This window comes from Tachyglossus aculeatus, chromosome Y4 (assembly GCF_015852505.1).
Source record: "Tachyglossus aculeatus isolate mTacAcu1 chromosome Y4, mTacAcu1.pri, whole genome shotgun sequence".
Classification (NCBI taxonomy): domain Eukaryota; kingdom Metazoa; phylum Chordata; class Mammalia; order Monotremata; family Tachyglossidae; genus Tachyglossus; species Tachyglossus aculeatus.
This window is the reverse complement of record NC_052096.1, coordinates 9,421,915-9,481,107: the sequence shown is the minus strand read 5'-3', so window position 1 is coordinate 9,481,107 and position 59,193 is coordinate 9,421,915. Positions and strand designations below refer to the sequence as shown.

General features: G+C 48.7%; 2 protein-coding genes across 4 annotated transcripts; both read left to right on the top strand.

Annotated features, from left to right (window-relative positions):
• The first annotated feature begins 10,540 nt into the window (after positions 1-10,540).
• Positions 10,541-20,557, top strand: LOC119947348 (butyrophilin subfamily 1 member A1-like). The gene is made up of 7 exons (XM_038768997.1): positions 10,541-10,553; positions 13,368-13,460; positions 13,719-14,066; positions 17,951-18,067; positions 18,949-18,969; positions 19,066-19,092; positions 19,784-20,557. Exons 2-7 carry the CDS (start codon positions 13,370-13,372, stop codon positions 20,464-20,466), a joined length of 1,287 nt encoding a protein of 428 aa, XP_038624925.1. The 5' UTR covers positions 10,541-10,553; positions 13,368-13,369; the 3' UTR covers positions 20,467-20,557.
• Positions 20,558-34,403: 13,846 nt separating this feature from the next.
• On the top strand, positions 34,404-56,694 carry LOC119947347 (butyrophilin subfamily 2 member A2-like). 3 transcript variants are annotated; one of them, XM_038768996.1, is made up of 8 exons: positions 34,404-34,679; positions 38,117-38,327; positions 39,041-39,388; positions 42,413-42,529; positions 43,151-43,171; positions 43,272-43,298; positions 43,993-44,558; positions 56,615-56,694. In XM_038768996.1, exons 2-8 carry the CDS (start codon positions 38,210-38,212, stop codon positions 56,618-56,620), a joined length of 1,203 nt encoding a protein of 400 aa, XP_038624924.1. In that variant the 5' UTR covers positions 34,404-34,679; positions 38,117-38,209; the 3' UTR covers positions 56,621-56,694. The 3 variants fall into 3 exon arrangements, with proteins under 3 accessions (XP_038624924.1, XP_038624921.1, XP_038624923.1); XM_038768993.1 differs by lacking the exon at positions 56,615-56,694 and having other exon boundaries at positions 43,993-44,746; XM_038768995.1 differs by lacking the exons at positions 43,151-43,171; positions 56,615-56,694 and having other exon boundaries at positions 43,993-44,746.
• The last annotated feature ends 2,499 nt before the right edge of the window (positions 56,695-59,193 follow it).

The window sequence follows — 59,193 nt, the reverse complement described above, 5'->3', positions numbered from 1 at the left end:
TGCTGAGAATATACAACAGCAGAGTCTCTGATGAAGGCTGTCACCAGTGCCTCTTCCAAGGTAGCATCTGTCATGGCTAAACCATTCTGGAGCTGCGGGTGGAAGCTGAGTGGCTGATTTTGCCAATTGGGGATGTTTCTCTCCCAGTCTCAAGCACCACTACATTCTCAATCCCTTTCAGCTCCGGGTCACTCCAGGCTGTCCCCTTCCCCTCCACAGGATTGCATCCTGTTGCCAGACATCCTGCTGGCCACAGACAGCACTGCTTAACACAACCCAGAATCCTTTAGGTTGCAGAGTTGATTTCATCCCTGAAAAGATTCCACGGTGGTAGCACTGTCTACAAGGTTATTTAGGTGTGGAAGGAGGCAGACTCAGTCTCAGATTTCTTCTGGTCCATCCTGGTATCCCTGGTGGGGGAAAACCTTGGACATTTGGGCGTGGATTTGAGGATGCTGTAGGGAACACATGACACTACTTTCCTCCCTATCTCACAAGTCTGTAACCTTTGTTTTGTCCTCGACTCACCTTTCCTGACATATTCAGTCTGTCACCAAATACTGTCATTTCTACCTTCAAACATTGCTGAAATCTGCCCTTTCCTCTCCATCCAAACCACTGCCGTGATAATCCAAGCACTTATGTCCTATCCCACCTTAATTACTTTATCAGCCCTCTTGGTGACCTTCCTGCCTCCTGTCTCTTTCCACTTCAGTCCATATTTCAGTCTGCTGCATCAATCATTTTTCACCAAAAACATTCAGTCCATGTCTCCCCACTCCTCAAGAACATCCAATGGCTGCCCATTCACTTTCACATCGAAAGGAAACTCCTTATCGCTGGCTTTAAAGCACTCAATCAGCTCACCCCATCCTACCCTCATTCTGCCCTGATCTCTTCTACCTTGTTACCGATCTCTTTCCCACATCCTCCCCCTGGCCTGGAACTCCCCCCCTCTAAATATGCTATACCACCACTTTCTCCACCTTCAAAGCATTGTTAAGGTCATATGTCTTCCAACAAGCTTTCCAGAATTAAGCCTGCTTTTCCTTGGTTCACTCTCTTCTTTATTGTTTATGCACTTGGATCTGTGACCTTTGACATTTGCTATTCACTCCACTCCCTACCCCAAAGTATTTATGTACATATCTTTAAATTATATATTATAAACTACTTAGTCATATTAATGTCTGTCTCCCCATCAAGACTGTAGGCTCGTTATGGGCAGGGAAAGGGCCTGCTAATTCTGTTGTACTGTGCTCTCCCAAGTGCTTAGTACAGTGCTCTGCAGATAGGAAGCACTCGAAGAATACCATTGTTTGACTGTGGGAGACCCATGAGGGATTTGATTATCTTAATCTACCACAGTGCTTAGTACATAGTATGCACTAAATGTATATTGTTATTATTACTATCCACCTGGAGGGGCATGAGGATGGACGGGTCCTGCTGGAGTGTATGCTGCTGAAAAGTGAACAGTTGAAGATGGAAGTCATGGAGGAAAGGAGAGAGGATATGAGTGTTTTAGAAAGATATGAAAGGATGGGGTCAGAAACACAGGTGGAAGGGGGCCACTAGCTGTCTGTTGTGTAATTTTGAGCATGTCACAACTTCTGTGATCCTCAGTTTCCTCATCTGTTAAATGAGGATTGTCTGTAAAACCTATATAGGACAGGAACTAAGTCCAACCTGATAATCTAGTGACTACCTCAGCACTTACTACAGTGTCTGGTACGTAGTAATTGCTTAATAAATACCATTAAATATGCTAATATGTCAATTAAATGGGTGTTTCTCGTGCTATTTGGCTTGCTGGATTTAGCAATGTTTTTTGGGAATTATTATTTACTAATGAATTATTAATTCTTTACAAATCTTCATCTATTGATCAATACAAATTCAATATATTATTATTCCAACTCAGAATTTCAGATGGAGAAATTCTCGAGAATATATTGTAAATATTTCTAAAGACAAAACCTAAAATTTGGGTATTCATTCATTCAATCATATTTATTGAGCGCTTACTGTGTGCAGAGCACTGTACTAAGTGCTTAGGAGAGTACAATACAACAGAGTTAGTAAACACAAGATCAGCTGGAAGCAGCCTGTGGCCAGGACTGTAGGAGTGTTTGGCACCAAATGTGGATTTCCTTTTTCCAGAGAATAGAGCCCTGGAGCATTTGTGGAGTTCTGCCTGTACTAGATGACAACTCCCTGGAGGTCACAGGGCACCAGGGCAGCCTAACTGACACTCAAACTCAGCTCACAAGTTGCAATTCTTGTTCATCTGTTTCCCTCTCACTCTTCATCAATCGTATTTATTGAGCACTTACTATGTACTCTTCCAACTGCCTCTGATGAGTTCTGCCAGTGACCGATAAGACGTTCAAATGGCACCTTTCTATCGGAGGGTGGTGCCCTTCAGAGTCAAGTGTTGGAACTGATCCAGCAAAAGGGACTTCAGTTCCTGGTGAAGTGAGTCTGGCCACCATCAAATAACGGAAAATCTGCCCTGCTGCTGGGGCTGCCGGCTGTGACGGCTCAGGGAGGAGTCGAGTTGGTGAGTCTGGGGGAACACTGCTCTCGGGGGCTGGATCTGAATTCTAGGGAAATTCTCTTGGAAACTGGAGGGGTGTAAGCACTTGGGAGAGTAAACCCTGTTCTACTTTCACTTCTACAGTGACTTGTGGGGACAGGGTGAAGCCATAGCGCTCTGCTAAGAACTAGTGCCCTGGGGACCACCTGGGGGCTGGGACCCTTTGCAGACCCTGGTCCACAATTCAACCCTACAAGGCTCCCTCATCCATGCCCTGACTCTGAAAATGCCAGATAGAGACAAAGGAAATGTCCCATAGCTCCTGCTGACCCTTTACCTCTGTTCTCAAACCACCAACTCTCAGGTCAATGTCATACAACTTTGGATGTCCAGACGATGATGGCCGAGGGGGGGGCCGAGATCAGGGTCCAACTTCTGAAGATCCCCAGGAGCATCCTGAGCCTACAGCAGACACGCAGTCCCCTCGGCTCATTATTATTCTTATTATCATCACCATTATTATTATCATTATTATGATTGTTAGCTTTCTGAGCAACTGCGGGCCCCTGGTCACTAGCTTTCAGAAGCTTGCAACCTTGGTGTCATCTTGTCAGCTCTCTGTCTTCTCCCTCCCACTTCACATCTGACACTTTTTTTTTAATGGTGTTTGTGAAGTGCCAGCTTGGTATAGTGGATAGAACATGGGCCTGGGAGTCAAAAGGTCATGGGTTCTACCACTTTTCTGCTGTATGACCTTGGGCAAGTCACTTCACTTCTCTGTGGTTCAGCTACTTCATCTGTAAAATGAGGATTGAGACTGTGAGCCTTATGCAGGACAGGGACTGTGTCCAAACGAATTTGTATCCACCTCATCTCTTAGTATAGTACCTAGCACATAGTAAGCACTTAACAAATACCATTATTATCATTATTTACTGTGGTAAGTGCTGGCATCGATAAAAGATAATAAATGATCGGGGTAAATTTGGGATGGAGTGTGTGGGGGGCTTTTCTCCACCTGGGAGTTGAAATACTTATTCTGCTTCATGTACAATTAAACTCTGGACTAATTATGTTGACTAATTATGCCTGTCCCGCCTTTGACCCCCGGCCCTTGTCCTCCCCCTGGCCTGGAATGCCCTCCCTTCACACATCCGTCAAGCTAGCTCTCTTCCTCCCTTCAAAGCCCTTCAAAGGCCTCCTCCAGGAGGCCTTCCCAGACTGAGCCCCCTTTTTCCTCTCCTCCTCCCCATCCCACCTCCTTCCCCTCCCCACAGCACCTGTATCTATATTTTTGTACAGATTTATTATTCTATTTTACTTGTTGATATTTACTATTCTATTTATTTTGTTAATGATGTGCATCTCCTTTACTCTGATTTATTGTGATGACACCTGTCCACTGTTTTGTTTTGTTGTCTGTCTCCCCCTTCTAGACTGTTGAGCCTGTTGTTGGGTAGGGACTGTCTCTATATGTTGCCAACCTGTACTTCCCAAGCGCTTAGTACAGTGCTCTGCATACAGTAAGTGCTCAATAAATATGATTGAATGAATGAATGAATGAATGACCCTTTAGAAATAATTTGGCTCTCCAAAGATAGGTCATTGGCACTTACAGAAAAAAGAAATCTTCCTTTTATGCCTTATGAAATCTAGACTTTTTATTTGTACATGGTAAAGGTAACTTGTCATCCAGGCTGATCTTTCCCTCCCCCAGCCGTGGGCTCTGAACCACACCTAACTGTCTGTTCCTCCATTCCCTTATGTGCAAAATGGAGACTCAGTATTCAAAATGTAGACTCAATATATGAAATAGGGGACGCAATGCTCAGTACATCTGCAAAATGGAGACTCAGTGCTCAATGCCACTCCTCAGTTTCTTTTGCTGGCTCCTCCACTGCCCACCCTTTGACAGTGGGGATCCCTAGATCCCTAGGTCTTCTTCTATTCTCCATCTACACCCAGTCCCTTGGGTGTAGAACTCAGTGACTCCCATGGCTTCAATTACCACCTCTATGCAGATGATTCCCAAATGTACATCTCCAGCCCTGACCTCTCTCCTTTCCCTGAAATCTCCCATTTCCTCTTGCGTTCAAGACATCTCTACCTGGATGTTACCCTGCTGATCAAAGCACTTAGCCTATCCCACCTTGACTACTGCACTGCCTCCTTGCTGACCTTCTGGCCTCCTGTCTCTCCCCAAACTAGTCCATACTTCAGTCTGCTGCCCAAATTATTTTTTTTAAGAAATATTCAGTCCACATCTCCCCACTCCTCAAAAACCTCCAATATCTGCCAATCCACCTCCACATCAAACAGAAATTTCTTACCATTTAGCACTCAATCAGCTCTCCCCAGCTACCTCAACTCACAAATCTACTATAGTCCAGCCCGCACGTTCCGCTCCTCTAGCACTAGCTTACTCCCTCTGCCCTGATCTCATCTATCTTGCTGCCAAGCCCATTTCCCATATTTTCTCCCTGGCCTGAACCTCTCTAGCCCTCCAAATATGCCAGACCACCACTCTCTCCACCTTCAAAGCATTGTTTAGGTCACATCTCTTCCAAGAGGCATTCCATGATTAAGTCCTCTTTTCCCTGGTTTACTCTCTCTTCTGCATTGTCTATGCACTTGGATTTGTGACCTTTGGACATTTGGTATTCACCCTACCCCTACCCCACAGCACTTATAAGCAACTTATTTATTCATATTAATGTCAGCCTCCCCAAGACTGTAAGCTCATTAGGGGCAGGGAATGTGTTTGCTAATTCTATTGTACTGTACTCTCCCAAGCACTTATTACAATGCTCTACACAAAGTAAATGCTCAATAAATACCATCATTTAATTGATTGATCTCCAGCCCCTTAGATTGTGAGCCCCATGTGAGACATGATTACATTGTACCTACTCCAGCATGGTACAATTCTTGTCACTTAGTAAGCCCTTAAATATTACCATTATTACTGTTATTGTTATTATTATTATTATTCTCCACCTGGAGGGGCATGAGTACAGAAGGATCCAGCTGGAATGTATGTCAATTCATTCATTCATTCAATCAATCGTATTTATTGAGAGCTTCCTGTGTGCAGAGCACTGTACTAAGCACTTGGGAAGTGCAAGTCAGCAACATATAGAGACAGTCCCTACCCAACAAGGGGCTCACAATCTAGAAGGGGGAGACAGCCAACAAAACAAAACATGTAGACAGGTGTCAAAATAGTCAGAACAAGTACAATTATAGCTATATACACATCATTAACAAAATAAATAGAATAGTAAATATGCACAAGTAAAATAAATAGAGTAATAAATCTGTATAAATATATACAAGTGCTTTGGGGAGGGGAAGGAGGTAAGGCAGGGGGATGGGGAGGAGGAGAGGAAAAAGGGGGCTCAATCTGGGAAGGCCTCCTGGAGGAGGTGAAATCTCAGTAGGGCTTTAAAGGGAGGAAGAGAGCTAGCTTGGCATATGTACGGAAGGAGGGCATTCCAGGCCAGGGGAAGGACATAGGCTGGGGGTCGACGGCGAGACAGGCGAGAATGAGACACAGTGAGGAGGTCAGCTGCAGAGGAGGGGAGGGTGCAGGCTGGGCTGTAGAAGGAGAGAAGGGAGGTGAGGTAGGAGGGGGCGAGGTGATGGAAAGCCTTGAAGCTGGGAGTGAGAAGTTTTTGCTTGATTCATAAGTTGACAGGCAGCCACTGGAAATTTTTGAGGAGGCGAGTAACATGCCCAGAGTGTTTCTGTACAAAGATAATCTGGGCAGCAGAGTGAAGTATAGACTGAAGTGGGGAGAGACAGGAGGATGGGAGATCAGAGAGGAGGCTGATGCAGTAATCCAGTCGGTATAGGATGTGAGATTGAATCAATCAATCAATCAATTGTATTTATTGAGCACTTACTGTGTGAAGAGCACTGTACTAAGTGCTTGGGAAGTACAAGTTGGCAACATATAGAGATGGTCTCTACCCAACAGTGGGCTCACAGTCTAGAAGGGGGAGACAGAGAACAAAACAAAACATATTAACAAAATAAAATAAATAGAATAGATATGTACAAGTAAAATAAATAGAGTAATGAATACATACAAATACGTACATATATACAGGTGCTGTGGGGAAGGGAAGGAGGTAAGGTAGGGGGGATGGAGAGGGGGAGGAGGGGAAGAGGAAGGAGAGGGCTCAGTCTGGGAAGGCCTCCTGGAGGAGGTGAGCTCTCAGTAGGGCCTTGAAGGGAGGAATAGAGCTAGCTTGGCTAATGATGGGAAGGAGGGCATTCCAGGCCAGGGGGATGACGTGGCCTGGGGGTCGACGGCGGTACAGGCAATAACGAGGCACGGCGAGGAGATGAGTGGCAGAGGAGTGGAGGGTGAGGGCTGGGCTGTAGAAGGAGAGAAGGGAGGTGAGGTAGGAGGGGGCGAGGTGATGGAGAGCCTTGAAGCCAAGGGTGAGGAGTTTCTGCCTGATGCGCAGGTTGATTGGTAGCCACTGGAGATTTTTGAGGAGGGGAGTAACATACCCAGAGCGTTTCTGTACAAAGACAATCCAGGCAGCGGCGTGAAGTATGGATTGAAGTGGGGAGAGACAAGAGGATGGGAGATCGGAGAGGAGGCTGATACAGTAGTCCAGACAGGATAGGATGAGAGCTTGAACAAACAGGGTAGTGGTTTGGATGGTGAGGAAAGGGCGGATCTTGGCAATGTTGTGGAGCACAGACCGGCAGGTTTTGGTGACAGCTTGGATGTGAGGGGTGAATGAGAGCATGGAGTCGAGGATGACACCAAGATTGTAGGCTTGTGAGACGGGAAGGATGGTACTGCCATCTACATTGATGGGAAAGTCAGGGAGAGGGCAGGGTTTGGGAGGGAAGACAAGGAGTTCAGTCTTGGACATGTTGAGTTTTAGGTGGCGGGCAAACATCCAGATGGAGATGTCCTGAAGGCAGGAGGAGATGCGAGCCTGGAGAGGGGGGGAGAGAGCAGGGGCAGAGATGTAGATTTGGGTGTCATCAGCGTAGACATGATAGTTGAAGCCGTGGGAGCGAATGAGTTCACCAAGGGAGTGAGTGTAGATAGAGAACAGAAAGGGACCAACAACTGACCCTTGAGGAACCCCTACAGTAAGGGGATGGGATGGGGAGGAGGAGCCTGCAAAGGATACTGAGAATGAATGGCTGGAGAGATAAGAGGAGAACCAGGAGAGAATGGAGTCTGTGAAGCCAAGGTTGTATAGTGTGTTGAGGAGAAGGGGGTGATTCACAGTGTCGAAGGCAGCTGAGAGGTCGAGGAGGATTAGGATAGAGTAGGATGGAAAGTGATCAGTTGAAGATGACAGTCAAGGAGGGAAGGTGGGAGGGGGTGAGTGTTTTAAAAAGGTATGAAGGGATAGGATCAGAAGAACATGTGGAGGGGGGCTGCCACTTGTCTGCTTTGCAATCTTGGGGAAGCCACTTAACTTCTCTGTGCCTCAGTTTCCTCAACTGTGAAATGGGAATTAGTCTGTGAGCTCTATATGGGATAGGGGCTGTTTCCAACATAGTAACCTTAAAACTCACTTGTGCTGGACAGCAGCGGCATGGGAGTGAGCTGAGGGTGGAGACTCAGGTTTACTGTACGGAAGGAGGCAATGGTAAACTGCTTCTGCATTTATAACAAGAAAACTATGGATACACTAGCAGAGCAATTGCAGATGGAGGTGGGGCATTCTGGGAGAGATATGTACATGGTGTCACTTTGGGTCGGACACGACTCGACAGCATAAGACAACAACAACCATCTAGTAGCTACCATGGCACTTACTATAGTGTCTGGTACATAGTAAGTGCTTAACAAATACTATTAAAAATGCTAGTGTGTCAATTAAATGGTTGTTTCTTGTGCTACTTTTCTTGTTGGGTTTAGCAATGATTACCGGGAATTATTATTTAATGATTAGCTACTAATTGTTTACAAATCTTCATCTATTAGTCATTTATTGCTACATTTTTGGAGAGGTCTCATATTATTTTAAATTATCTCTGGTTTTCCCTGTTTTAGTAAATCCCTGTTCTTCAAGCACCCAAGCTCCAGTAGAGAGCCCACTTGTTAACAGCCTCTTCAGATGCTAGAGCCACACACAACTGGAGGCAGTGTGGTCTAGTCGACAGAGCACGGCCCTGGGATTCAGGCAACCCTAGTTCTAGTCTCAGCTCTGTCACTGGCCCACTGTGTGTCTTCAGATGAGTCATTTTACCACTCTACCTCAGTTTCCTCATCTGCAAAATGGGAATAAATCATCCCTATCTCTCTTTCTACCTCCTAGGGATGTAGTAAGAACAACATGAGAAGCAGTAATAGTAATAATAATAATAATAATGATGGTATTTGTTAAGCACTTGCTAGGTGCAAAGCACTGTTCTAAGCGCTGGGGGATACAAGGGGATGAGGTCACACGTGGGGCTCACAGTCTTAATCCCCATTTTACAGATAAGGTAACTGAGGCACAGAGAAGTTAAGTGGCTTGCCCAAGCACACAGCTGACAAGTGGCAGAGCTGGGATTCAAACCAATGACCTCTGAGTCCCAAGCCCGTGCCCTTTCCACTGAGCCACGCTGCAGTACAGCCTAGGGGAAAGAGCATAGCCCTGGGTGTCGGAGGATTTGGGTTCCAACTCCAGCTTTGCCACTTACCTGCTGTGTGATATTGGGCAAGTCACTTAACTACTCTTGCTTCAGTTTCCTTTTCCGTAAAATGAGGGTGAAGAATCTATTTTCCCCTCCCACCAAGACTGAACTCCATTAGGAGTAAGGACTGTGTCCAGCAGCCTGATTATTCGCTATTTACCCCAGGGCTTAGTACAGTAAGTGACATGTAGTAAGAACATAACAAATTTCACAATTCCTATGATTGAGATTCATGATGTAAAAGTGCTTTAAAAATGGAAATGCAATACAAATTCAATGTATTACTATTATTCCAACCCAGAATCTCAGATGGAGAAATTCATGAGAATGTATTGTAAGGATTCCTAAAGACAGAACCCAAAACTCCCTTATTCTTTTGCCATTGTTGTCGACAAACAGGGTTATCATATGGGTTCGTTTAGTTGATGAAGAGACAAGTGACTCTGAGAGAACGAGTCATAGATCAGAGCAGTAGGAAAGTGGCAAGCAGCCTGTTCACCCCGATGGGGTACGAGTGACTGCAACGCCCCGACCCACTGGTGTAAATTGGCGGCAGGGTTCGAGAACCCAAGGTAGTGACGCAGATAGGAAAAATGACTCGGAGACATGAGTTCAGATAGAGCAGTAAAGGAGGAAAGTAGCTACCTGCCCGTTCACCTCCCTAGAGGTACGAGTGACAAGCAGCCCCGATCCCATTCCCACTGTGTCTTTTATTGAGTTACAGCAAAGCGGGGGCGAGCAATTGGGAATTTCAGGAATCCAATTAGGACCGACAGGATGTTATAAATTCTCATTATTCTCTGTTTTTACTGTCTTGTGTAGGATGTTGTTATCTGCCCTATGACCTTGCACAGATAGGTGTTACTTGTCACTGGCCTTGAAGATATTCTGTTGTTGAACCTTGCATAAAATACAAAAAAGGAGTTCTCTCGGCCTGCACAAAATGGAGGGTTACTGTCAGCATGCACAAAATGGAGTCAGTCACATCAAGTTCGCTAGTGAACGACACCATCTCCTCCTCACCTCCCTTCCTCCAATCAATCAGTCGGTCAATTAAATTTATTGAACACTTACTGTGTGCAGAGCACTGTGCTAAGTGCCTTGGAGAGTACAATATGATAGACACATTCCCAGCTCACAAGGAGTTTATAGTCTAGAAGGGGAGGCAATGCCGGGTACTTTTGAGATGAAAAGAACAGATGGAAACAGTCTCTGGCCAGGATTGTGGTAGTGTTTGGCACCAAATGTGCATTTCCTTTTCTCAGAGAGTTTGTGGAGAGTCCTGAAGAGTTGGTGGAGTTCTGCCTGCACAAAGTGACTCTTCTCTGGAGGTCAAGGGGCACTAGAGCAGGCTGACATCCAAACTCAGCTCACAAACCACAATTCTAGTCATCAGTTTCCCTTTCACTCTTCTAACTTCCTCCTGTGAGTTCTGCCCAGTGACTGATGAGACATACAAATGCTGCCTTTCTATTGGAGGGTGGTGTCCATCAGTGTTAATACCTGGAACTGATTCTGCCAAAGGAGTTTCTGTTCCTGTTCCTGGTAGAGCCTGTGCACTACCAAACAATGGAGAATCTGTCCTGCTGCTGGGGCTGCTGGCTGTGATGGCCCACGGAGGAGTGGGGCTGTTGAGTCTGGGGGGACCCTGTCCTCGGGGCTGTAACTGAATTTTGGGGAAATTTTCTTGGAAACTGGAGGGGGAATAAGGGTATCCACAGGATGTAGAGGGTGATGTCGGGGGACGGGAGATGTCCTGAGGGCAGCCCCTCCCCTAGAACAGCTAGAGGTAGGGTTAGGGTGGGTGGGGGGTGACCAAAGGAAGGGAGCAGAGAGGAAAGCCCAAACACCCCAACTCTCTTAATCAATCAATCAATCTATCAGTCATGTTTATTGAGCAGGTCCCCCTCTTCCCCTCCCCAAGAGAACTCCTCATCCACCCTCATCCTGTGGCTGGAGAACCCGGAGGCAGAGAACCGAGGCTGACCTGCACCCAGCCCTCTCTTCCTCCCCCATCCTGGGGGGCTTTGGGGGTCAGGCAAGTGGCCTGGGGATATAGCGGGACAGCTGGGAAGGGAACAGACAGGAGGAGGGGGCTGTGGAGAGGGGCTAGAGTCCAGCATCCCCCTGCCCCTCTGTACCCACCTGCTGTTCTCAGAGGGGTAGTAGTGGGTTGGGGAAAGTAGAGCAGGGGGGAGCTGAGAGTAAAGAGGGGAGCTGAGAGTAAAGAGGGACTATCCACGGACTGCAGTGCCAACCCCCAGGCCCAAATGGCCTAGGAGCCCTGGAGGGAGCCATGGAGAAGCAGGTTGGGCAGAGTGGCAGAAAGGTCATGGGTGTGAAGTTGTATTGTTACCCACCAGCCTCTGGGGCACAGAGGAAAGGGAGGGGGGATTTGGCTGCCCAGAGGGGACCCATGAATGAGGGATCCTGATGAGATTGTTGCCCACATTGAAAGTCCAGAAAGGCACTGGGCAGAAAGACTCTAGAGCCTAGGGTTTATTGATCCTGACTGACATCATAGCCTCCCTTACCACAGGGGAACCTTCCCTGGGTCTCTATCAGGCATTGGGACAGTGCAGCCTAGTGGGAAGAGCCCTGGTCTGGGAGTCAGGAGACCTGGGGTCTAATCTCTGCTCTAACACTTGCCTGGTATGTTACCTTGGGGAAGTCACTTCTCTTCTCTGGGCCTCATTTTTCTCATTTGTAAAATGGGGATAAGATAGCTTATCTCCTTCCCCATTAGACACCTCACTATTTAGTGCAATGTACATAGTAAGTGCTTAACAAATAACACGGTTATTAATACTATTATTATCATTGTCATTATTATTATTGTTATTATTTTGGGGGCTCTCAGTGACTTTATGCAGGGTCTATGGCAGATAGTAGCATGTTTTTAGGCATGCTGGGCCCTCACCTTTCTTCCCTTTCCCTCCCCTAGCCCTTCCCCCCCGCAACAACCTGCCCCCATCACCTCATCTTTGCACGGCTTTACGGAAGGCAGGGAGGGGCAGGGATTGGAAATTAGATCTGGTTATCCCTTTGGCACCAAGACCATTCCGCCATCATTGCCTCATTCACTGACACCCCTTTGCCTCCAGAGCAGAGAGAAAGAAGCCCTACCCATGCCTGTTCTAGGATCTGGTACATGTTCTCTTGCTCCCTCCCTCCACCCCCCACACCCTGCCTAATACTCCTGGGGAGAAGGGGCAGAGAGGAGGTGGAAGGAGTTGAGAGAGCCAGGCCCCAACTCAAACATTCACGGAATAGGGATGGTGGTTGGTGCCTCTCCCCACTCCACAACCCGGCCTCCATCATCCAGGAAAATCCATGCACCCCTAGGGACTCTGGCTTCTCCCCTACTCCCTGCCCAGCTGGGGTCTGTCCTGGCTGCCAAGAACCCGGGAGGGACATGAGGGTCCTCAAAGTGGGGAACTAGTTCCCATCATGGGGTTCATACAGATCCGGTTGGGTCTGGGAGAGGATCTGGGGACTTGGTAGTCTCCTCCCACAGAAGTTTTTATTCCTCCCAATTACAGGGTGTGGTGGGGAGTCCAGAACAGAGTCCAGTCCGCACCCTATTCTACTTTCACTTCCACAGTGACTTGTCAGAGCACGGTGAAGTTGTAGCATTCTGCTAAGAACCAGTGCCCCGGGGACCACATGGGGCTGGGACCCTCTGCAGACCTTGGTCCACAACTCAACCCTAAGAGGCTCCCTCATCCCTGCCCTGACTCTGAAGATGCCAGATGGAGACAAAGGAAATGTCCCAAAGCTCCTGCTGACCCTTGACCTCCATGCTTAACCACCAACTCTCAGGTCAGCGTCCTGAAATCATGAATGTCCAGAAGATGCCAGCTGAGAGGCTGGAGCCCTGATCCTGAAACATGTATTGGACCAAAGAGTAGATCCATGTTGTCTCCCCGACTCAACTTTAAGGGTGTGGGTGTGGGTGTGTTTTGGGGATTGGCGTCTGAGCACCTGAGGGCAGAAATTTGGTTTAGGACAGTTGGTGGCATATGAGATAGAATGCTGACCCTGTACCGAAGTCAGATACAGGAGTCTTCCACTGCTGTGTGGCCTGTGTTCCTGCCCCTGCCAGGCTCTCTGATGGTGATGAACAGGTATTGACTGAGTCATCATTGTCTCTCTATGATCCCAGTGATGAAGAAGATGGAGGATTTCCCAGAATCCTTCATATCCAGATACCTCGTCCTCCTCGGCCTCTTTCTCCAGTTGCTCACATTGGGCTCAGGTAGGAGTTTCTTCTCCATTTCACTGCTCCTAAAGGGTTGTTTCAGAATAAGAACAAAATCCCTTGTGTGTCCCCAGTCTGAATGTGTCTCATCAGAGATAAGAGCCAAGGGGACTGTGTGTCTGCTGTCAGCTCAGGTTGCCTCAGGGGTCTTCAGAAGGTGAACAAGGGGTGGCTCTGCCCTTCTCCTTTGGGACATTGTTCGCCCCCTCAACTGAGACCCCAGAACCAGCTCCTCTCTGTCTCCCTTTGTTACAGCTCAGTTTTTCACAATTGGACCTGATGAGCCTGTCCTGGCCCTGGAGGGGGAAGTCGCTGAGTTACCCTGTCACCTGGACCCCAAGATGTCCGCTGAGCTCATGGATATAAAGTTGTTCCGATCCCAAGTTTCTAAAGTTGTCCACTTGTATGCCAATGGAGAGGATCAGTTTGGAGATCAGATGGAAGAGTATCGAGGGAGGACTGAGTTGGTGAAAGATGCTGTGGATTATGGGAGTGTGGCTGTGAGACTCCACAATGTCAGAGTCTCTGACGAGGGAAAGTTTTACTGCTCCTTTGAAGATAGCCAAGGGTATGATGAAGCTCAGCTGGAGCTGCAGGTGGTTGGTGAGTGGCTGCTTTTTTGTTGCGACCAATGGGCCATGTTACTCTCCCAGTCTCAGGCAGCCTCACAGACTGTCCTGCCCCTAACCAGAATTTCCTTCGGCTCCAGGAATCTACAGAATCCACTCCTTCTCTACAGAGTCCCATCCTGCTGCCCCCAACCCCCTGCTGGCCCTCAGGCAGTGCTGCCCGGTACAGCAATTCCATGGAACATTTTCCATGGGTTGGTCTCTCGTGGATCTGTTTCTGCACTGGATTCCTCTGATTCCCAGTAGCTTGGGGCTAAGATGGGGCTCAGGGCAGGACACCCCCCTCTCACCAGGTGGCATTTTCCCCAGAGACATTCATGTTTTCTAATGTTGGGCTCTCTCCTGACCCAGAAGCTCTGCAAGTTCAGTGGGGGATTGGCTTCTGGTGGTACCAGCCCAATCTGGTCGGGTTGGGGGCAAAGCCCCATCTGGGTCCAGTTATGCTCCATCACTGTGGGGACCAGACTGGGGTCACGTGGGGTCCGGGAGGGTTGGGTGGAGGTAGAGTGTGATGAGGCCAGGGTGGGTTGGGGCAGGGTCTTGGGGGACAAAAGGAATTATAGTAGAAATATTAATAATAATAATTGTTCTTTTTTGTTATGTGCCTACTAAAGTGCCAAGCACTTTACCAACCCCTGTTATAGACAGAGTATAAGCAGGTCAGAAACAATTCTTGTCCCACGTGGTCTCAGACTCTATGGAGGAGGAGGGGCTTTAAGGCTCTCAATCAGCTTTCCCTTCCCTATCCAGCCTTGCTAATCCCCCTCTACAACCTAACCCAACCACTTCACTTTTCCAGTGCTCACTTACTCACTGTACCTTGATCTTAATTCACTGGCCGCTGCCTCCTTTCTTACTTTCTCCCTCTTGCTTGGAACTCCCTACCCATTCATATTCATTCATTCAATCATATTTATTGAGCGCTTACTGTGTGCAGAGCACTGTACTAAGCACTTATCCCACATATCCCTCATATCCCACAGACCACCACTCTGCCAATCTTCAAAGCCTTACTAAATTTATATCTTCTCCAAGATTTGCCTTTCCTTTGGCATTGCCTATGCACTTGGGTCTGTACTCTTGAAGCACTCTGATACTCACCCCAATCCCCTGCCCATATCGCCTACCAGACTGTGAGCCCACTGTTGGGTAGGGACCGTCTCTATATGTTGCCAACTTGTACTTCCCAAGCGCTTAGTACAGTGCTCTGCACACAGTAAGTGCTCAATAAATACGATTGAATGAATGAATTTATTTGAGTGTCTGCTTCTCCCTCTAGATTGTAAGCTCATTGAGGGCAGGGATCATGCTTACCAACTGCATTGTATCATATTCTCCCAGCCCTTAGTCTGGTCCTTTGTGCATAGTTAGCACTCAATTTATGATCTCCCATCCTCCTGTCCCTCCCCACTTCAGTCTATACTTCACTCTGCTTCCCAGATTATCTTTCTAAAGAAACACTTTGGGCATGTCAACCCTCTCCTCAAAAGTCTCCAGTGGTTGCCTATCAACCTTCGCATGAAGCAAAAACTCCTCACTATGGGATTCAAAGCTCTCCATCACCTTACCCCCTCCTACCTCACCTCCCTTCTGTCCTTCTACAGCCCAGCCCGCAAAATCTGCTCCTCTGTCGCTAACTTCCCCACTGTGCCTCGTTCTCGCCTGTCCTGCTGTCAACCCCTGGCCCATGTCCTACCTCTGCCCTGTAATGCCCTCCCTCCTCACATCCGCCAAACTAGCTCTCTTTCGCCCTTCAAAGCCCTACTGAGAGCTCACCTCCTCCAGGAGGCCTTCCCAGACAGAGTCCCCCCCTTTCCTTTGCTCCTCTTCCCCTCTCCATCACTCCTACTCCCTCCTTCTTCTCTACCCCCTTCCCCGCCCTACAGCACTTGTATAAATTTGTACATATTTATTATTTTATTAATGATGTGTATATATTTATAATTCTATTTATCTATTTTGATGCTATTGATGCTTGTCTACTTGTTTTGTTTTGTTGTCTAACTCCTCCTTCTAGACTATGAGCCCATTGTTGGGCTATTGGCCCATTGATTGTCTCTATCTGTTGCCGAATTGTACTTTCCAAGCGCTTAGTACAGTGCTCTGCACACAGTAAGTGCTCAATAAATATGATTGAATGAATGAATTAAATAATTAATAAAATTGATCAAGTGAGATGAGGTAACTGAGGCACATAGAACTTAAGAGACTTTCCCAAGGTCATGTAACAGGCATGTACTTCCCAAGCGCTTAGTACAGTGCTCTGCACACAGTAAGTGCTCAATAAATACGATTGAATGAATGAATGAATGAATAGGAGGAAGCAGCATGGTTTAGTTGAAAAAGCATGGGCCTAGGAATCAGGAAGACCTAGGTTCTAATCCCGGCTTTGCCACTTGTCTGCTGTGTGACTTTGGGCAAGTCACTTAACTTCTCAGTGCTTGAGTTACCTCATCTGTAAAATGAGGAGTAAGACTGTGAGCCCAATGTGGGACAGGGACTGTGTCCTACTTGATTATCTTGTGCTTATACCACTGCTTAGTACAGTGCCTGGCACATAGTAAGTGCTTCACAAATACTATGAAAAAAGTAAAAGTGACAAAGTTAGAATTTGAACACAGGTCCTCTGACTCCCAAGCCCATGTTCTTTCCACTAGGCCGTGCTTCTTCACTGTGGGTTTTTAGCAAACAGCTGTAGACATCACTCCATTCTGTCATGTATGCACACATACATAACAAGTTGCAGTTGTGAAGGGCACACAGGCATGAATGGGGGCACAGATCAGAGAAGAAGAAAATGGAGGTGTGGAGTGAGTTTGGGAGGGAATTTGGAGTTTAGTTCAAGGTAGAAATGGACTCAGGGCCCTCCTCCCCCTTTGCCCTTCTCACCACAGTGAGGAAACCTGTGTGTTGCACTGCTGCCCCTCCCCTGGCTCCTTCCCAGAGATAACCACTGGCAGGGTGGACACTGGGAGCAGGAGCCCAAGGGGAAGCAGCATTTTCCTGGTTCCAAGGGAATCCTGTGCTGGAGGAAATGGTCAAAGCTTGAGAAAAGGGAGAAGGGGAGTGAGTCCTCACAGTGAGGACTCAGTGTTCTCCCTGGGAAATCATTCATTCATTCACTCAATCAATCATATGGCTCAGTGGAAAGAGCCCGGGCTTTGGAGTCAGAGGTCATGGGTTCAAATCCAGGCTCCGCCGATTGTCAGCTGTGTGACTTTGGGAAAGTCACTTAACTTCTCTGTGCCTCAGTTACCTCATCTGTAAAATGGGGATTAAGACTGTGAGCCCCCCGGGGGCCAACCTGATCACCTTGTAACCTCCCCAGTGCTTACAACAGTGCTTTGCACATAGTAAGTGCTTAATAAATGCCGTTATTATTATTATTATTGAATGTCTACTATGTGCAGAGAACTGCAATAAGCGCTTGGAAAGTACAATTCAGCATAAAGAGAGACAATCCCTGCCCATGATGGGCTTACAATCAAGAGGCTGGGAGACAGACATCAAAACAAGTAAACAGGCATCAAAACAAGTAAATAGGCAGAGGCCCCTTCTCCTCCCAGACCGAACTGTCCCCTCACCCCAGCCCAGCCTGGCCAGTTAAATATTTTGCCCTTTGTCCTTCCCCATGGTGACTCTGTACCCCCAAAACACTGGGCTCCCAGTTCCCCACCCCTCATGCCATGCAGAAAGGAGTCCTGGAGCCCCTGCCCCTGTATTTGGCTCTCAGTGTGGCTTGGAGCAGAGATGCAGCTAGAGTCGTTCTTGTGGAGCTCTCAATACCCCAGAGGAAAGTTAATGGCTGGAATTGTCTCATGTTTCCCTCTGAAGGTATTTTTGTGAATTCTATTTCAGCTCCCCTCTTCCCGACGGCTTTATCCTTGATGGTGGCCCTGGGTGTGACTCTCCCTGTGCTGGGACTGCTCATCGCTGGAGGTCTTTATCTCATCTGGAAACACCCCAAGGACAAAGGTAAAGGAACGAATGTTCTTGTGACACCCGATTACTACAGGGAAAGGCAGGAAGACAGCATGGGATTGGAGGGCAGATAGACAGGTCAGAGTTCTGAGCTCCCAGCTGGCTGGTGGTGGGGAGAGCAGCCCACAGTCCCAACTCCCAACCAAAGACTCCCAACCTGACATCCTGTTTCTCCCAGAGAAGAAACCGACTGACCCTGTGACAGTAACAACTGCCATTGACAGGGGTGGGGAGACAATAAGGAGTAGAGAACCCATCCTCAACTCCCCCATTCAGACTGAAGCCCACCTCTTCCAATCCATTTCCTGCCCCAGCCCCGTTCGGCCGTCCAGATCCCCAGTGCAGCCACAATCCCAGAGAAGTCTTGAGATTTGAGCCCTGGGAGATGCTGACAACAGTGAATGGATGGGGGTGTGTTTGTGTGTGTGCCTGTGTGAGTGTGTATGTCTGTGTGAGTGTGTTTGTGTATCTGTATCCTGAGTGTAGTGCCTGGGCCAGGGAGACAACTTCATTGTAATTTATTTATATTAATGGCTGTCTCCCCTTCTAGGCTGTAAGAGCTCCTCGTGGGCAGGGAACTCTGTTGTATTGTACTCCCTGAATTGCTTAGTACAGTGCTCTGCACACAGAAAGCACTCAGTAAATATCATTAATTGCTTGATTGATTGATGATAACCAACTGGCTCTTCCCGGAGATTTCAGGGACAATGGTCACCATTCCAGATCCATTCCCTTGGCAGTTGGGATTCTGTCCATGGGTTCGTTCCCTCCTTTATGTACCAGAAATAAGACTCCTCTGACCCCATCACATCCCCTCCCAACCCACCCCAGTTCTCCCCTTCTGAAGTGTTCCTGACATTTCTTTTTCTTTTCAGGGAAACTCCAGATTGAGCTCAGTAAGTTCCGTGTTTCATTTCTGTCGGTTTTCCCATGTTGGGGTTTGTATCTGCTCCGCCAGCCCGGTGACGTCTCCCCTCTCTGTTCTCTTGCAGGGTGGAGCAGGAGCCAGTTACACATGGGTAAGTGGCCCTGACATTCTCTGAGGTCTTAGGTCCCTCCCACCCCTGGGGCTCCTGCCCCTTCCCGACTCACTCCATCCCTGAGAGCCAGAACCAGGGCTGTTGCCAGAGCCCTCTGCTTTCTCCTCCTCCTCTTCAGTCAGTCAATGGCAAGTATTGAGGGCTTACTGTGTGCAGAGCACTGTACTAAGCGCTTGGGGGAGAACAACATAACAATAAACAGACACAATCCCTGACCACAACGAGTTTACAGTCTAAGGGGGGAGACAGACATTAATAGAAATAAATAAATTATATATGAATGAAATAAATCCCTCCTTCTCTGCCTCCCGCTCCTCCTCCCTGCTGCTTCCAGGGCACCGGGAGCCTCCTGGAATGTATGGACTAGAGTAGGGGGGACACAAAACGGGAGGTGAAGGCCGAGGCCGGAATGGGGGCTCCCCAAGAGAGCTCGGGGGAGGCCGGGTCCGGAGCCGTGGGGGCGGAGCGCGGCGCGATGCCGTCACCATCCGTGTCCCGTCCGGGGGGAGGGGGGTTGTGTCCGCCTCCGGCCCCCGGGGGGGCTCCTCGGTGCCCGCCGCCGCCTCCGGGCAGCCCTCCCGGTGTCCGCGGCGGGGCCGCTCCCGGGCTCCGCCCCTCCCGCTCCTCTGCCCCGCGGCCCCCAACGCTCACACACACGCTCTGTCCGCAGCCAACGTCACTTTCCATCCAGACACGGCGCATCCCGTACTCGTCCTGTCCGAGGATCGGAAACAGGTGACACGGGGAGGCACGTGGCAGGACCTGCCCGACAACCCGGGCAGATTCAGTTATTGTGGCTGTGTGCTGGGCCGCCAGCGCTTCACTTCCGGGAGACATTGCTGGGAGGTGGAGGTGGGAGATGCGGTTGCCTGGCGACTGGGGGTTTGCAGGGAAAATGTGAGGAGAAAAGGGGCGATCTCCGAGTCACCTGCAGATGGATTCTGGGCTGTGATGAAAGATGAAGATGGATACTGGACGCTCACTTCTCCCCGCACCCGTCTCCGCCTGAGCACAGTGCCCTCCCGGGTGGTGGTCTACCTGGACTACGAGGCTGGAGACATCTCCTTCTACAGTGGCACTGACGGATCCCACATCAACACTTTCCCCCGCGCCGACTTCGCTGGGACCCTCCAACCTTTCTTCCGCGTCTTCCGCTTTGGTGATTCCCTGACCATCTGCCCCGTGCCCGGTGGGGCTGGGGAAAACGCTGTCCCTGCCTCCGCTCAGGAGACTCCGGTGAGCCCCCCAGGAGTGGGACCAGCCTCAGCCACTGGAGATGGGGATCCCCTCCCTGGAGCCGATGCCCCATTGCTCCCCGCCCAGCCCAGCCCCGGGGTCCCTCCTGCCCCTTAGGGAGCCACCCAGCCCCTGCCCTTTTCCCCCCTGCAGCTGTCACCTCCCAGGTTTCAACTGCCTGTGTCCCCCCTCCTCCTCTGCTGCTTCTTCGGGGCAGGCCCAGCCTAGGAGGCGTCTCTGCTACTGCTCCTGGGGGAAGGTCCCCGCTGGGGACAGGGCTGGGGGGCAGCAAAGCAGCTGCTGCAGCTGCTGCAGCTCTGGGCCATCAGTGGGGTTTCACGAGTACCACTGACCCTCCTGCTCCTGACTCCTCCACTGGACCCTGAACTCAGAGGGCAGAGGGGCCACCCGCCTCCACGGCCCAGTTGTCATAGACTCCAGATTCTCCTGGTTTATGGCAATTACTTTTGAACATTTGTCTGGGACTGGGTTCTGTTCCTGGCTAAGGAGCTGGCTAATGTGGTTACATGCCTCACCTTGAATTCACCAGAATAATAACAATTATGGTATTAACCTCTTACTATGTGCTGGGCACTGTACTAAGCCTTGCCATGTATACAAGCAAACTGGGTTGGACACAGTTCCTGTCCCACATGGGACTCACACCCTTGAGAAGCAGCAGAGTGTAGTGAGTACAGCATGGGCCTAAGAGTCAGAAGGTCATGGATTCTCATCCTGGCTCTGCCACTTGTCTGCTGTGTGACCTTGGGCAAGTTGCTTCTCATCTCAGTACCCCAGTTACCTCATATGTAAAATGATGATTAAGACTGTGAGCCCCACATGGGATGGGGACAGTCCAACCTGATTACCTGAAGCAGTGGCTCAATGGAAAGAGCCCGGGCTTTGGAGTCAGAGGTCATGGATTTGTATCCTGGCTCCGCCACACGTCTGCTGTGTGACATTGGGCAAGTCACTTAACATTTCTGAGCCTCAGTAACCCTATCTGTAAAATGGGGATGAAGACTGTGAGCCCCATGTGGGACAACCTGATCACCTTGTATCCCCCCAGTGCTTAGAACAGTGCTTTGCACATAGTAAGCGCTTAACAAATGCCATTATTGTTATTATTGCTCCAGTGCTTAGAACAGTGCTTGACACATAGTATGCACTTAATAAATCCTGTTATGATTATTTTGTCATTATTAATCCCCATTTTACGGAAGACGTAAGTGAGGCACAGAGAAATGAAACGACTTGCCAAAGTTGACAAAGCAGACAAGTGACATAGGCTGCATTAGAACCCAGGGCCTTCTGATGGTCAGGCTAATGGTCCATCCATTAGGCCACACTGCTTCTCAGTGTTATGCCCCATACCCTCTGACTCTCTCGCTGCTCTCAGTGCCCCAGGGGTAATATGATGGGTGGGAAGAGAGAATGTGAATGTTGCCACACAGATCAGCAGAACACCAAACAACTCCTGTGTGTACATACTCACCCCGATTTCTCAGAACTAAGGCTCACCCATTATTTCTGATGGGAGACTCCATCCCTGAACACCTAGTGCATTCAGCACACTCGACTGAGAATAGATTGTGTACGGAGAACTAGAGGAAGTATTTGGGAGCATACAATGAGAGTTACAGTCATAGTGCCTGCCCTCAAGAAATTGGCATTCTCATGGGGGAGAGCGGTAGGCACAGATTGTGTTAACAGGATTAATAGATGAAATGAACGTGCAACATACATTTGCTACTTGTGCTAATCTGTTGGGTTGACATGGTTGGGGAGGTGGGGATTGGTTGGGAATTGTGTTCTGTAGGAGAAGGGTTTTCAAGGGGAGCAGTGAAGGGGGGTGGGGAAGACAGGATCAATGTTTTGGATGTGTCTTGTCAGAGGTGAGAGGAAGGAGTGGTAACAAAGTTGGCTTGTGAGGAGTGAAGAGTGTGAGTGTGAGTGGGTGAGGACACTGGAAAGGTGAGAAGGAAGCAGTGTTGTGTCATGGAAAGAGCCTGGGCCTAGGAATTAGAGAACCTGTGTTCTAATCCCAGCTCTGCCGCTTGTCTGCTGTGTGACCTTGGGCAAGACCCTTAACTTCTCTGTGCCTCAGTTAACTCATTTGTGAAATGGGGGTTAAGACTGTGAAACCCCTATGGGACATGGACTGTGTCCAATCTGGTTAATTTGTATCTACCCCAACACTTTCTGGCACATAGTAAACACCCAACAAATACCATATACTCTAATAAAGGAGAGAGCTGGAAGAGAACCCTAAATCCAATGGGCAGAAAGTTTTGCTTTTCCTGGAGAAATCTGTAACCACAGAAGGTTTTTGAGGATCTGAGTGAAATGCTCTGATTCATAGCCAGTCAATCATTTTAAGAACTCAGTCCCCACAGCGGAATGTAGAAAAGTCTAAATGGGGGAGAGGCTGGGGGCAAGAAAACTAGTGAGTTGCAGCAATGCAACAGAGAGATGACAGGAATAAGACCCAACCTGGTGATTGAATGGGTGGGAGGAAGGAGCGAATTTGGAAAAATTTGAGAGGAAAAACCAGCAGGATTTAGTGGTGGTGTGGCCTAATGAAGCACTGGCCTGAGAGTCAGAGGTTTCTAATCCTGGCTCTGCCACTGTCTATTTTGTGACCTTGGGCAAGTCACTTAGCTTCTCTATGCCTCAGTTACCTCATTTGTAAAACATGGATCAAGACTTGGAGCACCAGTAGGATATAGACTATTTCCAACATGATTACCTTTTATCCACAGTAACACTTAGTACAGTGCCTGACATATAGTAAGCATTTAACAGATACCATTAAAAAAAAGTGTTGGGCCTGATTTGGGAGGAAGAAGACAGAGAGTAGACAAGATGAGACCAAGATTGCTAGCTTCAGGAAGCTAGTGATCAGGGGCTCACAGTTATTCAGCAACCCAGTATAATCATAGTAATGATAATAATAAATGATGATGATCAATCAATCAATCAGTCGTATTTATTGAGCACTTACTGTGTACAGAGCACTGTACTAAGTGCTTGGGAAGTACAAGTTGGCAACATATAGAGACATTCCCTACCCAACAGTGGGCTCACAGTCTAGAAGGGGGAGACGGAGAACAAAACCAAACATATTAACAAAATAAAATAAATAGAATAGATATGTACAAGTAAAATAAATAGAGTAATAAATATATATATATGTACATATATACAGGTGCTGTGGGGAGGGGAAGGAGGTAAGACACGGGGATGGAGAGGGGGACGAGGGGGAGAGGAAGGAGGGGGCTTAGTCTGGGAAGGCCTCCTGGAGGAGGTGAGCTCTCAGTAGGGCCTTGAAGGGAGGAAGAGAGCTAGCTTGGCGGATGTGGGGAGGGAGGGCATTCCAGGCCAGGGGGATGATGTGGGCCGGGGGTCAATGGCGGGACAGGCGAGAACGAGGCACGGTGAGGAGATTAGCGGCAGAGGAGTGGAGGGTGCGGGCTGGGCTATAGAAGGAGAGAAGGGAGGTGAGGTAGGAGGGGACGAGGTGATGGAGAGCCTTGAAGCCGAGGGTGAGGAGTTTCTGCCTGATGTGCAGATTGATTGGTAGCCACTGGAGATTTTTGAGAAGGGGAGTGATATGCCCAGAGCATTTCTGGACAAAGACAATCCAGGCAGCAGCATGAAGTATGGATTGAAGTGGAGAGAGACACGAGGATGGGAGAGCAGAGAGGAGGCTGATGCAGTAGTCCAGACGGGATAGGATGGGAGCTTGAACGAGCAGGGTAGTGGTTTGGATGGAGAGGAAAGGGCGGATCTTGGCAATGTTGTGGAGCACAGACCGGCAGGTTTTGGTGATGGCTTGGATGTGAGGGGTGAATGAGAGAGCGGAGTCGAGGATGACACCAAGGTTGCGGGCTTGTGAGATAGGAAGGATGGTAGTGCCGTCAACAGTGATGGGAAAATCAAGGAGAGGGCAGGGTTTGGGAGGGAAGACAAGGAGTTGAGTCTTGGACATGTTGAGTTTTAGGTGGCGGGCAGATATCCAGATGGAGATGTCCTGAAGGCAGGAGGAGATGCGAGCCTGGAGGGAGGGGGAGAGAGCAGGGGCAGAGATGTAGACTTGGGTGTCATCAGCGTAGAGGTGATAGTTGAAGCCGTGGGAGCGAATGAGGTCACCAAGGGAGTGAGTGTAGATCGAGAACAGAAGGGGACCGAGAACTGAACCTTGGGGAAACCTCACAGTAAGGGGATGGGAGGGGGAGGAGGAGCCTGCAATAGAGACTGAGAATGAAGGACTGGAGAGATAAGAGGAGAACCAGGAGAGGACAGAGTCTTTGAAGCCAAGGTTGGATAGTGTGTTGAGGAGAAGGGCGTGGTCCACAGTGTCAAAGGCAGGTCGAGGAGGATTAGGATAGAGTATGAGCTGTTGGATTTGGCAAGCAGGAGGTCATTGGTGACCTTTGAGAGGGCAGTTTCTGTGGAATGTAGGGGACGGAAGCCAGACTGGAGGGGGTCGAGGAGAGAGTTGGTGTTGAGGAATTCGAGGCAGCGCGTGTAGACAACTCGTTCAAGGAGTTTGGAAAGGAATGGTAGGAGGGATATGGGGCAATAACTAGAAGGTGAGGTGGGGTCAAGAGAGGGTTATTTTAGGATGGGAGAGACGTGGGCATGTTTGAAGGCAGAGGGGAAGGAACCAGTGGAGAGTGAGTGGTTAAAGATGGAGGTTAAGGAGAGGAGAAGGGATGGAGCAAGAGATTTCATGAGATGAGAGGGAATGGGGTCAGAAGCACAGGTGGCCAGAGTAGCACTTGAGAGGAGGGAGGAGAGCTCCTCTGAAGATACCGCTGGGAAGGATGGGAGAGTAGCAGAGAGTGTTGCGAGCCAGAGGGTTGGAGAAGGTGGGGGAGTGACTTTGGGGAGGTCAGACCTGATGGATTTAATTTTGTTAATGAAGTAGGAGGCCAGATCGTTGGGGGTGAGGGAAGGAGGAGGGGGAGGAACCGGGGGCCTGAGAAGGGAGTTGAATGTACGGAAGAGCTGACAGGGATGATGGGCATGGGTGTCAATAAGGGAGGAGAAATAGTTTTGTCTGGCAGAGGAGAGGGCTGAGTTAAGGCAGGAAAGGATGAACTTGAAGTGAACGAGGTTGGCATGGTGTTTAGACTTTTGCCAGCAGCGTTCGGCAGCTCGAGCATAAGAGCGAAGGAGGCGGACAGTGGCAGTGATCCAGGGCTGTGGGTTAGTGGTGCGAGAGTGGCGAAGGGAAAGGGGAGCGAGTGAGTCTAGCTGAGTAGAAAGGGTAGAGTTGAGAGCAGTAATCTGATCATCAAGACTGGGTAGAGAGGAGAGGGCGGCGAGGTGGGGTATGAGGCGTTCCGAAAGATCGGTGGGGTCCAGAGAGCGGAGATCTCTGTGAGGGAGTAATACGGATTTACAGGGGAAAGGAGTGTGAATGAGGAGGCAGGTGAGAAGATTATGATCAGAGAGAGGGATTTCAGAGTTGGTGAGGGTGGACACAGTGCAGTAGTAGGAGATGATGAAGTCGAGGGTATGACCAAGTTGGTGAGTGGGTGAGGTGGGGTGGAGCAAGAGGTTGGCAGCGTCAAGGACAGATAGAAGGCGGGTGGCAGAGGAGTCATCAGGGATATCCATGTGGATGTTGAAGTCTCCGAGGATCAGAGTGGGCATGGAAAAGGAGAAAAGGAAGGTGAGGAAGGGGTCAAAATCGTTAAAGAAGTTGGAGGTGGGGCCAGGGGGGCGGTAGATGACGGCTACAAGAATCTGGAGGGGGTGGTAGAGGCAAATAATGTGGGCTTCAAAGGAAGGGAAGGGAAGGAAAGGGAAGGGGGAGGAGGGATAGCGCGAAAGCGACATTGGGGGGGCGAGAAGGAAACCGACACCTCCTCCTTTTCCGGTGAGTCTGGGGGAGTGGGAGAAGAAGAGGCCTCCACTGGAGAGAGCAGCAGAAGAGACCGTGTCATCTGGAGACGACCATGTTTCAGTTAGGGCGAGTAGGAGTAGAGAGCTGGAAAGGAATAGGTCCAGGATGAAAGGGATCTTACTTAAAACGGAGCGGGGGTTCCAGAGACCACACTTGGCAGTAGCTGTCGAGGGAGGGGAGGGAGGGGGAAGGGTGCAAGGGGTGCGGAGGGCTTGGATTGGGATGAGTTGGCAGGGGCCTGGGCGGGGAGAGTGGGAAGAGGGGTGGCGATGGGAAAGGAGAACTGGGATGGGGTGGGGGCGGGGAGAAGGGGAGGGAGGGGGTTGGGAGGAAGGAGTGGAGGACTGGCGCTGGTACAGAGGGATCCTTGGTAGGGGTTGAGGGGGAGGGAAAAAGCTGGGTGGGAGAGGGGAAGGGGAAGGTGAGGAATGGGAATGGCAGTTGGGAGCAAGGGAATTGAAATGATGATAATACCAATAATAATGGATAATAATAATGGCATTTGTTAAATGCTTTCTATGTGCCAGGCACTGTTCTAAGTGCTGGGGTAGATATGAGATAATCGGGTTCAACATAGTCTTTATCCCACATAGGGCTCACAGTCTTAATCCACATTTTACTGATGAAGGAACTGAGCCACATAGAAGTGAAATGACTTGCGTAAGGTCACATTGCAGACAAGTGGCAGAACTGGGATTAGAACCCATGACCTTCTGATTCCCAAGCCCATATTCTATCCACTAGGCCATGATGCTTCCCATGCAAAGTGTGATATTTGTTAAGTGCTTACTAGGTGTCAAATACTGAGAAGAAGCGTGGTCTGGGAATCCGAAGGACCTGGGTTCTAATCCTAACTCTGCTACTTGTCTGCTGTGTGACCTTGAGCAAACTACTTAACTTCTCTGTACCTCAGTTACCTCATCAGTAAAATGGGGACAAAGACTGTGAACTCCTGTGGGACTTGGACTGTGTCCAACCTGATTAACTGGTATCTACCCCAGAGTTTAGTACAGTGCCTGGCACCTATTAAGCATTTAACATGCCATTAAGAAAAAAAAGCGCTGTTTGAGATTAGATCCTGATGGGGCATGGGAAGGTGAGGGAGCCTTGAAGGGTCTGAACTGTGGGTCTTCAGGTGGTCTCTGACTCCCAAGGGACTCTCCCCAGAGGAACACTGGGGCCCATCTTCCCTACTCCTCCCCAGACAGACTGGGAGTGAAGGCGAAATGGAGGCAGAGAACCAACTCAAGCATGGGATCCTAGCCAAACCTGCTGACCTTGCAGAAACAAGCATGATCTTGAGGTGGAAGAGTAGTGCTTTTTTGCTTGTGTGTTTTTGTTTTTAAATGGTATTTGTTAGGCACTCACTATGTTCCAGGCACTTTACCAATCACTGGGGTGGATACAAGCTAATCATGTTGGACACAATCCCTGTCACACATGGGGCTCATAATCTTAATTCCCATTTTAAAGGTGAGGAATGGAGGCACAGAGAAGTGAAGTGACTTACCCCAGGTCACACAGCAGACAAGTGGCGGGGCCAAGGTTAGAACCCAGGACCTCTGACTTCCAGTCGTGGGCTCTTTCCACTAGTCCACGCTGCCACTCTTTGAAGCCCAGCACACAGAAAAGTTTCCCGGACCTGTGCTGGGGCCCTGGTACCCAAGGACAAAGAAACACAAGGGCCACATCTGTCCCCTGGGGCAGGAGGCAGTGGGTGGAGTCATTCCCGGGAATCAGTCAATTAATCAACAGAATTAATTGAGCACCTTCTCTGTGTAGAGCACTGAATTAAGCATTTGAAAGTGTGCAATAGTGTTAGTAGACATGAGCCCTGCCCTCAGGGAGTGTACAGTGAGAAGCAGCATAGTGTAGTGGACAGAGTACAAGCCTATTCATTCATTCATTCATTCATTCATTCATTCATTCAATCGTATTTATTGAGTGCTTACTGTGTGCAAAGCACTGTACTAAGCGCTTGCGAAGTACAAGTTGGCAACATATAGAGACAGTCCCTACCCAACAGTGGGCTCACAGTCTAGAAGGGGGAGACAGAGAACAAAACAAAACATATTAACAAAATAAAATAAATAGCATCAATATGTACAAATAAAATAGAGTAATAAATACGTACAAACATGTATACATATATACAGGTGCTGTGGGGAGGGGAAGGAGGTAAGGCGGGGGTGATGGGGAGGCCTAGAGTCAGAAGGTCATGGGTTCTAATACTGACTTTTCCATTTGTCTGCTATGTGACCTGGGGCATGGCACTTCACTTCTCTATGCCTCAGTTACCTCATCTGTAAAATGGGAATTGAGACTGTGAGCCCCACATGGGACAGGGACTGTGTCCAGTCCAATTTGCTTGCATCCACTCCAGCATTTAGTACAATGTCTGGCACATAATTAGCACTTAGCAAATACCATAATAATAATAATTATTATTATTATGACAGTCTAGTGGGAGAGTTAGACACAAAATAATCCGTCAGTGAAGTATCTGCTTTGTTTCTCTCCTCTCCCTATGTACTCAGCCCATGTAGCACAGGGATTGTGTCCGGCCTGGTTATCTTGAATCGAGTCCAGCGTTTAGTACAGTGCTTGGCACATAGTAAGAATGTTAACAAATATAATAATGATAATAATGATGGTATTTGTTAAGTGCTTACCATGTGTCAAGCACTGTTCTAAGCGCTGGGATAGATACACGGTAATCAGGTTGTCCCATGTGGGGCTCATAGTCTTAATCCCCATTTTACAGAAGAGGTAACTGAGGCCCAGAGAAGTTAAGTGACTTGCCCAAAGTTACACCGTTGATAAGTGGCGGAGCTGGGATTATAATAATTATTAATGAGATTCTCTGATGTAAAAGCAGCTTGGCCTAGTGGGTAGATTATGGGCCTGGGAGTCAAAGGACCTGTTCTAATCCCAGGTCTGCCACTTGTCTGCTATGTGATCTTGGGTAAACCACTACACTCTTCTGTGCTTCAGTTACCTCACCTGTAAAATGGCGTTTAAGATTGTTAGACCCATTTGGGACATGGACTGTGTCCAACCTTAATAGCTTGTATTCGTCGCAGGGAATACAATTCGTACTGTACAATTCGTACAGTGCCTGGCATTTGAGATCGGCCTCAGATATGTCCACAGTTCTCTGATCAGAGTGAGCCAAACTGACTCCATTTTGGAAAGGCCCACCATCTCCTCTGTTATCCAGGAATTGTTACATGCTTTTATTGTTTAAGTATGGGACAATGTTCTGTGTAATGAAGACCTTGTAGTTCACAAGAAGAAGCCATGGTTTGTAGTTATAGCCCAAGGATTGCATTTAGATAAGAGGGATTAAATATTTTACCCAGTTTCCTGAAACCTTCCCCATCTGCCATTCCCATGAAATATTTATATATAGATTAGGGCTCATGTGGAAGAAGCTCAATGTTATGCACTACAGGCAGATAATCTTTTCCAAAATATGGAATATGGACACCCAGCTTCCACATCCACGCCACCCCCACCACCCCAACCCCCAAAAGTTTTGTGCACCTAGGTAAACTGCTGCTCCTTGTAACCCAGAGGGGAGGCTAGGATAGCCCAGAGTCGCTTGGCTTACACTGGGTCGCCTGGCCTGAGGTTCTGTAAAGGACCCGCCAAGTCCTAGAAAGGAAAAGGGATTTGAGGATCTGTCCACCTGGGGTAGAGTAAGGTACATGAGCGTGAACCACCCTATGTTTGGGTGAGACACTGGGACCTTAGGGGATGCAATAATTTTGTTCGTGGGACACAAAGGGAATGTAATAAATTTGTTTGTGGTTTGTGACTATTTTGTGCATTGAAGCCATTGCTTTCATAGGTTTATGCATTAAAACCATAGCTCTTGTTGTTTTTCACATTACAGTCATAGCATTCACAGCAAGACTCTGTGTATCTATTTGTGTCATTCTTCCGTGCCTGGATCTATGTGCCCATGGGTAAACCACCTCCTTTGGGGTATGTCATAATTTGGTGTCAGAAGTGGGATCCATGGCTGCAGACAAGGAACAAATTGGGGCGATAGGGGAGCAGGGCTGGAGATGTCCTAATTGGTATCAATCCTGGGTCGAAACGTCATGGCAGAGTGAGACCCTGTTATATAATCAGTTTAAAGACTGGCAGACTGCCAGTAAGAATAAGGGGAAGGGTAAAGAGGCATTTATTGGACTCCTACTGGAGACCCTCGGCGCTGCCAGAAAGAGTGCCTGAGACACCGAAGAACAGGTGAATCATGCATTGAGGAGGCTGAATAAGACACAGCCGTGTTGGAGGAGGAACTCTGGGGAGCTTACTGAGTGAATCCGAATACTGGAGGGGAAGTTAGAGCCCATTGCCTCGGAGTAGCTAGAAGAGTGCTGGCACCATACACGTTAGAGTGGCTCTGTATGAAGATGAAATTGAGTGGGATCGTTATGGCCCCTGGGGCCTGCCCCTTGAATCTGATCCCCTTCCGGGGGGTGATGGGGATGACCCCTGCAGAATACAGGAAACACCTGAAAACCCCGACTTTGGTCCACCCCCTCAAGGGCCTGTACATGTTTACCTGGTTATCACAGAGGAGGTCATCCCACCGGATCTGGTTGGACCAGTAGAAGCAGAAGTGGGACCTCCCGGTGGCCAAGGGAGGAGCAGCTGGTGGCTTTGATGGAGTGGCCAGTGGGCCACATCGAATAGTGTGATAATCCATTTTACTGGAGGAGAGTTGACCGGCTTTCAGAAGCGGTTCTGTAAGCTGTCCACTGAAAAATGGTTTGACTGGATCCACTGCCTGTGGGAAGTAGGGGCAACGGTGACCCCATTAGTCCCCGAGGAAGTGCAGGCCTACAGGTCACCCTTGGCCTTCAATTAACAACACCTCCAAACACAGGTCCCATCTTCTCCCTTTGGAAAAGTGCCCTCCATTTAGTCAGGGGTATTCTCTGAGAGGACGCATTGGGCCGGTAGGTAAGTGGGCAATCCTAGATGACCTGGAGGGGATATTGGAAAAATTGGCTACAGAAACTGTCCTAAATGAGAATCAGGAAGATGAGAATGATCCCATGGCCCAAATAATCTCAGATAGTGTTATGCAGAGACTCACCAAGCAGGATGCCTTGGGAGGGCCCCGATTCATAGCGATGGTGCTGTTTGGGGCTAGAGGACTAGATGTGACCCATCATACCTTTGGAGATCTTATCTCTTCAGCTGCCGAGGACTGGGGTGTTCATACTCCTCTGGATGAGAGGCAAGTTCAGGAGTTAGTGTCTGCCCTGGTAACTAGGGCACGGAAACCTGGGAAACTTCCATCCCTAAGGCTAGGGACAAGGGAAGCAAAGAGGGTCGGAAGCCTGGGGTGGCCCGGGGGCTGGAGTTCAGATGATAGATGTGTCCCCTAGAGGTGGCTAACACAGTAGGGAGGCTTTAAAAGGGAACAGCTAGATGGGCTCCCCACAGAGGTCCTCAGTCTGTTATGGGATAGACAGCCCAAAGGGAAAGGAGGAAAGTTTCGGGAGGCAGAAAACTGATAAGGGATCCCAAGTGCCCCTCCCTCCCGGCAGTCTGAATAGTACAGACCGAAGTGATCCCCTCCCCAAGCCCCCATCTGAGAGCCCTGGTCTCAGGAGGGAGGTGGGTCAATTTCCTCATAGACACCAGGGCACAGATCTCTATGATCACAAAAGGGGACATTGTGGACCAGTGCCGGCTGAAGGGAACCATTTCGGTTGGGCAATTAATGGAGGAATGACTAAATAACCCCTGGTGCAGCTGGTGCTTTCCCTCCCAGAAGGTGACTCCCCATGTGTCTTAGCTGAGGACCTCTTAGCCCTCATGGTTAAGGATATTTTGAGCCACACCCACTTAGAGACCTCCATGGGAATGTGGATTCCTGCCTGGGTAGAGGGAGAGAAAGTCGGGAGGTCGGGACTCTTGGCGGGTCTTTTAACACCAGACCGCCCCTGAGCTTCCCCCATCCCAGATCACCACTTAAGACAGTATTAGAATCCCTCTGGCCACTAAGGGGGCAGTCACTGAGCTCCTGCAGGACCTCCAGGCCCAGGGAATTATTTGTGCTGCCCAGTCCCTGTACAACTCTCCTGTGTGGCCCGTACAAAAACCCAGTGGCACCTGGCACCTAACCGGAGACTACCAGTCCCTAAACAACCATACAGGACCCCTTCATGCCACTGTTCAGTTCATGGTAGATACCTGACAGAAATTAGTAGCCTATCCTATGCCATGGATGGCTGCCATCGATGTGAAGGACATGATTTTCATGGTTCCCCTGCAACTGGGTGAACACCCTCTTTTGGGGTACGTTACTGGTATACAGTAAGCACTTCATGCATTCCTTCAATCGTATTTACTGAGTGCTTATTGTGTGCAGAGCACTGCACTAAGTGCTTGGAAAGTGCAATTCAGTAACAGAAACAATCTCTGCCTACAACGAGCTAAATAAAATGTAAAATGTTTTTAAAAATTATTCATTCATTCATTCATTCAATCATATTTATTGAGCGCTTACTGTGTGCCTAGCACTGTACTAAGGAAAGTATTGAGAGAGATAGTACAATATAAGAATAAACAGACATTCCCTGCTCACAACGAGCTTATAGTCTGGTGGGGGAAGACAAACATTAATATAAATAAAGAAGTACAGATGTGTACATAAGTGCTGTGAGGCTAGGAGTAGGGAGGAGAAAAGGGAGCAGGTCTGGGAGATGTAGAAGGGAGGTGGAGAAGAGGAAAGGGGGAGTTAAGGAAGGCCTCTTGGAGAAAAAGTGCTTTCAATAAGGCTTTGAAGAGGGGGAGAGTAATTATCCGTTGGACTTGAGGAAAGAGGGTGTTAAGGCCAGAGGTAGGACTTGGCCGAGGGGTTGGTGGAAGATAGACGAGATTGAGGTACAGGGAGAAGGTTAGTATTAGAGCAGCAAAATATGCAAGGTGAGTTGTAGTAGGAGAGTAGTAAGGTGAGGGCAAGGTGATTGCATGCATTAAAGCTAATGATGAGGAGTTTTTGTTTGATGCGGAAGTGGATGGACAACCACTAGTGTTTCTTGAGGAGTGGGGAAACATGGCCTGAACAGTTTAGTAGAAAAATGTGATGTACGGACTGGAGTGGGGAGAGACAGGAGGTGGGGAGGTAAGTTGGGAGGCTGATGCAGTTAATGAAAGTACAATAAAAATTCAAAATATTATTATCTCTCCAACCCCAAATCTCAGATGAAGAACTGCAGGAGAATGGATTATAACATTCCTAAAAAAAACCCTGAACTTCCCTTATCCCTTTACCCTCTCCTTCTCATTCATTCATTCAATCATATTTATTGAGCACTTACTGGGTGCAGAGCACTGTACTAAGCGCTTGGGAAGTACAAGTTGGCAATATATAGAGACGGTCCCTACCCAACAGCAGGCTCCTCCCCCCTTCTGTCCCTCAGTCAATCACATTTATTTAGTGCTTACTGTGTGCAGGGCACTGTAATAAGCACTTGGGAGAGTACAACACAAAAATATATCAGACACATTCCCTGCCCACAACAAGCTTCCAGTCTAGAGGGGAAGACAGATATTAATATAAATAAACAAATTCTGGATATGTACAGAAGTGCTGTGGAGCTTGGCAGAGGGTAGGTGGCAAATACAGGGAGCAAGTCAGGGCGACACAGAAGCGAGTGGGAAAACAGGAAATGAGGGCTTAGTCAGGGAAGGCCTCTTGGAGGAGATGCGCTTTAATAAGGCTTTGAAGATGGGGAGAGTAATTTGTCAGATATGAAAAGAGAGGGTGTTCCAGGCCAGAGGCAGAATATGGACAAGAGGTTGGTGGTGAGATAGACGAGATCAAGATGCAGTGAGTGGGTTGGCATTAGAGGAACCAAGTGTGCGGGCAAAGTTGTAGTAGGAGAATAGCCGGGTGAAGTAGAAGGGGCAAGGTGATTGAGTGCTGTGTACTTCAGAGAGAAAAAGATCAGCTGGAAGCAGCTTGTTCCCAGGACTGTGGGAATGTTGGCACCAAGTGTGGATTTTCTTTTTCCAGAGAGTAGAGGGCTGGAGAGTTTATGGAGTTCTGCCTGCATAGCAGGTAACTCCTTCCTGGAGGTCACATGGCACCAGGACAGCACTAACTGACATCCAAACTCAGCTCACAAGCCATGTTTCCAGTTTATCAGTTTCCCTTTCACTCTTCCAACTACCTCTGGTGAGTTCTGCCCAGTGACTGATGAGACTTTCAAATGTCGCCTTTCCATTGGAGGGTGGTACCCATGAGACTTAATTCCTGGAACTCATATTGCAAAAGGAACTTCAGTTCCTGGTAAGGTGAGCCTGGCCTCCACCAAATCATGGACAATCTGCCCTGCTGCTGGGGCTGCCGACCTTGACGGCCCAGGGAGGAGTCAGGCTGGTGAGTCTGAGGGGTCCCAGATCTCGGGGGCGGGAGCTGAATTCCGGGGAAATTCTCCTGGAAACAGGAGAGCCTTGGGGGTATCCTCAGGATGGGAGGATGAGGTGGGAGAAATGGGAGATGTCCTGAGGATTGCCCCTCCCCCAGAATAGCTAGTGGAAGCGGTGTTTGGGGTGGGGACTGCTCACAGGAAGGGGACAGAGGGAAAAGACCGGAACACCCCAAATCTCTGGAAAGTCTAGTTCTCTCCTCCCTCCAACCTCCCACATTGACTGCCACCCTTCTATTGTTCCATTAAACCCCGGTCTACGCAGTCCCTAGGGGGTTTGAGCACATAATGGTCGGGGGGTGGGAAGGCTGAAATAACATGGAGGATGGCAGGAAGCAGGGAGATAAAGAGATGAAGGAAAGAGCCTCATTTGGCTCTCTGAACCTGATCCCCTGCACCCCAGATAGGGAGGGTGGGTCCATCGTTTACACCGCAGAAGTGAGAGGAGCATGGCCTAGTGAATAGAGCATGGGCCTGGGAGTCAGAGGACCTGGGTTCTAATACCAGCTCTACCACTTGTCTGCTGTGTGACCTTGGGCAAGTCACTTAACTGGTCTGTAAATCAGTTACCTCATTTGTAAAATGGGAGCCCCATGTGGGATGTGGATTGTGTTCAAACCTGATTACCTTGTATTTACCCCAGCGCTTAGAACAGTACCTGACATGTAGTAAGTACTTAGCAAATACAATATATTCTTTTTTTAAAAAAGTGCTAATACATCCTCAGTCTTGGCCCTGGGAGGTAGAAGGCAGAGAATCCAGCCTGAAGAATCACCCATCTCCAGGTTGCTCCCCTATTCTGGGTGGCTGCAGAAGGTGGGTGTATGGTCTGGGTCAATAGAAGGATGGCTGCCTAGGGAACAGACAGAAGGATGGGGCTGTAGAGAAGGCAGAGAATCCAGCCACCCCTTGCCCCTCCATTCTTGCTTCCACCTCAGAGAGCAGTAATGGATGGGATTTATCTGCCCAGAGGGGACCCAAGGATGTGGGATCCTGATAAACTCGTTGCCCACATTGAAGCCCAGAAAGGTACTGGACAGACAAGACTCCAGAGCCTGGGTTTCAATGATCCTGACTATCCCTGACCACAGCCTCCATGCCCTCAGGGGAACTTTTCCTGGCTCCCTTCTGGGCATGGGAACAGTGTTGCCTAATGGAAAGAGCCCACCTCTAAGACTGAACTTGTCTTCCCTCCCAAACCCTGCCCTCTCCCTGACTTTCCCATCACTGTTGACGGCACTACCATCCTTCCCGTCTCACAAGCCCGCAACCTTGGTGTCATCCTCGACTCCGCTCTCTCATTCACCCCTCACATCCAAGCCGTCACCAAAACCTGCCGGTCTCAGCTCCGCAACATTGCCAAGATCCGCCCTTTCCTCTCCATCCAAACCGCTACCCTGCTCCTTCAAGCTCTCATCCTATCCCATCTGTACTACTGCATCAGCCTCCTCTCTGATCTCCCATCCTCGTGTCTCTCCCCACTTCAGTCCAGACTTCATGCCGCTGCCCGGATTGTCTTTGTCCAGAAACGCTCTGGGCATACTACTTCCCTCCTCAAAAATCTCCAGTGGCTACCAATCAATCTGCGCATCAGGCAGAAACTCCTCACCCTTGGCTTCAAGGCTCTCTATCACCTCGCCCCCTCCTACCTCACCTCCCTTCTCTCCTTCTACAGCCCAGCCCGCACCCTCCACTCCTCTGCCGCTAATCTCCTCACCGTGCTTCATTCTCGCCTGTCCCGCCGTCGACCCCCGGCCCACGTCATCTCCCTGGCCTGGAATGCCCTCCCTCCCCACATCCGCCAAGCTAGCTCTCTTCCTCCCTTCAAGGCCCTACTGAGAGCTCACCTCCTCCAGGAGGCCTTCCCAGACTGAGCCCCCTCCTTCCTCTCCCCCTTGTCCCCCCTCCATCCCCACCGTTTTACCTCCTTCCCTTCCACACAGCACCTGTATATATGCATATATGTTTGTACATATTTATTACTCTATTTATTTATTTTATTTGTACATATCTATTCTATTTATTTTATTTTGTTAATATGTTTGGTTTTGTTCTCTGTCTCCCTCTTGTAGACTGTGAGCCCAATGTTGGGTAGGGACTGTCTCTATATGTTGCCAACTTGTACTTCCCAAGCGCTTAGTACAGTGCTCTGCACACAATAAGCGCTCAATAAACATGATTGATTGATTGATTGATTGAGTCAGGATCTAATCCCGGATCCATCACTTGCCTGCTGTGTTCCCTTGAGCAATTCCCTGGGCCTCAGTTTTCTCATTTGTAAAATCGGGATAAAATAACATTTCTATTAGACTGTGAGCCCTATATAGGAGAGGGACGGTGTCCCATCTGATTATAGGGGGTCTACCCCAGTACTTACTGCAGTGTGTGGTACATAGTAAGCATTTAAGAAATACCACAATTAGTATTATCATTATGGTCTCCCAGTTACTGTGCACAAGAGCTGCTGCAGATTGTCTTATATTCTGGGAGATTTGGGGGCCCTGAGCCTGCCCCTTATTTTCCCTTTCCTACCCCCTCCACTCCCTGTTCCCATCACTTTGGCCTTTCACTGGCCTGGGAAAGGTGGGGATGGGGAGTGGATGGAAGATGGGGCTGGGTCATCTCCTTCCTCTCCCCCAAGTGGGTTAGGGGCACTGATGTGTCGGTGGAGCAGCTGGAAGATCAGCCTTGGCTCCCCACCTCCTCCTCCCTGCACCCCAAACTTTCCCCCATCACTGTCTCACCCACTGATACTCCTGGCCTCTGGGACAGAGAAAGAGAGGACCCCTGTCCATCTTTGTTCCAGGGTGGGAAGGGGTTAAGGGATCTGACTCATGGAAGAGTTGGGTGGATTCTTCTCCCTCCTCCTCCTGCTCTCTTCACCCCCTGCCTAACACTTCTTGGGAGCGGAGGCAGAAGGTAGGTGGAAGGATCCAGTGGGGAGCAATGTCCCAAATGGAACATTCCCAGAACAGGGAGGGTAGTCCCTGCCCCTCCCCCTCCAGACCCCCACCTCCATTGTTCAGGAGAATTCCTGAACCAGTAGGCATCCTGGCTCCTCCCCTACTCCCTGCCCAGTTGGAGTCTGTCATGGATCAAGGACCTGGGAGAGACATGAGAGTCCTCAAAATAGGGAAACTTCCCACCATGGTATTCATGCAGATCCAGTCTGGGAGAGGATCCAAGGAAATTCCTGCTGAGAGGCTAGAACCCTGACCCATGTTGGAGTGAGGAGCAGATCCAGGTTGTCTCCCTTATTCACCCTGAGGGGCAGAGTCTGTGAGTGGTCTTGGGGATTGGTATCCAGGTACCTGGTGGCAGAGATTTAGTTTGGGACAGTGGATGACACATATGACAGGAAGCTGACCTATACCAATGCCCGGTCTAGGAGTCTTGCATTGCTGTGTGCCCCGGGTCCCAGCCCCTGCCTGGCTTCATGATGGTGAGTTACAGGTATTGACTGAGTCACCATCATCTATCTATGGTCCCTGCGAAGAAGAAGATGGCGGGTTTCCCAGAATCCTTCACACCTGGATCCTCCTCCTCCTCCTCACACCTCCTCCTCCTCTTCTTTCTCCAGCTACCCACTCTGGGTTCAGGTAAGAATCTTCATTCTTCTTCACTGCTCTTTGGGGACATCTCAGAGGAAGAACAAACTCCCCTGTAAGTCTCCAGTTTGAATGTATCTCCCAAGAGAGAGCGGAGGTAAGGGGACTCTCAACCCTCTCTCAGCTCAATAGGCCCCTGGGGCCTTCAGAGGGTGGACAACGTCATCCCCCAGGCCTGGAATGCCCTCCCTCTGCCCATCCGCCAAGCTAGCACTCTTCCTCCCTTCAAGGCCCTCCTGAGAACTCACCTCCTCCAGGAGGCCTTCCCAGACTGAGCCCCTTCCTTCCTCTCCCCCTCGTCCCCCTCTCCATCCCCCCATCTTACCTCCTTCCCTTCCCCACAGCACCTGTATATATCTATATGTTTGTACATATTTATTACTCTATTTATTTATTTATTTTACTTGTACATATCTATTCTATTTATTTTATTTTGTTAGTATGTTTGGTTTTGTTTTCTGTCTCCCCCTTTTAGACTGTGAGCCCACTGTTGGGTAGGGACTGTCTCTATAGGTTGCCAACTTGTACTTCCCAAGCGCTTAGTACAGTGCTCTGCACACAGTAAGCGCTCAATAAATACGATTGATTGATTGATTGATCGATTGACAAGAAGTGGCTCTGCCTTTCCCCTTCTGGATGGGGTTCTCCCTTGCCCACTGAATCCCCAGTACCAGCTCCTCTCTGACCATCTCCCTATGTTGCAGCTCAGTTTTCTGTGATTGGGCCTTCTGATCTCGTTCTGGCCTTGGAAGGGGAAGACGTTGAGTTACACTGTCACCTGGATCCCAAGATGAACGCTGAGCCCATGCAGGTGAGGTGGTTCCGATCCGAATTCTCTAACATTGTGCACCTGTACGAGAATGGAGAGGACCAGTTTGGACAGCAGATGGAGGAGTATCGAAGAAGGACGGAGTTGGTGAGAGATGCCATGGATTATGGGAGTGTGGCTCTGAGAATACACAATGTAAGAGTCTCTGATAAGGGAAGGTTTCGCTGCTTTTTCTATAATGGCCTGACGTATGAAGATGCTCATCTGGAGCTGCAGGTGGTTGGTAAGTGACTGATTTTTTGTTGTGACCAATGTTGTAACAATCATTCCAGTCTCAGGCAGCCTTGCAGACTGTCCTATCCCTATCCAGAATCCCCTCCTGCTCCAGCAGTAATGAATGAATAGTGTCCACTCCTCCTGTCCAGGGTCCCTTCCTACTGCCCCCAGTGTCTTGTTGGTCCACAGACAGTGCTACCTTTTGGAGCATTTCCACGGAACATTTTCCATGGGTCAGTCCCTTCCTGGGCCTGTTCCTGGGCTGGATTCCTGGAACATCCAGTAGGTTGGTGCTAATAAAGGGGTCAGGGCAGGACACCCCCTTTGCACCTTCTGAACTGGCTTTTCCTGAGGAGACATATGTGATTTCTAATATTGGGGTTTTTCCTGGCCCGGGGGCTGAACATAATCGGGTCAGGACCTGGTTCTGGTGGTCCGAGCCCCGTCTGGGTCTTGTTATACTCCATCAACGTGGGGACCGGTCAGGGGGATCACTTGAGGTGAGGGAGGGTTGGGTAGGGCTGGGGTGAGATTAGGTCAGTCCTGGTTGGTGCAAGGATGCAATAGGAGTAATAATAATGATAATAATAATAATAATGGTATTTGTTAAATTGCTTACTATGTTCCAAACACTTTACTAAGCCCTGCGGTAGATACAGCTTAGCAGGTAGGACACAGTCCCTGCCCGCATGGTTTCACGGTTTATGGTTGGAGAAGGAGGGGCTTTAAGGCTCTCAATCAGCTCTCCCTTTCCTACCTAGCCTTGCTAATCTCCCACTACAACCCAACCTGCTCACTTTGCTCCTCTATTGCCCACCTACTCCTTAAGCCTCCATTTCATCTCTCTTGCTGTCTAGACTGTGAGCCCACTGTTGGGTAGGGACCATTTCTATATGTTGCCAACTTGTACTTCCCAAGCGCTTAGTACAGTAAGCGCTCAATAAATACGACTGATTGATTGATTGCTGTCTCTCCTTTATCATGTCCTCCCTCCTGCTGGAACTCTGTCCCAGTTTATGTTCGACAGACCACCACTCTCCCCATCTTCAGAGCCTGACAAAATTCACACTTCCTCCAAGATTTGCCCTCCCTTTGGCATTTCCTATGCACTTGGGTTTGTACACTTAGAGCCCTTTAATACCCTACCCTCAGCCCTGCAGCTCTTATGCCTATATCCTAATATTCTGCTGTTCCCCTTCCTGTAATTTATTTTAATGTTTGCCTCCCCTACTAGACTGTAAATAGTGCCAGTAATTACTATTCATTCATTCATTCAATCGTATTTATTGAGCGCTGACTGTGTGCAGAGCACTGTACTAAGCGCTTGAGAAGTACAAGTTGGCAACATATAGAGACGGTCCCTACCCAACAATGGGCTCACAGGCAGTAATGGTGTCTACAAACTGTGTTGTATTGTACTCTTCCAAGCATTTAGTATGGTGCTATGTACACTATAAGCACTCAGTAAAACAAAATTGATAAAATGAGAGTCATATTATCTCTATTACAAATGAGGTAACTGAGTCACAGAGAAATTAAGTGACTTGCCCAAGGTCACTCAGCAGGAAAGTGTCGGAGACAGGATTAGAGCTCTGGTCCTCTGATTCCCAGGCCTGTGGTCTTTCCACTAGGCTAAGTTTCTCTATGGATTTTCAACAGAGAGTTATGAGCATCACACCCTCTATTATGTACACACACACACAACACACACACGTTCAGACTTGAATTGTGAAGGGGGCATAGGTCTGTATAGGGGCACAAGTCAGGGAAGCAGAAAATGGAGGTGTGGAGTGAAGTTGGAGGGAATTTGGAGTCCAGGCCAAGGTAGAAACAGAGTCCAGGGCCCCCTCCCCTTCCCACACATTTCCCCCCTGTAAGACACCCCTGGGTGCTGCACTGCTGCTTTGCTCCCAGCAGCTTCCCGAGGAAGCACTGGCAGGATGGATAGAGCAGGCCGGAGCTTGAGGGGAAGCAGCTTTTTCCTGGTTCCATGGGGATCCTGTGCTGGAGGGAACAGTCGAAGCCTGAGAATAGGGAGAAGGGGAGTGAGACCCTCCAATCGAGGTCATGGCTCTCTCCCCAGGGAATCACAAGCCATTCCTTCTCCTTCATGACTCCACTGGCCCCTCACCCCAGCCCAGCCTGGTCAGGGAAACTGTTGCCCTTTGTTATTCCAAGCAGTGACTCTTAACTCTCTGTGCTCCCCAAACCACTGGGTTCCCAGCCAAGTAGTCACCCCACAACCAATCCTGCAGAAGGGAGGTGAGTTCTGGAGACCCTGCCCCTGCTCTGGACTCTCAACGTGGCTTGGAATAGAGACAGCTTAGAACTTGGGGCTCATGGACTCGCCCCCTCCTTCTAGGCTCGAATTCTCCCTGAAGCCAAGGAAATTTTGTTGTAGTGGACTCTCCTGAGCTTTTCATCATCATCATCATCATCAATCATATTTATTGAGCGCTTACTATGTGCAGAGCTCTGTACTAAGCGCTTGGGAAGTACAAATTGGCAACATATAGAGACAGTCCCTACCCAACAGTGGGCTCACAGTCTAAAAGGGGGAGACAGAGAACAAACCAAACATACTAACAAAATAAAATAAATAGAATAGATATGTACAAATAAAATAAATAGAGTAATAAATATGTACAAAAATATATACATATATACAGGTGCTGTGGGGAAGGGAATGAGGTAAGATGGGGGGATGGAGAGAGGGACGAGGGGGAGAGGAAGGAAGGGGCTCAGTCTGGGAAGGCCTCCTGGAGGAGGTGAGCTCTCAGCAGGGCCTTGAAGGGAGGAAGAGAGCTAGCTTGGCGGATGGGCAGAGGGAGGGCATTCCAGGCCCAGGGGATGACGTGGGCCGGGGGTCAATGGCGGGACAGGCAAGAGCGAGGTACGGTGAGGAGCTTTTAGTACAGTGTTCTGAACACAGTAAGTACTCAATAAATACCATTGATTGATTTTTTTGATTGAAACATCTGGAATTGTCCCATTTTTCCCTCTAAAGGTATTTTTGGGAATTCCATTTCAGCTCCCCTCTTCCCGACAGCTTTGTCCTTGATGGTGGCCCTTAGTGTGACCCTCCCTGTGCTGGGACTGCTCATCGCTGGGGGTCTTTATCTCATCTGGAAACACCCCAGGGAGAAAGGTAAAGGAACGATAGTATTCCCATGACATCCTCATTACTGCAGGGAAAGGCAGGAGGACAGAATAGGGTTGGAGGGCAGATAAACTGCTGCCAGCTGCCTGGGGGGCTACTAGACCACAGTCCCAACCCCAAATGACTCACAACCTGATTTTCTGTTTCCCTCAGAAAAGGGACAGACCGACTTTGTGTCTGTAACAGCTGTCCCCTATGGGAGTGGGGAAACACTGAGGAGTAGAGATCCCAGCCCCTACCCCCTGGGTTCAGACTGAAACCCACCTTTCCCCATCCATTTCCTGCCCCAGCCCTGTCCTGCCATCCAATTCCCCTGTGCAACCACAATCCCAGAGGAGCCTGGAGATCTGAACCCTGGGAGATGCCGACTGATAACAGTGAATGGATGCTTGATTGATTGATGATAACCAACTGGTTCTTCCTGGAGACTTCAGGGACAGTGGTCACCGTTCCAGATCCATTCTCTGGGCAGTTGGGATTCTGTCCACGGGGTTGTTCCCTCCTTTAGGTACCAGAAATAGACTCCTCTGACCCCAACACATCCCCTCCCAGTCCACCCCACGTTCTTCCCTTCTGGAGTGTCCCTAACTTATTTCTTTTTCTTTTCAGGGAAACTCCAGATTGAACTCAGTAAGTTCCGTGTTTTTTTCATTTCTGTCAGTTTTCCCATGTTGGGGTTTGTGTCTGCTCCACCAGCCCGGTGACATCTCCCCTCTCTGTTCTCTTGTAGGGTGGAGCAGGAGCCAGTTACACATGGGTAAGTGCCCCTGATATTCCTTGAGGTTTAGGTCCCTCCGACCCCAGGGGGTCCTGGCCCTTCCTGACTCTATCCCTGAGAGCCAGAACCAGGGCTGTTGCCAGAGCCCTCTGCTTTCTCCTCCTCCTCCTCTTCCTCCTCAGTCAGTCAATGGTATGTATTGAGGGCTCACTGTGTGCAGAGCACTGTACTAAGCGCTTAGGGGAGAACAATATAACAATAAACAGACACAATCCCTGACCACAACGAGCTTACAGTCTAGAGGGGGAGACAGACATTAACAGAAATAAATACATTATATAGGAATGAAATAAATCCTTCCTTCTCTGCCTCCCACTCCTCCTCCCTGCTGCTTCCAGGGCACCGGGAGCCTCCTGGAATGTATGGACTAGAGTAGGGGGGACACAAAACGGGAGGTGGAGGCCGACGCCGGAATGGGGGCTCCCCAGGAGAGTTCGGGGGGATCCGGGTCCGGAGCCGTGGGGGCGGAGCGCGGCGCGATGCCGTCACCATCCGTGTCCCGTCCGGGGGGAGGGGCGTTGTGTCCGCCTCCGCCCCCCGGGGGGGCTCCTCGGTGCCCGCCGCCCCCTCCGGGCAGCCCACCAGGTGTCCGCGGCGGGGCAGCTCCCGGGCTCCGCCCCGCCCGCTCCTCTCCCCGCGGGCCCCAACGCTCACACACACGCTCTGTCCGCAGCCAACGTCACTCTCGACCCAGACACGGCGTATCCCGCACTCGTCCTGTCCGAGGATCGGAAAACGGTGACAGCTGGAGACACGTGGCAGGACCTGCCCGACAACCCGGGCAGATTCACAGGTTCTCCCTGTGTGCTGGGCCGCCAGCGCTTCACTTCCGGGAGACATTGCTGGGAGGTGGAGGTGGAAGAAGCGACTGTCTGGCGTCTGGGGGTTTGTAGGGAAAATGTGGGGAGAAAAAGGGCGATTTCGGAGTCACCTGCAGATGGATTCTGGGCTGTGAAGAAGGATGTAGATGGATACTGGACGCCCACTTCTCCCCCCACCCGTCTCCGCCTGAGCACAGCCCCCTCCCGGGTGGTGGTATACCTGGACTACGAGGCTGGAGACGTCTCCTTCTACAGTGGCACTGACGGATCCCACATCTACACTTTCCCCCGCGCCGCCTTCTCGGGGACCCTCCGACCTTTCTTCCGCCTTTATCGCATCGATGACTCCCTGACCATCTGCCCTGTGCCCGGTGGGGCTGGGGAAAACCCTGTCCCTGCCTCCGCTCAGGAGACTCCGGTGAGCCCCCCAGGAGTGGGACCAGCCTCAGCCACTGGAGATGGGGATCTCCTCCCTGGGGCCGATGCCCCATTGCTCCCCACCCAGCCCAGCCCCGGGGTCCCTCTTGCCCCTTAGGGAGCCACCCAGCCCCTGCCCTCTCCCCCCTGCAGCTCTCCGGTCCCTCCCGGGGCTGCAGCTGCCTGTGTCCCCGCCTCCTCTGCTGCTCCCCTGGGTCAGGCCCAGCCCAGGAGGGGCCTCTTCTACTGCTGCTGCTGGTGAAGTGTCCCTGCTGAGGTCGGGGCTGGGGGCAGTAAAGCAGCGGCTGCGGCTCTGGTCCATCAGTGGGGCTTTGCAAGTGCCACTGACCCTCCTCTCTGCTGACTCCTCCACCAGACCGTGAATTTGGAGGGCAGAAGGGCAGATTGCCTCCACTGCCAGGTTGCCATAGACTCCAGATTTTCTTGGTTTATGGCACCTCCTTCTGAACATTCGTGTGGGACTGGGTTCTATTCCTGACTCGGTGTGAAGTTGGCAAATGTGGATATAGGCCTCACCTTGAATTCACCAGAATAATAATAATTCTGGTGATTGTTAAGCTCTTACTGTGTGCCAGGCACTGCACTAAGTGGTGGAGTGGATACAAGCAAACTGTGTTGGACACAGTTCCTGTCCCACATGGGACTCACACTCTTGAGAAGCAGCATGGTGTAATAGTAATGATGTTATTAATAATAATAATGATGTCATTAATAATAATGATGTTATTATTGTTAAGCAACTACTATGTGCCAAGCACTGTTCTAAGCACTGAGATAGATTCAAGGTTATCAGGTTGTTCCACTTGGGCTCACAGCCTTGATCCCCATTTTACAGATGAGGTAACTGAGGCCCAGATAAGTGAAGTGACTTGCCCAAAGTCACACAGCTGACAAATGGCTGAGGCTGGATTAGAAAGCAGGGCCTTCTGACCCCCAGGTTTATGTTCTAACCATTAGGGCACACTGCTTCTCAGTGTGATGCCCCATACCTGATGACTCTCGCTGCTCTCTGTGCCCCAGCGGGAACATGATGGGTGGGACAAGAGAGTATGAATGGTGCCACGCAGACCAGTACAACCCCAGGCAACTCCTCCATGTACATTCTCACCCTGAATTCTCAGAACTGAGGCTCATCCATTATTTCTGATGGGAAATTCCATCCCTGAGCACCTACTGCATTCAGCACACTCAACTGAGAAAGGATTGTGCACAGGACACTGGAGGAAGTGTTTGGGAGCATACAATGAGAGATAGTCATAGTGTCTGCCCTCAAGAAATTGGCATTCTCATGTGGGAGAGTGGGAAACACAGATTGTATTAACAGAATTAATAGATTAAACAGACTATACACATTTGCTGATTGTGCTAATCTGTTGGGGTGACATGTCTGGGGAGGTGGGGATTGGTTGGAGATTGCTTCCTGTAGCAGAGGGATTTTCATGGGAGCTGTGAAGGAGGTGGGAAAGACAGGCTCAATGTTTTGGATGTGTCAGAGGTGAGAGGAAGGAGTGGTAACAATGTTGGCTTGTGAGGAGTGAAGAGTGTTAGCATGAGTGGTTGAGAATACTACAAAGGCGAGAAGGAAGCAGTGTGGTGTAGTGGAAAGAACCTGGGACCGGGAGTCAGAGGCCCTGGGTTCTTCACTCTGCTGTCTGGATTATCTTTGTACAGAAATGCTCAAGGCATGTCACTCCCCTCCTCAAAAATAAAAAATCTCCAGTGGTTGCCAATCAACCTTTGAATCAAGCAAAAACTCCTCACTCTCGGCTCCAAAGCTCTCCATCACCTCGCCCCTTCCTACCTCCCCTCCCTTCCCTCCTTCTCCAGCCCAGCTGGCACACACTGCTCCTCTGCCACTAACCTCCTCACTGGGCCTCGTTCTCGCATGTTCTGCTGTCGACCCCTGGCCCATGTCCCACTTATGGCCTGGAATGCCCTCCCTCCACACATCTGCCAAACTAGCTCTCTTCCTCCCTTCAAAGCCCTGCTGAGAGCTCACCTCCTCCGGGAGGCCTTCCCAGACTGAGCCCCCTTTTTTCCTCTCCTCCTCCTCCCCTCACCATCACCTGCTCCCTCCCTCTACCCTACCCCCTTTCCCTCCCCACAGCACTTGTGTATATTTGTACATATTTATTACTCTATTTATTTTATCAATGATGTGTATATAGCTATAATTCTATTTATTGTGATGGTATTGACACTTGTCAACTTGTTTTGTTGTCTGTCTCCCCCTTCTAGACTGTGAGCCCATTGTTGGGTAGGGACTGTCTCTCTATGTTGCCTATTTGCACTTCCCAAGCTCTTAATACAGTGTTCTGCACACAGTAAGCGCTCAATAAATATGATTGAATGAATGAATGAATGAATGAATCCCAACTCTGCCATTTGTCTGCTTTGTGACCTTGGATAAGATCCTAAACTTTTCTGTGCCTCAGTTGCCTCACCTGTGAAATGGGGTTTAAGACTGTGAACCCCCTGTGGGACATGTACCGTGTCTAATCTGATTAATTTGTAGCTACCCCAGTGCTTTCTACAGTGCCTGGCACATAGTACGGGCCCAACGAGCACCATAAACTCTAATAAAGGAGAGAGCTGGGGGAGAATCCTAAATCCAGTGGGCAGAAAGCTTTGCTTTTTCTGGAGAAATCTGTAACCACAGGAGGTTTTTGAGAAGCTGAGTCGAGGCTCTGATTTGTAGTCAATTGTTTTAAGAATACAGTCTCCCCAGCGAAATGTAGAAAAGTCTAAATAACAATAATTATGGTATTTGTTAAGCGCTTACCATGTGCCAAGCACTGTTCTAAGTGCTGGGTAGACATGGGGTAATCAGGTTGTCTGATGTAGGGCTCACACTTTGAATCCCCATTTTTCAGATGAGGTAACTGAGGCACAGAGAAGTTAAATGACTTGTCCAAGGTCACACAGCAGACAAGTGGCGGATGGGGGAGAGGCTGGGGGCAAGAAGATTAGTGAGTTGAATCAGTGCAACTGAGAGATGACAGGAACATGACCCAGACCGGTGATTGAATGGGTGGGAGGAAGGAGCGAATCTGGAAAATTTTGAGAGAAAAAAACAGCAGGATTTAGTGGCAGCATGGCCTAAAGAAGCACGGGCCTGAGAGTCAGAGGATTCTAATCCTGGCTCTAACCACTGTCTGTTTTGTGACTTGGGCAAGTCACTTAGCTTCTCTGTGCCTCAGTTACTTCATTTGTAAAACATGGATCAAGACTGAGAGCACCAGTAGGACATGGACTATGTCCAATTCGTTTACCTTTTATCCATGCTAGCACTTAGTACAGTGCCGGGCAAATACCATGCCAGCGCTTAACAAATACCATTAAATAAAAAAGTGTTGGACTTGAAATGGGAGGAAGAAGACAGAGAGCAGACAAGATGACACCAAGGTTGCGAGCTTCTGGAAGCTACTGACCAGGGGCCCACAGTTGCTCGGCAACCCAACATAATCATGAGAATGATGATAATAATGATGATGATAATACCAATAATAATGAATAATAATAATGGCATTTGTTAAGCGCTTACTGTGTGCTAGGCACTGTTCTAAGCACTGGGGTAGATACAAGATAATCGGGTTGGACACAGTCCCTGTCCCACATAGGACTCACACAGTCTTAATAAGCATTTTACAGATGAGGGAACTAAGGCACAGAGAAGTGAAGTGACTTTCGCAAGGTCATACAGCAGACAAGTGGCGGAACTGGGATTACAACCCATGACCTTCTGACTCCCAGGCCCATGCTCTCTCCAGCCACTAAGCCATGATGCTTCCCATGTAAAGTGTGATATTTGTACAGTGCTTACTATGTGCTGAGTACTGAGAAAAAGACTGGCCTGGAAACTGTTGTTGTCTGTCTCCCCCTTCTAGAGTGTGAGCCTGTTGTTGGGTAGGGACCATCTTTATAGGTTTCCAACTTGTACTTCCCAAGCGCTTAGTACAGTGCTCTGCACACAGTAAGCGCTCAGGTTGTGGTTCTCTCTCACTTTTCCCTTTGCCTGCCCCTGCATCTTTCCCCGCTGCTCTCCTGTCCCTGCTTTCCTTCGGTCTCTGATTAGCACAGCCTTGTTCTTCCAGACCTGAAAATGCTTCCTGTTCCCCTTCTCCTCCAACTGCTCCTGAAAACGGCTCCGCAACATTGTGCTTTCAATAAGCTCATTATTGTCTTTGTCTACTCTTTCGGTTTGGTCTTTCTGTATTCATCCTTTCCTTATGTGCCTGTCACTGTTACTGTCCCTTTCCTGTTTTTCCTCAGAGGACAATGATCTCCACAGGGGCCACACACCAATCTCAGGTCACACAAGGTCTATCTTTACTTAATAAAGCACACACATCGCTCTGTCCTCTGGTGGGGTCACTCACACAAACCGTGGGCAATAAGCTTGGGGACCCGAAAGTGAGCAGGCAGCGGATGGACTCAGAATGGTAATTAACTCTTCATTCAAACCCAGGCTCCTTTTTTTTCTGTCAGATAATCAGACGAGAGCCCTAGGGGGACGTGAGGTAATTAGATCTGCTTTTTGCTGGAACAAAACCCCAGCCCTGTTGGCTGCCATGGACCAGGAGAGGGTGGGCTGCTGGAGTTCTTGGCTACACGTGCTAAACCTGTCTGGGTTCGGCTGGGGGAAGAGAGGAGAAAGAGGGTTGTTACTCAGCTCCCTATCCCACCAAGATGCCCCAGCTCCTCTCTGATGATCTCCCTTTGTTATACTTCAGTTTCCTGTAAATGGACCAGTTTCTCCAATAGTGGCTCGGGTGTGGGAAGATGTTCGGTTACTCTGTCACTTGAACCCCAACATGAGTGCTGAGAACATAGAGAAGCAGTATGGCATAGTGGATAGAGCATAGGCTTGGGAGTCAAACAGTCATGGGTTCTAATCCCGGCTTTGCCACTTGTCTGCTGTGTGACTTTGGGCAAGTCACTTTACTTCTCCGGGCCTCAGCTACCTTGTCTGTAAAATAGGATTGAGACTGTGAGCCCCACATGGGACGGGGACTGTGTCCAACCCAATTTGCTTGTATTCAAGCCAGTGCTTAGTACAGAGCCTGTCACATAGCACTTAAAAATACCACAATTATCATCATTATTATTATTATTATAGAGGCTAGGTGGTTCTGATCCCAATTCTCCCTGACCGTGCACAAATATCGGGATGGGCAGAACTTGGGTAGAGAGCCGATGGAGGAATATCAAGGGAAAATGGAGTTTGAGAGAGCTTCCATTATGGATGGGAATGTGATACTGAAAATACGCAATGTCGGAGTCTCTGATGAAGGCTGTCACCAGTGCTTCTTCCAAGGTAGCATCTGTCAAGGCTAAGCCATTCTGGAGCTGTGGGTGGAAGCTGAGTGGCTGATTTTGCCAAATGGGGATGTTTCTCTCCCAGTCTCAAGCCCCACTACATCCTCAATCCCTTTCAGCTCCGGGACACTCCAGACTGTCCCCTCCACCTCCACAGGATTGTATTCTGTTGCCAGATACCCTGCTTGCCATAGGCAACACTGCTTAACACAACCCAGAATCCTTTAGGTTACTGAGTTGATTTCATCCCTGAAAACATTCCATGGTAGTAGCACTATCTACAAGGTAGCCAGGGGTATTTAGGTGTGGAAGGAGGTAGACTCAGTCTCAGCTTTCTTCTTGTCCATCCTGGTATCCCTAGTGGGGGAAAAACCTTGGATATTTGGGGGTGGATTTGAGGATGCTGTAGGGAACACACAACACTACTTTCCTCCCTATTGCACAAGTCTGTAACCTTTGTTTTGTCCTCGACTCATCTTTCCTGACATATTCAGTCTGTCACCATATACTGTCGCTTCTACCTTCAAACATTGCTGAAATCTGCCCTTTCCTCTCCATCCAGACCACTGCTATGATATTCCAAACACTTATCCTATCCTGTCTTGGTTAATGCATCAGCCACCTTGGCGACCTCCCTGCCTCCTGTCTCTCCCCACTTCAGTCCATACTTCACTCTGCTGCATGAATCATTTTTCATCAAAAACATTCATTCATTCATTCATTCAATCGTATTTATTGAGCGCTTACTGTGTGTAGAGCACGGTACTAAGCGCTTGGGAAGTACAAGCCGGCAGCATATAGAGACGGTCCCTACCCAACAGCGGGCTCACAGTCTAGAAGGGGGAGACAGACAACAAAACAAAACATATTAACAAAATAAAATAGAATAAATATGTACAAGTAAAATAAATAGAGTAATAAATATGTACATATATATATATATATATATATATATATATATATATCCAGGTGCTGTGAGAAGGGGAAGGAGGTAAGGCAGGGGGAATGAGGAGAGGGAGGAGGGGAAGAAGAAGGAGGGGGCTCAGGCTGGGAAGGCCTCCTGGAGGAGGTGAGCTCTCTGTAGGGCTTTGCCTTCCTGATCATTATGCTTTGTGGAGGTTAGGCAGAACTGGTTTTCTAGCTGTTGTCTCTGTCCTTCGAAATTCTTGCTTTTGCCTTAGTCCAGCACCATCGTAATGAGAGTTCCAAAAGTCCCCAAGGTAAAATCTTCCTGGTCCTGAGAGTCCTTCATTTTTGGCCTGTACAGTGAGGACCCTTTTTTTAATAGTATTTTTTTTATGGTAAGCACTGAGGTAGATACAAGTTAATCTGGTTGGACACAGTCCATGTGCCATGTGGAGCTCACAGTCTTAATCCCCATTTTACAGTTGAGGTAACTGAGGCACAGAGAAGTTGTCAATCATTTGTATTTCTTGAGTGCTTCTTATGTGTAGAGCACAGTATTAAGCACTTGGGAGAGTACAATATAACAGAATTAGCAGACATGTTCCCTGCCCATAACAAACTTATAGTCTAGAGGGAACTCAGCAGTCAAGTGGTGGAGCTGGAATTAGAACCCAGGCCCTTCTGGCTTCCAGACTCCTGCTCTATCCATTAGGCCACACTGCTTCTCTACCAGTAAGTGTCTTCTATCTCTCAGTAGCTGCTTTTCTTCTTTCTGCTCCTCAGCTCAGCTCTGCTTCATTCAGCTGTGTTCTTAGACCGTGTTGGTTTCTTATTTCAGTTCCTACCTCATAGGTTTCCCTGCACAAACTCCCTCCCAATCATGGGCAGCAGTTATGAGTATTCCTCAGTAACTGTTCATCACATCAAGTGCTTTGTGCTGTACACAGCACCAGCTCCTCCCCCAGTTGTCATTCCCATGATGTACTGGTTTGTGAATCCACCCCACTCCTTTGGGAGAACTAAGCATCTGCCTTATCACATTTCCTCAGACTTCATTCTCTTCCTGGTGGCATTAGCCGCCATTTCACCACAGCCTCTTTCCTGCCCCAATGCCTCAAAATTCCAAAGCAAATGATCAAATCTTTCATCATCAGTGGTATTTATTGAGCACTTACAGAGCACTATACTACACCTTTGGGAGAGTACAATACAGCAGAGTTGGTAGACACGTTCCTTGAGTACACAAATTTACCTTTTGACGGATTCTCTTGCTTATTTCTGCTATTGTATGGTAGCCCTAAAGGCCTCCAAAGTTTATTCCTGAGGTTGTTCATTCAGTCCATGTCTGCCCAATCCTCAAGAACCTCCAATGACTGTCCATCCACTTTCCCATCAAAAGGAAACTCCTTATCACTGGCTTTAAAGCACTCAATCAGCTCAACCCATCCTACCTCACCTCACTAATCTCCTACTACAACCCAGCCTACACACTCCTTGAGCACGAGTTTACTCACTCTGTCCTAATCTCTTCTATCTTGCTACCAATCCCTTTCCCATATCCTCCCTCTGGCCTGGAACTCCCTCCCCTTCCAAATATGCTAGACCACCACTTTCTCCACCTTCAAAGCATTGTTAAGGTCACATATCTTCCAAAAAGCTTTCTGCAATTAAGCCCACTTTCTCCTGGATCACTCTCTCTTCTGTATCATCTATGCACTTGGATCTGTGGCCTTTGGACATTTGATATTCACCCCACCCCCTGCCCCATAGAATTTATGTACATACCTTTAAATTATATATTATAAAGTACTTATTCATATTAATTTCTGTCTCCCCCTCAAGACTGTAAGATCATTATGGGCAGGGAATGTGCCGGCTAGTTCTGTTATACTGTGCTCTCCCAAGTGCTTAGTACACTGCTCTGCACATAGGAAGCACTCAATGAATACCATTATTTGATTGATTGATTTTTCCCTGGCTTCTTTAGATTGTGAGAGCCCCTTGTGGGACCTGATTATCTTACTCTACCACAGTGCTTGGTACATAGTAAGCACTTAAAGTTTATTGCTACGATTATTATTATCCACCTGGAGGGGTATGAAGATGGAAGGGTCCTGCTGGAGTGTATGTCACCGAAAAGTGAAGAGTTGAAGTTGGCAGTCATGGAGGAAAGGAGAGAGGGTGTGAGTGTTTTAGAATGATATGAAAGGATGGGGTCAGAAGCACAGGTGGAGAGGGGCAGCTACTTGTCTGTTGTGTAATCTTGGGCAAGTCACTTAACTTCTATGATCCTCAATTTCCTCTTCTGTTAAATGGGGATTAAGTCTGTAGACCCTATATAGGACAGGGACTACGTCCAACCTGATAATCTAGTGCCTACCACAGCACTTACTACAGTGTCTAGTACATACACTGTTCTGTTCTAAGCGCTGGGGATGATACAAGGTAACCAGGTTGTCCCATGTGGGGCTCACAATCTTAATCCCCATTTTACAGATGAGGTAACTGAGGCAAAGAGAAGCCAAGTGACTTGCCCAAAATCACACAGTTGACAATTGGTGGATCTGGGATTTGAACTCATGACCTCTGACTCCCAAGCCCGTGCTCTTTCCACTGAGCCAAGCTGCTTCTCTGGGTATATATAGATATATACTTATGTCCTGAGGGGATGGGAGGGAGGATGAATGAGGGTAGTAAATCAGGGCAACGCAGAAGGGAGTGGGAGAAGAAGAGAGGATGGCTTAGGGAAGGCTTCTGGGAGGAGATGTGCCTTCAATAAGGCTTTGAAGTAGGGGAGAAAAATTGTCTGATATGAGGGGGGAGGGCATTCCAGGCCAAAGGTAGGATGTGGGCAAGAGGTCAGCAGTGAGATAGTTGAGATCGAGGTACAATGAGAGCTCCCATTTGGGTAAGCAACATTGTTGTGGAGGGGAGGGGGTCAGAGGGAGCCATCGGGGGATTGGGATTCATTCCCCACCTTCTGCTCCTGCACCAAGACATTCCTCCATCATTGTCTCCCCCATTGACATCCCTAGCCTCCAGTGTAGAGAAGGAAAAAGGAACCCTTCTCATTGGAGAAGCAGCATGGCATAGTCGACAGAGCATGGTCCTGGGAGTCAGAAGGTCATGGGTTCTAATCCCAGCTCTGCCACTGGTCTGCTGTGTGACCTTGAGCTAGTCACTTCACTTCTCTGTGCCTCAGTTACCTCATCTGTAAAAAGGGGATTAAGACTGTAAACCCGATATGGGACAGGGACTGTGTCCAACCTGCCTTGCATGTACTCCTCCCTCAGCATGTAATACAGTGCCTGGCACATAATAAGCGCTTAACAAATACCACAATTATTATTGTTATCCCTATTCTAGGAATGGATAAGGCTAAGGAATAAGGCTTATGGTGGAGTTGTGGGGGGACTTTGTTCTTTTCTCTGATCCTCCTGCTTCCCCCTTCCACCCCTTGGAATCTGCATAGTACCCTGGGGAGCAGGGTCAGAAGGGAGGTGGGAGGAGTGGGGGGAGCCAAGCCCCAACTCAAACACTCACAGAATAGGAAAGATGGTCCTTGCCCTTCCCCACTCCTGCCCTCATCTCTGTCATCCAGGAAACTCCCTATACCCGTGGGGACCCCAGCTCCTCCCCTACTCCTTGCCCAACTGGGGTCCATCATGGCCACTGAGGACCCGGGAGGGACAGAAGGGTCCTCAAAGTGGGGAAACAGTTCCCACCATGCTGTTCACAACCATCTGGTCTGGGTTTGTGAGAAGAATGAGGGACTGGGTGTCCTCCTACAACAGCCATGTTTATTCCTCAACATCACAGGGTGTGGTGGGGAGTCCAGAACAGAGTCAGGTCTGTACCCCGTTCTACTTTCACTTCTACAGTGACTTGTGGGGGCAGAGTGAAGTCGTAGCATTCTGCTAAGCACCAGTGCCTTGGGGACCACTTGGGGGCTGGGACCCTCTGCAGACCCTGGTCCATAACTCAACCCTACAAGGCTCCCTCATCCCTGCCCTGACTCTGGAGATGCCAGATTCTACCACTTGTCTGCAGTATGACCTTGGGCAAGTCACTTCACTTCTCTGTGGTTCAGTTACCTCATCTGTAAAATGAGGATTGAGACTGTGAGCCCTATGCAGGACAGGGACTTTGTCCAACCCAATTTGCTTGTATCCACCTCATCACTTAGTACAGTACCTAGCACATAGTAAGCACGTAACAAATACCATTATTATTATTATTATTTACTGTGGTAAGTCCTGGCGTCGATAAAATATAATAAATGATAGGGGTAGATTTGGGATGGAATGTGTATGTGGCTTTTCTCCACCTGGGTGCTGAAATACTTATTCTGCTTCATGTACAATTAAACTTTGGACTAATAATGTTGACCCTTAGGAATAATTTGTCTCCGCTCCTCTAGCACTAGCTTGGTTAACAAATGCCATTATTATTGTTATTATTACTCCCTCTGCCCTGATCTCATCTATCCTGCTGCCAAGCCCATTTCCCATATCCTCTCCCTGGCCTGAACCTCTCTACCCCTCCAAATACGCAGACCACCTTTTTCTCCACCTTCAAAGCATTGTTTAGGTCACATCTCTTCCAAGAGGCATTCCATGATTAAGCCCTCTTTTCCCTGGTTTGTTCTCTCTTCTGCATTGTCAAATGTCACTTTGATTTGTGACCTTTGGACATTTGACATTTACCTCACCTCTATCTCACAGCACTTATAAGCAACTTATTTATTCATATGAATGTCTGCCTCCCCCTCAAGACTGTAAGCTCGTTAGGGGTGGGGAACATGTTTGCTAATTCTGTTGTACAGTACTCTCCCAAGCACTTATTACAATGCTCTGCACATGGTAAGTGCTCAATAAATACCATCATTTGGTTGATTGATCTCCAGCCTCCTTAGACTGTGAACCCCATGTGAGACATGATTACCTTGTATCTACTCCAGCATGGTACAGTGCTTGGCACATAGTAAGCACTTAAATGTTATTATTATTATTATTGTTATTATTATTATTATCCTCCACCTGGAGGGGCATGAGTACAGAAGGATCCAGATGGAGTGCGTGTCGATGGAAAGTGATCAGTTGAAGATGACAATCAAGGAGGGAAGGTTGGGAGGGGGTGAGTGTTTTAAAAAGGTATGAAGGGATAGGATCAGAAGCACATGTGGAGGGAGGCTGCCACTTGTCTGCTGTGCAATCTTGGGGAAGTCACTTAACTTCTCTGTGCCTCAGTTTCCTCAACTGTGAAATGGGGATTAGTCTGTGAGCTCTATTTGGGACAGGGACTGTTTCCAACCTCGTAACCTTAAAACTCACCTGTGCTGGACAGCAGCAGCATGGGAGAGAGCCGAGGGTGGAGACTCAGTTCTACTGCACAGAAGGAGGCAATGGTAAACCGCTTCTGTATTTTTACCAAGAAAACTCTATGGATACACTACCAGAACGATTGCAGTTGGAGGTGGGGCATTCTGGGAGAGATGTGTACATGGCGTCGCTATGGGTCGGACATGACTCGACAGCATAAGACAACAACAGCAATCTAGTAAGTACCATGACACTTACTATAGTGACTGGTACATAGTAAGTGCTTAACAAATGCTATTAAAAATGCTAGTGTGTCAATTAAATGGTTGTTTCTTGTGCCACTTGGCTTGTTGGGTTTAGCCATGTTTACTGGGAATTATTTAATGATGAGTTACTAATTGTTTACAAATCTTCATCTATTAGTCATTTATTACTACATTTTTGGAGAGGTCTCAAATTATCTTAAATTATTTCTGGTTTTCCCTTTCAGCAGTGATCCCACTGCTTAACGGTCTCTTCAGATACAAAGGCCACAAACAACTGGAGGCAGTGTGGTCTGGTCGACAGAGCATGGCCCTGGGATTCAGGGGACCCTAGTTCTAGTCCCAGCTCTGTCACTGGCCCACTATGTGTCTTCAGGTGAGTCATTTTATCACTCTGCCTCAGTTTCCCCATATGCAAAATGGGAATAATCACACCTATCTCTCTTTCTACCTCCTAGGAATATAGTAAGAACAGCATGAGAAGCAGTACAAGCTAGGGGAAAGAGCATAGACCTGGGTGTCAGCAGATCTGGGTTCTCACCCCAACTCTGCCACTTACCTGCTGTGTGATATTGGGTGAGTCACTTAACTACTCTTGCCTCAGTTTCTTCTTCTGTAAAATGAGGGTGAAGAACCTCTTTTTCCCTCCCACCAAGACTGAGCTCCGTTAGGAGTAAGGACTATGTCCAGCATTCTGATTATCTTTTATCGACCCCAGGACTTAGTACAATAAATGACAAGTAGTAAGAACTTAACAAATTTCACAATTACTATGATTGAGATCCATGATGTAAAACTGCTTTAAAAATGAAAATGCAATACAAATTTAGTGTATTGTTATTATTATTACAACCCAGAATCTCAGATGGAGAGGTGCAGGTCGGCAACATATAGAGATGGCCCCTACCCAACAACGGGCTCACAGTCTAGAAGAGAGCACTAGTGTGAAGCGCTTACTGTGTGCACAGCCCTGTATTAAGTGTCTGGGAGAGTACAATACAACAGAATTAGCAGACACATTCCCTGCCCCCAGTTTATGTGCATAAATTACAGATAGGGGAATGGGGGCTCAGTACCTATTCTTCCTAATTGCTCTGCACACAGTAAGAGCTCAATAAATACGATTGAATGAATGAATGACTGTGAGCCTCATGGGGGGCCCGAACATGTAGTAGCTACCCTAGTGCTTAGGACAGTGCTTGCACCACACTTACAATTAGGGGGCTTTCCCAGACTGAGCCACCTCCTTCCTCTCCCCCTCCTCCCCCTCCCCATTCCCCCTGCCTTACCTTCTTCCCCTCCTTACAGCACCTGTATATATATGTTTGTACATATTTATTACTCTATTTATTTTACTTGTACATATTTATTGTATTTATTTTATTTCGTTAATATGTTTTGTTTTGTTGTCTGTCTCCACCTTCTAGATTGTGAGCCCGCTGTTGGGTAGGGACTGTCTCTATATGTTGCCAACTTGTACTGCCCAAGCACTTAGTACAGTGCTCTGCACACAGTAAGCACTCAATAAACACGATTGAATGAATTGAATGAATGAATGGAGAAATTCATGAGAATGTATTGTAAACTTCTCTAAAGACTAAACCTAAAATTCCCTTATTCCTTTGCCATCTCTTCCTCACCTCACTTCCTCCAATCAATTAATCAAATTTATTAAGCACTTACTGTGTGCAGAGCACTGTGCTGAGTAGAGTACAATATAATAGAGTTGACAGACACACTCCCTGCCTACAAGGAGTTTATAGTCTATAAGGGGAGGCAATGTCAGTACTTCCAAGATGAAAAGAACTGATGGAAGCAGCCTGTGGCCAGGATTGTGGTAGTGTTTGGCACCAAATGTGCATTTCCTTAGAGAGTTTGTGAAGAGTCCTGGAGAGTTGGTGGAGTTCTGCCTGCACGAAGTGACTCCTCTCTGGAGGTCAAGGGGCCCTAGAGCAGGCTAACTGACATACAGACTCAGCTCACAAACCACAATTCCATTCATCAGTTTCCCTTTCACTCTTCTAACCTCCTCCTACGAGTTCTGCCCAGTGACTGATGAGCTATACAAATGCTGTCTTTCTATTGGAGGGTGGTGTCCATCGGCATTAATTCCTGGAACTGATCCTGCAAGAGGAATTCTGTTCCTGGTGAAGTGAGCCTGGGTGCTACTAAACAATGGAGAATCTGTCCTGCTGCTGGGGCTGCAGGCTGTGATGGCCTGGGTAGGAGTCGAGCTGGTGAGTCTGGAGGGACCCTGCTCTTGGGGGCTGGAACTGAATTTTGGGGAAATTTTCTTGGAAACTGGAGTGGGGATGAGGTATCCACAGGATGCAGAGGTGATGTAGAACAGCTAGAGGTAGGGGTGGGGTGGGAGAGGGTGACCAAAGGAAGGGGACAGAGAGGACAGCCTGAATACCCCAAACTCCCTTAATCAGTCAATCTATCAATTGTAGTTATTGAGCACTTACTGTGATTTAAGCACTCTATTGAGCACTTGAGAGAGTACAGCATAACAGAGTTGATAGACATATTCCCTGCCCACAATGAGCTTACAGTCCTGGAGAATGGTCAGGGTCTCTCCTCCCCTTCCCATTGACCCCAGTCACTGGGTTGTTCTGGTAGCCCTGGCCCACATTTCCCCCAGAGAGCTTGGCCCCATGAGGTTTGTGGGTAGCGGGAAGGTTGGAGTAGATGGGGGGATGGTGGGAAACACCTCTCCCCTTCCTCCCCCTCTGCCTTACCTCCTTCCCCTCCCCACACCACCTGTATATATGTATATAAGTTTGTACGTATTTATTACTCTATT

Bases quoted from the DNA above. Each gene is read 5' to 3' on its own strand.
- LOC119947347 (XM_038768993.1), top strand. From the start codon at position 38,210: ATGGTCCCTGCGAAGAAGAAGATGGCGGGTTTCCCAGAATCCTTCACA. The intron at 38,328-39,040 runs GTAAGAATCTTC...CCTATGTTGCAG, and splicing joins GCTACCCACTCTGGGTTCAG to CTCAGTTTTCTGTGATTGGG. The intron at 43,172-43,271 runs GTAAGTTCCGTG...GTTCTCTTGTAG, and splicing joins GAAACTCCAGATTGAACTCA to GGTGGAGCAGGAGCCAGTTA.
- LOC119947348 (XM_038768997.1), top strand. From the start codon at position 13,370: ATGAAGAAGATGGAGGATTTCCCAGAATCCTTCATATCCAGATACCTC. The intron at 13,461-13,718 runs GTAGGAGTTTCT...CCTTTGTTACAG, and splicing joins GTTGCTCACATTGGGCTCAG to CTCAGTTTTTCACAATTGGA. The intron at 19,093-19,783 runs GTAAGTGGCCCT...CTCTGTCCGCAG, and splicing joins CAGGAGCCAGTTACACATGG to CCAACGTCACTTTCCATCCA.